Raw genomic sequence first — 72,089 nt, 5'->3', positions numbered from 1 at the left:
TGCAGGCATCACTCCCCTGCCCTCCATCTCTCCCATTGGCTTCCCAACCACTAAGAGCAACGGGGCTGGAGCCTGCAGGCAAGTGCAGGAACAGAGCATCCCTACACTAGCTTTCCTGCAATGACATTTCCCCAGTTGGAGGTGATGGGGGAACAGCAGCAAGCAGAGCCACTTCTTCCCCTGTGCCCGGCCTGAATCCAATAGAAAAAAATGCCTCTAATAAGAATAAGAGAGATAAGCACAGGATGGGACTGCCATGCATAAATGAATGAACTTTGATTTGTGGATTCCAAATTTAGATGTTCCTGCTTTAACAATGCAGTCAGCAATAAATATGTTTTGAGTAAAATATGATTATTTAAGAACTCAGATGTAATTTTGGCCACATGATACCTTTTAGCATGAAATACTAACTTAGATTATGTAGAGGGACTTTTTCTATGGGAGATTAGAAGCACAATGTTGTGTGGGAAGACAAGGCACTCTTTGATACTGGAACCTGACTCCTTATCTAGTTGGAGGCCCCTTTTGTTCATGAGCACCAAGCCTATTGCATTTGTTGTCTCATTAAGATGACAAGGGCTGGCCAAGATAAAGGCAAGGGTATTATCTCTCTACTGTAATATCAGTGTTATGTTTAATATTTAGGGACAGAGGATTAGCTTCCTCTTCCAAAAAGGAATTAATATAATAATGGGCCTAATCTGTGTTTTAATAAGGTTTTTGTTCTTTTGTGTTCACTGTAATGTGGAATTAATTCCAGCCTGGATGCACAAAGGTCCCTGCTGGCTGGTGTCTCAGTAAGGTGAGTATTGGCAGAAATCCAGCAGGCTTCACACAACAGAGTCAGACAGCCTTGGCTGATCATGGCTGGCTAACCAGCTTTTTTTTTTTTAAAGCACTGGGGCTTTTCTTCCCCATATGAGCATGAATGTTTAATATGACTTGTTTTTTTGTTATTTTAATAGCATGATAATCCATGTTCAGTCAAACCCTCTACATCAGGATGCAGAAAAAATCCCAGGGATTTCTGTTCCCTTTATAAATCAGGCAGGTTCCTGGCAAAATGTTTTTAAAATAAGTCTACATTTTAAAATGATAGAAAAAGAGTGAAGTGAGGTGAGAAAGGAAAATAAAAGGGATCTTTGCCTAATTCCTGACACACTTCAGATAAACGAAGATTATGCAGGCAAATGTGAAATGTTAGCAATGAGGAAAGGACATGTATGTATGACAGAGTGTGAGAGTGACAGTGATAGATGGAGAGAAGGAAAAGGATGATATTGTGCAGCACTCGAGTACATCATTCCTTATAAGGCTGTTATTCCACTGAGGGAGTGCAGAAAACTGATGCACAATGACATTTGTGTCTTTGTTCCTGGCTGTGATTACACCACAAAGGTTACCTCCATACTGCATCCCTCTGTCGGCAGAAAGATGCAAATAAAGCACTTCAAAAGTGCTTCATTTGCATACTCACATGCCGACGCTGTGCCGATCACGCGCCATTATGAAAGTGGAAGTGCTGTGTAGCCGCAGTTCTGCCGACAGCGGGGAGCTTTTTTGACAGATCCTGTACTTTTTGAGAACCGGGGTTACATAGCACTTTCACTTTCAAAATGGCAGGTGATCGGCACAGCGCTGGAACATGAGTATGCAAATGAAGCCCGGGATATTTAAATCCCGGGCTCATTTGCACTTTTGAAGTGCTTTATTTGCATCCCTCTGCCGACAGAGAGGTAGACTGGAGGTAGCCAAAGTGTGAAAGGGACTTGATTAACTTGTTTTTCATTGGTGTTCCCCTAATGATCTCAGCAGAGTTTCACTGACATCAAAGTGTAGTACTGCAGTGGAGAATCAGGACTATCTATAACTATGTATTGTTAATAGATTTCGAGGCCGGTAAGGACCGATCATTGTCATCATTTAGTTTGACATCTTGCCAGCGGTGAAAGTAACTTAAAATTTCTTATAGTACTATACTATTGCAACCTAGCTCTTTAAATAGCTCCCGTCTGGCTTTTGCTGCAGCTTAGACAGCTTTTGCCGGAGCTGCGTACCAGGGTGCACCTGCTTACTTTCACTTCTGCATCTTGCATAACACTGGACTTAGAACTTTATCCATTAAATTCTGTTTTAAACTACTAATCGATCACCTCTTTTCCACATGACATTTGACTTCCCCTTTTCAGGTAAGCTCTTCAGCTTGTTTCAATTTTTTCTCCACAAATGTGATATTAAAAGGTAAATGTCAATTGTATGATCCAAAAGGAATAAAACACAGGGGTCAAACCAGCTCAGCTGAAGTAAATGGAAGCCTTTTCATTGATTTCAGGAGGAGCTGGATCTGTCCCATATATGATAGCACAGCGCAGAGATTCTCAAAATTTATTTTTTGAGCTCCCCCCTCGTATGCCATAAAATCTCCATGGCCTACCTGTGCCACAACAACCATTTTTCTGCATATAAAACTCTGGGCCAGCATTAGACAATTTTCTGAGGCCCCATGACACAGGGGACCCTGAGAAAGTAGGAGGTTCAGACCTCAAGTTCAGTCCCTGGTGGTGAGCTTGAAGTTCCGGGCTTCACCTCCAGGCAGTGGGTCTTTGGCTTTTTGTCCTGAGTTCCAGCAAGGCTAAGGCTGGTCTGGGGTGGTAGGCCCCCTGAAACTTGTTTTTGACACCCCCGCCCCGGGACTTTTGAGGACTTCTCAGAAAAAGAGGAAGCCGTATGTGAGTGGTTTGCTTAGAACCTTTAAATGGATGTACATCCACAATAGAAATACATTTTGAGGGGCCTTAATATCTATAATTCATTCCTTAATTAGGGCCTGATTATATTCATTTCCTACAGAGCTGCATTGAGCTTTAATGGCTTTAATGTCCCTGTGTACCAGGGATAGCACAAGGAAGAACTGTGCCTCTGGAAGCACAATTCCTCTAACAACTCCCTGACACATGGTAGAAATGTGAGTATAGTGTAGTGCAGGATTATCCATTTTGTGTGACCAGTGAGCAGAATCAGTGTTGAGAACATCTGTAATATTTGAATATTTTGCTCTGGAATGGAGCAAATGTAGTCTCCCATGACTTGTGAATACCCAGATGCATACAGTGATGCAAAATCACATCACTACATCATGGGAACCCTTAAAGCAGTGGTGGGAAACCTTTTTTGGGTCAGGGTCGTTGACCCGCAGAAAAATCAGTCAGGAGTCACACATTAAAAAGAAGCAAAGTGAGAAGCCAATGACTGAGAAGCAGAAAGACACTCCCCCCGCTGCTCTTGCACACCAAAGCCTACGGGGCCCAGGCTAGTAGACTGTGTGTGCTCCAGCCCTGCCGGTGCATGGCTGGGGGGGCTGGAGTGCCAGCGAGGGCTCCCTAATGCTGAGCCTTAGGGGCTGGATCCAGGCAAGCTGGGGGCCATATCCAACCCCCTGGGCCTGAGGTTCTCCACCCCTGCCTTAAAGTTGACTCTAATATCATGGCTACCTGTGCTGTCTAACATCACTCTCCCACCAACAAACTGAACTCCTGCAGCATTCCATGAAGTTTAGAGAAAGCAAGAGAACAAATGTTGTCCTATTCACCAGGACCTTGAAAATACCTCCTTCTTAAGTTTCACAAACCTTTCTGGGAACATTAATTTAGTTTCAGCAGTTAGACCATGATCAGAATGAGGCCTGGAAAGCAGATTGGGATAAACAAGACTAATCAGCACAAGGTGCTCAATTCCACACAGAAGGTTCCTGGATTTGACCTTTCACAGGGATCTTGGTCAACTCTGAACTGAATTTGAACCAACCGTGGTAGATGCAGATATCTAATGGACAAATGGAAAAATCAAGGAATTCCTGGTGTATGAGTGTGGTTCTTCATGACAGACCATTGAGCATATAATTACCTACTGCCCAATTTATAAATATGAAGGCGGCAGAACTCTAATAAATTCTGCTCCTGATGTAGCCATTTAGCTCAATCAATTTCAGATGAAATTGTTGTTTTTCTACACCAGTCATACAAAAGAAGAAGAAGAAGAAGAAGAAGAAGAAGATTGGGCCAACCTTTTTGGATGAGAATAATTTCCAGAATGAAAATGCCTTCATTCAGTAAACTGTGCCCAGAGATGAGTGAAAACCAGAATAAAAATGCACATTATAATGATCACAGATGTCGTGTGTGTGTGTAATTGTTATTAATTCATGTGTTAGGGTCTTAAAAAGAGGGATATTGCCTCCACCCTAAAAACTTGTAAGTTAAATGTGACATGATACAACAAATGAGGTTTGTGAATAGTCAAAAAATGAGGGAAGGAAAACAAAAGTGATATGAATGGAGGGACAAAGGATCAATAATAAAATCACTTTATTACTCTGTAAAGTATTCTGGAATATTCTGTTAACACAGGATTTACCCTTTTCCTTTCCTCTCTTCCTGTCAGTGAGGGTACATCTACACAGTGGGGCTAGCCCGGAATAGCTACTCCGCGAAGTATCCCGAAATAGCTACTCTGCGTCTTTTGACACCTGTTCTTTTGAGATAGGTCTTGAAATAGTGGAAGTGCTATTTCGGCATCCCCGTAACCCTCGTTCCACAAGGGTTAAGGAATGTGTCCAAATAGTGTGTTATTTTAAAATTTGGCGCTGTGTAGAGACATCAAATTTCAAAGTATGCTATTTCAAAATTCAATTGAAATAAGATACGCAATTTGCGTAGTGCAAATTGTGTATCTTATTTCAACTTTAGGGTGCTATGTAGATGCACCCTGAAATGGCAGGAATGTTTTTTTTTTTTTGGAGGGATTTGAATGAGTCAAGTTTAGTGGTTTGTTAATAAAGGTGGGATACTCAAATGGGGCAGTTTAGAAGAAAACATCATGAGTGAAAGACAGGAACAAAAGACACAAAGTTTTTCACCATTTGTGGAAAACAAATGACAAGGAAACTTGACAGGAGATAAGGTCAGAAACGTAGGCATTATAATAGTTGATTATTTCTATGATTGCCACATTTCTTGGCCCTTGTTCTTTGAGTGTGGTTTGCACATTATCTGTGACGGACTGAAGCTGATGAAATATGCATCTGGATTTCAACCTCACAGAAAAATGAGAGCTTTTGTAAAATTGCTAATGTTGAATTCAGATCTAGGTTCAAATTAGGAATAAGGTCAATATTCTGAAGACCCCCCAAAATAAGTTGTTGGCTACTCTTTTTTGTGGTTGTTTAACTTTCACAGCATAAGTCTTTCCTTTTCCTCACTCAGGATTAAGAGTCAGTTGAGCCAGATCAGCAGCTGGACTAAATTAACTTCTCTCTGTTGAAACAAAGGGGTCTATGCTGATTTACATTAGTTGAGTTTCTGTCCCAGTTAAATGTCCTGTGAACAGGGAACAGAAAAATGGAAGCCTCATACAGAGAGACAGAAAGAAAGCAACAAAATATGTCAAATTACCAGGTTTACTGGAGAAAATAAAAATGAAAGAATAGTGAAATAAATTAGCAGAGAAAATAAGTGAAAGAAAATATGGAACAGAAATGAACAAACAGCCCTGTAAGTCAAAACTGCATGAGATCACCACATAAGTACCATGCCTTGAGTTTCCCACTCACATGGTATTATTTATTAAGAAGGTTTAAAAACAAAGAGCCTCCTGTGGCTCAGAAAGCCCTTCTTGTGTGCCTCTGGGACCCACTGCAGCTACAGTAACTGGTAATTAAAACAACTGATATGATGCACATTGCTGCATTTCTTGCCTCTCCCACACCTGAAGAAGAATTCTGAGTGGCTCATAAGTGTGCCTCTTTCACCAATGGAGGATGGTCCAATTAAAGATATTACCTCATCCACCTTAATTTTCTCTTTTCCCACAAGAGACATTCAGAGCTTGTTTTTTTTTTTTTTACTAGGTTTGGTTTATTTGACTTGACTAAGGAAGAAATTAATTTGTTTCCAGCTTTGCTTTGCAAGCAACTTTCACTCGACCTTCTTTGCCGTAAAGCACAGCTAATGAGTGACACCTGGCTTTTGTCAGTCTTGTCTACCTATATCTGGTGGGGACCCATGGTTTTAACACCTCAATGTTTAGACAAGGCTCTATATTGTCAAGTAAACCTTTTTCCCATACCATACTGTTGGGATGGTGCCAAATTGTTGTGATTATACTGAACAGTATGAATATGACTGCACATGATGTAAACATGACTGAATAACAGAGGACTATGGGAATAGGGCCTCTAAGAGCAGAAGTGACCTAAAATAAATGTGCTGAGTAACAGTGACAAGAATTGTGAACTGGATTGTGTATACAGTCAATTTTGGAATTATTGGTCTGTAAACATGGGACCATGCAGAAGTAAATATTAAATGAGGAAAGTTCCAATGTGGAGCTCACCCTGACTGTTCACCATAACTTAGTGTCAAGCATGGCATGCAAAGGCCAGAATGAATGATTAATGAGTGAATAATAGTGGGGTGATAGGATTTTTGGAAGGTGCTATGAGAAGTGGTTCCAACTAATTAGGTAAAAATTAGTAATAATATGCCCACTGGGCAGGCTTTTAAAGCATGTGAGTTATTTGAGAGAAAAGGTAGAGTAAAAAGAAGAGAATCAAGTGAATTAGCTAGCTTGGTGGTGGGAATTAATTTGAGCACCTAGAGGAGCCAGTGATGCTCTGCTGTGTGGATTATGGGACTGTGAACCAGAGGGCCTTCAAGGCAACCAAAGCCTTGCTTCAGGGGAACATACCAGACCCAGACAAGAGGGAAACAAATGAAGAGAAGAAGCTTCATCTATAGATCAGTAAACACCTTCCCTGTTTTCCAGACAGGTAGTGGCCAGCACAAGAACTGTCCGTGTATGTTTGTGAAAGAGAGGCTCATTTAAGGGAATGTATAGTTTCTCATGTGTTGTTATGTCTAACATAGGCACTATGTGATTGATGTAACCCTTTTACTGCTGGTATTATTACTTCTCAATAAACTTGTCTGCAGGCTTGGGTTAAATTTTCTGATTTGACCTTTTTCATTGACAGCAAATAGTAACCTGCTCCACTGGGAGCCATTAAAAATCCAGAAGGGATGGGGTAGCAACAGGCCTCAAACTCTCAACTGTCCAACACATACTATCATTAATTCTATACATCACTTATGTCACAAAAAATGTTTTACAAATGTTTTAAAAGAGTTTTTAAAAAGCTAATGGAGAGTATTTTTCTAACCCTTTGGTAAAGCATCAGTCTGAGAATGCTGAAACACCTCTAAAGAATGACCTACAATAGTCTTTTTTGCACCTAAACATGTCATGATATGATAAGATAGATGTAAGTCATGAGAATAAGCCACTATTAGAAAGGACTCAAATACTAGGGTAATGAAGGAGTATAAGGTCCTATAGAGAATGGAAAAGAACAGAATCATGACACACCATTCTCTGAACTGGTTTCAACATGATTCCGCAGTTAATACACTGTAAAATGAATACTGAGAGGAGTTTGGTTACCCCTCATCCCATTCAGGAAACAGGGGAAATGGGAGGCAGTTTCCTCAGAGCCTGGTGATTCAAAGGCGCCCGGGGCTCTTGGCTACTGCAGTAGCAGCAGTTTCCCTTCAGTCATCACCAAAGTACTGCCCTACGTGCTCCGGGCAGCATTAAAGGCTGAAGGCTGTCCGGGGGCCAATGTGGTATGCTCAGGGCAGTACTCCAGGGGTGGCTGCCCTGACCCCACCCCTTATGTGAGCAGAAACTGGGCCCCCTCCACATCTTGCCCAGGGACCCATGGAAGCTGTCATCATCCCTGAATACAAGAACTTCCCAGTGCTGTTTATGAATTAAACTGATAATTACACTTGGAGTGGTTGAGGTTATTCCAATAATCAGTAGATTACATTAACTGAGACCAACATCACAAATTCACTCTTTCACACAGAGTTGGTAGAATCCTTTTTGCATTTCTGTTTTGGCTCTTGACTTCTTTGTTGGGTTGCACACTGCGAATGTGTGTGTACTTACATAAGAAATCTTATATGAAATTGCCCTTATGGCACTACAGCAGTTTTTTAATGTCTGTAAAACAAATTCACCAACACAAGCAAAAAAGTAAAGGGGGTGAGGAGAAAAAGGGAACGGTATTAAGCCTGAGAGAGGTTCCTGGCAAAATTATTAACTTTTTTTAATGAACCCTGCAGCTGTGATGTATATGGTAAAACTTGGACTGACTTTTCATATGTACAGTGCACTTAAGTAGTTCAACTGAAAAAAAAAGTGTTACAATAATTGCTCACTTAGCTCATGCCATATCTATCGTTAAAATGTAATGAACACTCATTCGCTGTGAATGCCCACTTGGAGAATAAGTTTACCTAGTAGTATAGTGACAAGATGAATCCTACTATAAAGCCATATAAACTGTCACTACCAATAGCCAAGAGTCAAAAAAAAAAAGGGGTTAACAATTTAGAGGATGTATGGAAAAAGAAATTTGAGAACTATAGATGAGTCTTGTGGGATGTTGGATATTGAGGAAAGATGAATAGAGATGGGAGATATGAACCTAATGATGACTAAAACGAGAGAAATCTGGAAGAGGCAACTCTGGCAAGTCTAAAGGGGACTATTCTATGGGTGTAGTGAGTAGGGAAGTAAAAGAGTCAAGAAAGACTGAGAAAAAAGAGAATATGGGAGAACAAAAGAGAAAAGGAGCTAGAGATTGGGAGATTTATAGAGAGAGGAGCCAGATCCTGTCCCCCAGCACCTCTGTCCTGCTCATTTTATAAAATGGAGAAGACAAAAATAAGATTTAATTCACAAAAGTAAACAAATCCATAGAGCTTTTTTTGTTTTGTTTTTATTTTTGTTTTTTTAAATAATTTTTTAGTCTCCTCCTTGCTAATGGCATCATAACGGACACAAACGTCTGGAAAATTTGTGACGTGAAACCCCAATTTAATTTGTCTGTGGGGCCAGGTAACCAGCTAAACTGGCATTAAAGATAAATCCATCTTGTTTTATTTCTCACTGTAATGTCCAACATATATTACTGTCTTTGTCATAAAGATAAGATTTACTGTGCTATTATTTTCCAGAAAATGCGGTACTAATTGGTCCTTTCAAACATTTGTGCTTAGGCTGTAAACATCATTGGATTTTGATGCTTTAAAGATGTGTGCAATCCTCAGAAGGTGAACAGCTATTTTTAAAAATAATAGTCTGTTCACCTCTGACCAAAGCCAAGAAGATTGATTTGTCATGCTCTTTGTTTTCTCGTTTACTAAAGAGCATTACTTTCAAACACACTTCCATCATTTTTCTACTATCAGGAAACAAATGTTTCTTAAAGCATTTGAGAAAATTAAAAAGCTTTAAGATATTAAAAATACACTGTACGTTTCCTTCCTGCCAGCATATTGGAACTAAATGTCTGAGCAATATACATAGTTTGTTTTCCCCATCACTGGTGTAGAATTTAAACAACAAGGACAAGTGTGAATTTTGTGGTTTGCTTATGAAATACATTGTGCACAGGTGCAAAGTAGTAAATTGGACTCTAGGTATGTGACTTATTAGCTCCAGTCAGCTGTGTCAATACTGTTGACTAGGGTATGTCTCCCCTCTAGTGGCTGCTGAATCCCCTGTGAGTCAGCTGCATGGGATCCAACCAATAGTGAAAAAGTATTTCTAATCCCCAGCATTTTATATAATTTAGTATGTTGAAAGAGGAACTCAAGCCTCTATAAGGAAGATGATTACATTGCATTGTGTTTGGAGAAGCAGGTTGATTATCACTGTCAGCTTTGTATATACCATTTTGATCTTTCACAGTACCCCAATCTTGTAAGAATAATTCACAGCATATTTTCAGTATGGTAAGTTAATAACCATTCTGATTGACAAAAAAATTCAGCATAATCCAAGATATTTCTTACTGCTACATAGAAAAGGAGACGTAATATAAATTAAAGTAGACAAAAGTGGTATGGGGGGGGGGGGGTAAATCTCTAAACTGGGAAACATGCCTACAGGAAAATTGTAGAGAATAATTTAATTTCAGAGGAAGACTCAGAGGCAAGCTTCATATTTCTTTTTCTACTATATAACTAGCTTTACAATACGTCTTTCCCTACCTTGTTCATTCAGTGTCCTTGGAGAGATTTCTGGCTTCGGCACAGCAAGTTCGCTTCCCCTAATTTTTTAGAATGAACACTAACAACATCTTTGGTGGGCAGTGCAATAGAGACATACTGTATCATTCTGCAAAAATAAATTCAATTATTCGATTTTCAATTTTTTGTCTAAATCTCAGCCCTGGCCAATAGCAAAATAAGATTTATTTTATCGCTATTTTTTCTTTCCTGAAATGTGCTGAGCATTTTTGTTTCAGTTTGATAGTCTGCACTGTAGACTGTCATTGTCAAAGGGGCCTTAGAGGAGTCTGTATTTTTCTTTTTAATTAAGACAGGTGACACAGTGGAGCTCATGTGATTAATGCTTGAGGAGAAAGGAGATGCTTTCTTTGTGAGCGTTTGCAGCAAAACTATAGAAAGGTCACTGTGTCATAAAGCAGTTTTTTATGTCTGAACTGACAGGTCTTTCCTTCCTATTTACTTCATGAAAGGATATGAATTTAATATTCTCCATAAAGACTTCCTGGGTTTATTATGTTATGCCTTAAGACATACTTGTCTCTTTTAAAAACCCAGTTGTAATTCTTTTAAGTAGCCTTTACAAATAAAAATGTGGAGGACTCCAAATAATTTCTAGGCAAGGGTTAGAACAGAAGATACTGTAATATGCACTAGCAATTCTTGCTCCAGACTATCCCTATGAGAGCTTTGATTAGCCATACTAAAACTTCGTCTATCCTCCTTTCCAAGGGGGGAAAGAAACATCACTTGCTTTCAGTGGCAGTACCTCAAGGGATAAAAGTTAGACATCATGGTCACTTCTGATCAAGGAACAATGGGGGCACAAGCACCTTTCTTGTCCAAAGGTCTTTTAGTTTTATGATCCATTACTTGGGGGTACATGCATTTTAAGAGCTATATTTGGGAAAGTAGACAAAACATGAAGGTGATATTACAGAACAACCATAAAAGTTCAAGACATGTGTATGTGGGTGTAGCAGAGAGGGTTGAGATGACAGGAATTTAGGCTTATATCATGCAGTGTGCAGGGTGTTGGGCCTCAGTTCATCTAAACATGTGAGCACATGTTTCATTTGAAAGGAGCCTGAGAGGTCAGCATATTGTAGGACTGTACCTATAAAGACAACTATGCCGTCTGCTGCTGCATCATAAAAAAAAAATCTCTGCCTGTATTTTAAGACAAAGCAATCCAATGTATCCTGTCTTATCAGTTTTTGAAGGATGATTTTACTTATAATCTGAGAAAGGAAGCTAAATGGTATAGCAATCACAGGATGTATTTATGTATTTTTGGTGAAATTTTGTATAGGAAGTGCAACCCGGCCTTTTCAAACCAATGGATTGTGCTTGGATGGGTTCATTTTTTCCCCAATGCACAGCTAGGAAGCACTTGCTCCTACTAAGAAATCAGAAATAAGCTTAGAAGTTTGGACTACTTACCTTTTACTGAACCTCTTTTGTCTTCCTCAGATAATTTCTTGGAGGGGGGATTGCACTATATTTTTTTCTTGCTTGATGATTGATTATTTTTTTTTTTGGCCATCTTTAATTTGTAACAACAATATATGCAAAATGCAGTCTAATTAAAAGATCAAGAGAACAAGTTAGGCAATCTCAACTTTTGTTTTGACTTTTTTATTTGCCTAACATGGCTCCCACAAGCAACCCGTAAAAGCTAAAAAAATTAAATATACTCAGTTACAAATTCAGAAAGTGCATGCAGGTACCAGAGTTTGTAATTTATCTTCAGCATATACTCCATGGCTCCTGATTTTCAACCACACGTAATTGTACAGTCTTATTTCAGTCAGGCAAACTCCATAACAACTGCATTACTTAAAAGAACACAAAACAACTATATCACATATACCTGGTAAATGCACCAATATACAAAGGGACTTCAACAGTTCAGCAAAGGTAACTGTGGGTAAAACAAAATATGGGGAACCTCTACAGTTCTGAATAATGCTCATGATTAGCAAAGCTCTCAAGCAGATGCTTAACTTTGGAAATGCTTATTTGAACAGGGATGGACTTAGCTGTGTGCTTTGTTGAACTGTGTTCAAAGTGAGCAATTTGCCATTGACTGTGGATATATTATTATTGTTATTATTTATTATGAACTGTTTGTATTCCAGAAAGCCTAGAAGATGAGGTCACAGACTAGTGCCCCAGTGGGCCAGGTGCTGTAAAAGTAGAACACATTTTATTTTAACAATAGTTTTTTTATAATTTGTAGTAAACCATATATGTCCACATAAAAGGGACTGCATGTATTAAATCATACATATTACAACAGTTGTCAATGCACCTTAGGTTGTAAGATAACCCAAAACTCACTAGAGTTCAAAATAAGTGAAATTTTCATCCTGCTCTCCATGAAGCCCAACCAAATGGACTTTTTGTGGGGTTGTCTGTGAGATTTGGAGAGAGATAGATTTCTTGATGTGTGTGCACGTGCATGCATATATGTATAGATTTAGTCTTCCCAGAAAATTGGCACAGAAATCACACATAGATGTGTGTTTTGTGTATCAATATTTTGGATGAGAATATATGGAATAAAATAACTAAAGTCAAATCTCTTGTTTTATCTTTAAGAGAAATTATATTTAGATATAATATTATAAAAACTAAACAGGATAATAAAATTTGTTCATATGTAGGCAAGATATCTTAATAAGTGCATGGGAATTATTTTTCTGCTGAACTTGGGGACTGTAATAATTGACTAGAGGCAAATGTGCAACCTGCAGAAATATGCAGAAACCAACACATTTCTTTGTGGAAAAAAACTCTGCTTTTAAAATAGTAAACAACCAATCTTGTCAACACTTACTCATATGAATAGTCTGTGTTCACATGATTAGCCCCACATGTAGTGAACTGGAGTAGATAAATTTGCTCAAATGTGCAGAGATCACTCATCTAATTAAAGTTTGATAGGATCAGGACCTAATCTTACCTCCCCAGTAAAATCAGACTGATATTTTCAGATGCCCGAGAGTTGTGGGAAAACAAACTATTAAAATATAGGGAAAAGGCTGGAAGTGTGGAACTGTGCTGTGTGTGATGGCTCACTTAATAAGAGGAATACTGGCATAATATACCATTCAGAACATTGAACCTCTGTTACTAAAATACACTGTGCAATGTAACACTCATTCTGCAGGAATACATACCTAAGAAAAAGCAAAGTGATTCCTCTTTCTTCCACTAGCATGGAGAAAAAAACATGCCTTTTCCACCACATGGAGCATTGGAGAGAGGGAGAGAGCATGTTAGGAAAGAGTGAATGGCAAATGCTCAGCTAATACTGTACCTGAGTCTCAAAGCAGAGACTGAAAATGGTTTGTAGCTCTACTCACATGTGTCTTTCCTGCATCACTTTCCTGCTGTGAATGATGACAGTCTAGACAAGGAGGCCTTCTTTCATTCTAGTGCATTTCTCCTAGCCCCCTAATTTTCCTCTCAGAAAACAAGCTCTGCGTGTGGTACAGGTAAATTTGTCTGGCTATAAAATTAGCCATGAAATGAGAAACAGCTGAGAGGCATAATGCTGAGAGGAACTGATTCCATCTCAGTAGTTTTAATTAAAAAAACCTCAACATGGTGGCTTAGACAAATTGACAGAAGTTACTGCTAACCAGACACAGCAAACACTCATAAGCTGTACCAGGTGATGAGGTGTTTGGAAATGCTAAAAGTTTGTGTGATGCAGTCATTTTATTTGGTAAATAATTTTAGGTCTAGAGTGAATTGTTTTTATATTCTTTTTCCAAAGCTCAGATTGCGGAACATTCTTACAAAATCCCAATTCATTCTCTCAGCTTTTTCATGATGATGGCCCCATTTTAAATGCCTGTTAGCTAATGGATAGCGGAACACCTTTGGAGGTGTTCACATGCTTTTCCCGCGAATTAAGGAAGTAGATATTCAATGGTAGTATTTAGGATGGAAATGTTTTTGTCACTCCCTAGCCAATACAAAATATATCTGAACAGATCAAATGGCATTCTGTAGCATGGCAGGGAAGTAAGCTTTGTCCATTTAGCTATGTAGGATCATTGATGCAGCTGTTTGAATAGGGACTGCTTTCCAAATTATGTGCTAATGAACACATTCTGAGGCAGAAATTTAGAAATTTGATCCAGAGTAAAACTGCCATTTTTGCTCACCTCAAACTTGGCCAGATTTCACAGAATCAAAATAATTTTTGCCCCAAATATTCTTCAGGATGACATTTTCTCTTTTAAAAAAATACTGTTTTACCTCGTGGTGACATTTTTTTCTTATGGTAAGACATACACATGTTCCTTATTCATGTGTAAATGGAGAGGAAATTATTTGTAGATTTCATGGAATTGTAAATGTATTTTTTTGGGTAGTAAGAATTGTTCTCATAGCCTCTGTGAAGACCCAAGTAAGTGGAACAACCGCTGTTATGTGCAAAGCATTCCACAACCCTTTCATCTACAGGGTTATACCATTTGATTATTTTGCAGTGAATTGGTGCACTAGAAGCTTCAGGAAGATCTTCCCCTCACTCTTTGGATGCTGCAAGCATGGACACAAAGAGGTGTCTTTCTAAAGATTTATATGGCTACCAGGTTGGAAATTGCATTACAATCAAAATCTCCCCAGCCATGAGCTGACTGGGAATTTTCTATTGAAGTAATTTTCATTTTCTGCTTAGAAAATTTGAAATGAAATACTTCATTTCAGATTGGTTTGGCCTAAATTAAAATATTACATTTTTTGAATGTTTAATTTTTAATCAGATCAAGAAAACATTAAACTTGTGGTACATAGCCATGCATGAATTGTAATTCTGGACCTCATTCTCTCAGGGTATGTCTACACTACCCCGCTAGTTCGAACTAGCAGGGGTAATGTAGTCATCCGCAGTTGCAAATGAAGCCTGGGATTTGAATTTCCCGGGCTTCATTTGCATGAAGCCGGCCAGTGCCATTTTTAAATGCCAGCTAGTTCGGATTAGGCTTCCTAATCCGAACTAGCTGTACACCTTGTTCCACGAGGCGTACAGCTAGTTTGGATTAGGAGCCTAATCCGAACTAGCTACTCTGTGCCGTGTGTAGCCGCGTGGCACGGGGTTCGAACTAGCCGGCATTAAAAAATGGCGCCGGCCGGCTTCATGCAAATGAAGCCCGGGAAATTCAAATCCCGGGCTTCATTTGCAACTGTGGATGACTACATTACCCCCGCTAGTTCGAACTAGCGGGGTAGTGTAGACATACCCTCATAGGGTTTATCTATACTACAGGATAAGGTCAAATTAAGATACGCAACTTCAGCTATGTTAATTGCATAGCTGAAGTTGAAGTACCTTAATTCGACTTTTGGCACCATTCACACTGCATGAAGTCAAAGGGAGAACACTCTTCCCTCGACTTCCCTTACTCCTTGTGGAAGCAGGACTACGGTATGGACCAGAGTGCCCCTTTCAGTTTGAATTAGCTGTCTTAACTAGACCTGCTAATTCAAACCCTGGAAGGCTCCATAGTGTAGCCTTTCAGATCAGGGTCCCTGCAGGGCTACCTCTGCCCTAAGCCAATTTGCTAAATTCCTTCAGACACTGCTGTGTGGGGGTACACTGAGGAAATAATTTTGAGTGCGTTGTGGGAGATATAGTCTGGCCAGGTAGCCTGTCCCATGGAGAGAATGGGAGCATTAGGATCCAGGACAACAATCCCAAAGGCAGTGCACCATCATGGAAAAATGCAGTTTAATGTTGAAATGATTGGAACTAAGCATTTTGAGTCATTTGCACAAACTGAATATGTCCAAATCTCAATCTGATTCAAATTTTTATTCTGCAGAAAATGTTGAAATTTCAACTTTTCCGATTTAGCTTGAAAATAAATGTCAGAATGTTGGACTTTCCCAGGGATTGATAGTTTTCTCAGCGCTATTCAAAACTATTCTTAATAATTAGATTTCGGTGAAGAGTATGTGCAATCTATATTGACATTTCTCACTACCTAGGTTTTGTGTTGAACTTAATGTCTGGGAGCATCCTAATCCAGTGATTAGCAGTACTCATGTATAATGATGGTTGGTGGGAGGTTGTTCATTTGATAGTTCTCTTTGGGCAATAATAGACAGCAAGAGAACTGTAGATTCTAAAGTGACTCACTCTGCACACCCAGCAAGCACCCTCCCCTCCAGCACCTAGCCTGGGAGCAGCTGGCATGTACTGCAGGCATTAATGAAATAGTGCAAGAATATTTTAGCATAGTCCAGGAATAAAAATCTGGAACTAGGGAACATTCAAAGATGAAGGGTGACCCTTATTAGATTAGATATTTAAATCATTAGATTTATTTTTACTAATCACTTACTTCAAGATGCTTTCATATATGACTTTCTTATGAGAGCAAATCATTCCTCCTATATTTCTTATCAAGGCATTATAGATGTGCAGAAGTGTTCTTGTTTAAGATAGGTAAAGCCATATAGTGGCAAATACTATCCCAGAACATGCAAGCTGTCATAACAAAGAAACTTAATGGATTTCCAATATGTTCCTGGTTAGCAAATCTGGAAAATAGTTTTTCTGTAAAGATGGGGAAAATAAAGGCTAACCAAAAAGATGAAAGCTCATTCAAGTATTAAGAAGTTTTTATAGCATTCTGTAGTTCTGTTTTTCCCCTTGCCATTCTATTTTTTTCATCAAGACAGCTAGAGTTTGTCTAGATAACTACTGCATTATATGAAAAATGTTAATTTTAACATATGTGAAGAATTGGAATATAGACAGAAGGGAAAATATATTTAAAATGAAGCATGCCCTTTTCTAAGGGTCTGATTATGCCACCTTTATTCATATAGATAATCACTTAATGTCCACAATAGTGCTAGTAGTTTCAGTGTGCTGCTCCTAGATTTGAGACCAGTATGGCATTCAGTTGACAACAGGTTGAACTGCTCTTGTCTGGCACTCTCCATTCAGACAACGTCTGTGGTCCGACATGGTTTTAGTTAGCCAGATATCTGCTTGTTATGGCTGTGGCAAAGTTTCCTGCAGTCCATAATGTTTGTTTACAGCCACCAGTCCTGACTGTTCTGTGCTATTATTTAGCTCTAATTTGTCCCTAAATGTCTTCTAAGAGCCCAGTAAGCAGTGGAAGTTTTGGTGGTAACTCTAGACAATATTGACCTCCCATGGTTTGGCAAATTCTCTGATTCAATCAGGTCCTGAGGGTGCCAGACTAGAGAGGTTCAACCCACACATTTGAAATCAATAGGATTACTACAGGCATTAAATACAGCTCTGGGGTGACAGAATCAGGTCCTAATGTTATAAAAAATGTGTATTTATCATCGAGAACTGATACGGGCCAGACTCACTGTCTTGCTGTGCCTGCTTTGTGCCACTCTGAGAAGTTGCCACTGCAGAAGTCATGGAGGTTACAGGAAATCATAGAATCCTTGATATCTGTGAGCTCCATGACAAATATGGAGCCCTAATTTGTTGGGAAGACTTTGGCCTAGAGGAGACTCATAAGACTGATGGATGACCTCTGGTAAGCTTTTAGCATGCATTTAAAAACCTCTATTGTTTTTCATGTTTTCTCTGAAATGCTTTTGCCTTAAGAAATATGATCTTGCTCAGAAAGAGCTGAATGGTAATTTGTAATTACTGCCAGTATACTATTCGTAGCGCTTGGAGAGAAAGCAAAATACAGACACTGACTATGACTTGTTGGGGATATTACAATGTAAGGCAGGAACTTGTGTCACCTTAAAACTTAGGCCAGGAGGGAGAAAGACGCAGGTTTCCACCCAATACAGGTGATGGCCAATAGCTGGAAATCTTAAGTGTGTGCATCTGAAGGACCCTGAAGGGGGAATAGCATACAGTAACCCTTAGATCGTGAGAGTTGAAGCATAGAAATCCCTGATATTAAGGGAGACATAATCCCACTGAGGAGCCCATAGAGAAGACTACAGACATAAAAATGCCAAACTGCAGCACCCATTTGACAAAATGGCAGCATATCTGGATCAAGATATTGTGGCTGACAGATGTTTGTTTGTTTTTAATGAAGAATTGAAATATTCCATGTAATGCAGACATTACTCATGCAAACCTTTGTTTGTTCAAAAACCCAATTTTTCTGTCAAAACAGTTTTGACATAAAACTTTTGGCTAGCCTCGTTAACATGTGCAAGTTAAAGATAAAATTCTAAAAGCTTTTCTTCATTGACTTCTAAAGTAAACTGTCCAGGTGCAGAATTCGGACTCAGTCTGTCCTGCTTTTTGCCTCATTTGGTAGGAAAGCTATCTATTTGATTAATTCATGGTTTTAATAGAATATCATACATCTGCTCATCTGTTTGAGGTTACTAACTCTTTTAAAGAACTGAACTATAAATAAAATATTATAATCAGTCAGTTTTAAAGACAGCTGCCTCCAGCACATCTGCTTAGCTGATGGTCCTCTGAAATGACTTCAGATAATTGTTCCAGCACCAATCAGATGAGCCTCGTTCAGTGGCTGAAATACTGCACAATAGGGGACTTACAGGACTTTGAAAAAAATCAGAAGAGACAAATATGATTTTCAGCACAAGTCAAAAAGTAAACATGAGTGGGATGGGGTTGTTTTCTAGTACTAATTTACAACTGAGCCCTGTTAGCCAAAGTGAGAGAATATATACACTTAAAATACTAATGAATTCAAAAAAGTCTCAAAACCTGATTTTTATTGTCAGATTAACAGACATATTTTTAAATGTTATAACTTTTTCTGTTTGTGGGAAACTGATTGCAAAAATACATGGAAATGGCGAAGGAGGTAAGAGCTTTGGCTCTGAATTAAACCTTGAACCTACTGTAGAAAACTGCCTTTATCTTGTTCCATCTGTATGAGAACAGTGGCTATCTCCTGCTGCTACCAAAGAAAAATCTGGTGTACACTAGAGAATCCCCTGCAAACATAAAGTAAAACAATTGTGTTCCACCTGGGCAGCCATCTATATTTGCCACTGCTAATCATTTTCTAGGGACACAAGGCAAACTTATTTAGGCCCTTTCAACACTTGCCAGTCCTGAAGAAGACATCTAACCTTAATAATCCCAGGGCATGGTCTTTATACAATATGAAATTTACCCTGACCCTAGGATTTAAGTGGCTTTTTCTAGTCTATCTGCCAAGAGACAAATTTCATCCAGAATGTGTGTAATTTTTTTACCATTAAAAAAGGGTTTTCATTTTATTTGCTGCTATGGAAGCATATTGTGACATGGTTAGAGATGGAATCCTGCTCTGTTAGCCTTACCCACATGTACTGCATTATGTAAGACAATACAGTATATAAAGAGCATATGTTAATATAGATGAATGTAACAAAATAAGGTAGAATCATCTGGTCCAATGAAAGCTGCCCTATCTGTACCAGACAGAAAAGTTTCAGCACTTTTTATATACTTCTGTCTGCCTCAAAAAGGGTCAGAGGGGAGCTTCAAGCCTCTTCTAAAGAGAGTGGACTTAAAAAGGGGGTGAGGATGCCTTTCTTGAAATCAGAGAAAGGTAGCAGCTGGAAAAAAGAAAAAGTTGGCAACACACACAGCTTTTTGGATGTTATTCATATGTTGTGCCTCCCTCATAGCAGCTGTCTCAGGAATGTGAACAAAAGGAAAAATATGGAGTTTCTTCCCTGAAAACATGTGCCCATTGACAATGATGATGTGAAGCAAGGAAAAAAACAACAACAAAGAAAACAGTTGTGAACAACTTGCAATTATAATATAATACTAAACCTAAATAGGCATAGCTTCAGATCTCTTGGAAATCTACTTCATTGTATTCAAGAAGCTGACTCTTATCTTTAAAAACTTTTTTCAATCCTGATACTTTTAGTCTCTGATAAAAAGTGGCCTTCTTTGTAGACAAAATATATGGTGTTCTTCTCATTAATTTAAGTCACTTAGTAGCTCACAGGGTAGTGATCTTTTTATAAATATTTCCAAAAGTTTGTTTGTTTGTCCCAAAAGATCTCTGAAACGGTAGGAGCTAGAAACACCAAATTTTGCCCAGATACTACTGATTTCCTAACTTAAATAACTGGATTGGTTATATCTTGAAATCGGTTCCCCCAGAGTCCCAACTAGGCCCACTGATAATTAGCTTTTAGTAGCACCTGATCATAGAAACACAAAATTTTGCATGGATACTACTGATTTCCTAACTTAAATGACTGGATTGGTTTTATCCCAAAAACAGTTCTCCCTAATTGGGCCCCCACAGCCCTAGTTGGGCCATTAATTGGCTTTTAGTAGTGCTTGATCATAGGCATTTGCTGAATTCTTCTCTTAAGAATGTAACATAAACTGCAACTATGAGATCCTTTCCCTATGATAACAGAAAAAGTACTAGCTATGTTAATTTCTTGAAGTAATATATAAGAGAAAAGTATTCCAATAAAATATGCTATGTTAATATCATTGACGTAATTCATTCATCACACCTTTTACTATATTTTCCCTGGGCAACGCCGGGTATTTCTGATAGTACATAATATATAGAATATTCTCAAATGTTCAGTTGAGTTAAACCTATATGTTTGCTAAAATGATGTTTGAATTGCGTGTAATCACTTTTCTATTTTTGCTTGAAGGAATGTTCTTTAAAACAGAAGCTGTCACAAATATTCATGTATGCATTAACAGATGTTCATGGCAAAAAGTGCCCTGCTTTTGTAGATGTTGTGTAGATGTAGTCATGTGACTGTATGATCCACAATCACGTTAGTTCTGTTTATAAAGCTTTCAGTGATTCGACTACACTTACACTAGGAGATTAGGTTCAAATTAAGCTATGCAACTCCAGCTACATTTAATTGCATACCTGGAGTCGGAGTATATTAACTCAAATTTTGGCACTGTACACACAGCAGGGGGTCGATGGGAGTACACTCTCCCTTTGACTTTCCTTACTCCTCATAGGAGCAGAACTACCAGCTCTCAGTTAGAATTAACAAGTCTTCATTAGACTCGCTAATTCGAACCCTGGAAGATCGACTGCGGCAGTTTCGAACTTCTCTGTAGTGTAGACATGACCTTAGGGAACAAACACAATCTTATGTGACTTAAGTGATCAGTCACATAGTGATATTTTAGCTTCTGAATACCAAGTAACCAAAGAAATAGATTGAATAGTACTTTAATGATAGTATCTGAGTCTCGCCCTTGTTCTGACTTTTAAAAAGCCATAATATAATTTTGAATAATTAACACATTCATAAAAAGGTAAGCCTGTTTGTAGAATAAATTGTTGATTGCAAAGAACTTGCCCTTCTTTTGCACACCAAGAATCCTCAATAATCCATTCAGTTTCATTTAGGTGCAATTTGATTCTTAAACTAAAATATAGTGCATGTCTACAACACTAAAAAATTCAGCTTTGTGCTAAAGAAAACTATCTCTGTATTTGCCTTAATTTCAAAGAGAAGTGGATGAAGAAACAGAATGTGATTTTGTGTGTGTGTGTGTGTGTGTGTGTGTTCTTTTGTTACCTTGCTGTATGTGAAAGTTTTATAGACAAAGGGTTCAGAATGCTGGGCTCAAACATAGAAGGCTACTCATTGATGAGCTTTGCTAATGCCCATCTCCTCTGCAGTAAAGTAGCTGCAAACATGACTCTCAGTAGCTAGTCTGTGTGATCCTAAAGGTATCAACATAAGTAGGCATTGCACTGTCCAGCGTCTATAAATTAAAATTAGAGCTGGTCAAAAATGGTTTGTGTCGGTTTGTAGGAAATTTTAATTTTTGAGCACAAACTCAAATACCAAAAATTTCTGGCCAAAAAATAAATGGAAAAATTCCTGATTTGAAAAAGTAGCTAAAGTAAGTCATAAAAGTATTTCAGATTTCTCAAGGTTCCATGTGGTGATTTTGGAAATCAGTCTACTTACAATTCATGCATTTTATTTAAGATTATGAACTTACTGTGTTAAAAAAATTGCCTACACAATATTTTTGCCCTACACATGTTGTACTGAGGAGATGGGACTGTGCTGGCATGTCTGCCTAGGAACAGGTCAGTCCTTAAAGACTATTGGTAACTGAATAGATCTTTCTGGGCAGACCAAAGTAATAGCTGCATCCTAGATTAAATCAGTTTCTCCAACTTCTGTGAAGAAAGTAACGGTTTGGACCAATGCAATTTCACCAGAAAGTGAAACAAAGAAATTGTTTAAAAACTCAGAAATGAAGGGAACATTGGGGCAGGAGAAAGGACCAAAGAGCAATGCTTTTGTAGCAAAATATACTTTTTTGACTGTTAAACAAGCCAAGGCTGAAGGAAGTTGGCTGCTGAAGCAATAGGAGCCATGTGCTTGAGGGGGGCATGCTGGATACACGAGAAGCTACTTTTTCAAATTCTAAAGACTGCTCAACAGTGGCGAGGGAAGAGTCTTTGATTCAACTCTTATGTGTTCCTGAGGAGGTGAACTGGAAATCAGAGGTGCCCAAAATTGGAAAGGGCATATTAAGTTACTGGGGAGCTAGCATTAATTAGCCTGAGGGCCTGGAAAGTTGGACTCTGGGACCTCAACTCTTATAAAGGGGGAAGGAGGTTTGAGAGAAAAAAATCTATGTCCAAAAAGAGTGCCCAAAGACCCAGAGGTAGCATGCAAGGCTCAACAACAGCATCGTTGTATCCAGCAGGAGGAGCTAGACAAGGGCTGTGACTACCAAGCTCTTCTACAGAAGACACCATTCACAAAATAAATGTTTAGTTGAAAACCCAGCATCTAGCTGGAAAACCGTGTGCAGTCATAATTAAAATAAATTAATGGCAGGAGCATAATAGGGCAAAGAGGGAGATTTTTACCTCATTCAGCCTCATGACACATGACCAGTCCATCTGTAGATATTTAAAACAAGTAGGAATACGTCATATTATTTTACTATATAAGCACTTCAGTTTGTTTACAAATTAGAGAGGTCTCCAGTTTGCAAACTGCAAAGGGAAATCTGATAGTCCTTTTAAGTGTGATTCAATAAATCCGGAAAGTGTTCCCACTCAAGGCATCCACATGCTCAGATTAATTAAAAATCTCTTTCGAAAGCAGGAAGGCACTACTGACAGCTCCTACCAGGTTTGGGAAGTGCTTGGTAATTACTGGTGCATAATGTTGGCTAATTTCACTATCGGCTGTCAGGCAACACTAGTAGGAAGATTCATGGGAGAAGAGGAGGTAACAACATAGCACAGAAAATCTTCCTAAAACATAAAAAAAAAAGACTATAAAAGGAATTGGAAAAAAAATACTGCACTGCATTGTTTATAACTAATGCTCACGGATTGTGCTGGCTTGAAAGCACTGTGCTGTGCTTATCAGCTATGGAATATCCCCCTCCAAAAGGAATACTGAAACTAAAAGTTAGCTAATGAATATGTTCTTCTTTTGATGCTTTATGAGTCATGACTGCTACTGACTGTAGCCTTCTTTTGCTACTTCTGGCTGCTCTCACAGGGACATATGGACACTAGGAAATTATTTCAAAATAACTTGTTTCGAAATAATAACTCCCCAAATAACTATTTCAAAATAGCATGTCCACACTACAGGGAAGCCTGGAAATTAGTCCAAGGCAGGATCCCTTAATATGGAAGCACTACCTCTACTTAGAGCCCCAGGAAGCACTGGGGAGTAATTACTTTGATTGACTCTGGGGAGTAGTTATTTTGAAATAGCAACAGTGAAGCATCCACACTACTGCTATTTTGAAATAACTATTTGAAAATAATCATTATTTCTCATGGAAAGGAGAAGTTATTATTCATAATAACCAGCCCCTTATTGTGAAATAACGGGCTTGGTAGTGTGGATGCACCACTTATTATTTCGAAATAAGGGGAGTTATTTTGAAATAACTCCCTAGTTTAAAGACCAGGGCATAGTTAGTATTCAATGGGTTATTTTCATGGCAGGCAATGCAGAAAGTAGTATTATTGTAAAAAGGATTTCTGTGGCATTTCTTTTTTTAGTTTTGTGAGTTATTTGGGTTGGGTTAATTCAAATTCTGAGCATATGTTCTTCCTTGGCTTAACTAAAACCTGAAGAGGAAGGAGCAGGGAATTTTCCCTCTAGCTCCAGCCTTGTAGCTATTTTTTCTGTTAGTTGGAATGCGTTATCTCACCAATAAGTCAGAAAAGAAAGGATAATCTAAAGTCAGTGAGAAAATACAAAATATGCTTGTGGTTTGATGATAAGCACTGAGGCTTCAGGACAGTTAATTGTAATACAGCAACCTCTCAACTCAATATGGAACCTAGGAAAGAATCCACTCATCTTAATTGGTGGGGTGGTTCCTCCAGCTACACTTTGGTGTTCTTTGCAAATATTTCTTCCAAGTTGCAAAAAGAGAAAAAGATTAGAGACAGTCCAATTGATGTTTGGAATAAGATGATGGAGTAGATGACCATGCCCTCCATTTACTCATTTGTTTTTCTTAATAACCAGCTCTATTTAATTAAAATACCTTATAATTGTTTACCCTCAGATTATATCCCTTGCATCAGTTAAGCAGAACCCAATGAAACAAAAATTCATCTTAAGGGTGTTTATTGCCATGCCTTACACAAAAGCAAAAAACTCAATACAGAAGAAAGAGAAAGGCTTATATGTATATTCCTCCTTCTATACATTCAAGTCCTAAATACCATATAATCAAGGAGTTCTGTGTCTTTTATCATATTGCCTATTTGATAAGCAATATTTTCAATTCAGGTGGTTCTGCTTCTTTCTCAATGGTATTCTTCCAAGACAGGGACATAACAAGTAATTTATAATTTCTGTGGCCTTGTAAGATATCTTTGACATGACAGATCGTGGTTGGTCAGAACAACTGCAGGTGCATGAAAATGAGAAGCAAACTAGCTTAGATAAACAAAAACAAACTGAACACGTCTCCTTCTCTCTGCACCCCTATACACATACACTTAATTTTCCATAAGGTCTACATCACTTGGCTAATTGTAGGGTAGATTTTATTACCAAAGTAGAGTTTGTGTCAAGTAAGAAATGGTGTGATTTGCAGATCTCATCTCTATGCCTCACAGCACACTACAAATTGAAGCCCATTAGCCGCACGAGTACACTTATCTCTCTTGCAGCTTTCCTTGAAAAATCGCTCTTCCTATTAACTGCTACAGAGGGGCTGCAGGCCTCATGTCAGGCGATGATTTATGAACTGCTGGAGGTGCTGCAGGGATTATAGTACTGTTTCGGCCAAAGGCCGGTGGTTTCTCCCTGGTCAAAGGAAGAGCTCTGTGAACCTTCATCTTTAATATAGAACAGAGAAATTATTCTCCAGATATTTTGCATATTAGAACATATTGATATGTAACATTTGCATACTTAACAAGGATTCATTTAAAGGAGTTACCACTGGAATGCCTATACATTCTTTCAGGTAAAATTCACTTTTTTACTATACATTGATATTTTTATGTATGCTACAAATGTGCAAAGTGTACTCTGAAAACACTGTTCCCTTCATTCAATAAGACTGTTATTTGTATTGGACTCCAATTGTAGACCATCCCCCCAGTGGGGTAGGTGCTGTTCAAACATATGATGATACCCTGTCTCAAGGAGTTTATAGTCTTAGGGTCTCTATACTTAGCACTGAGGGTGTGACTTCCAGTTTGAGGAGATGTCATTGAGCTAGCTTGCTAAAAACAGAAGGCAACTATTTCAATATGAGTGCCCAGATTGCATATGTAGGCTTTCTGTTGGGCTAATTCACAGGATGGCTAATCCCTCTTGTCACTTGCACTGCTGCAGTTACATTCTGTTCCTAGCATGCTATCTCAATGACAGTCCATGCAAATATGTCTTCTCGAGCTAGGAACCATATGCCCCGCATATAGTGCATACCTATCTAAAGTAGTATATCTCATAAAGGGCCAGATTGTACCTGGCCCTAGCATGGATGCACAAGGACCAGGCACAATACCTGTTTCTGTACTATTTGTCTTTAGGGCCTTACATGTGATGAAGGAAGGATTGGCCCATGGAGCTGGCCAGCTACAAAGGGAGGATGACGCATACGCATTGCCTTTTTCAAGTGCAAATTGCTTCATAAGATGTACCTGAAACAAAAGGCTTAGCACTACCTCTGTCCATCTGGCATAGTACGGTCCAAGAATATAAAGAGCTGACTGTGAACTGTAAACTCTATGGCTATGTCTAGACTGGCATATTTTCCGCAAATGCTTTTAGTGGAAAAGTTTTTCGGTTAAAAGCATTTGCGGAAAAGAGCGTCTAGATTGGCATGGACGCTTTTCCGCAAAAACACTTTTTGCGGAAAAGCGTCCGTAATAATTTAGACGCGGTTTTGTGCAAGAAATCCCCGATCGCCATTTTCGCACTCGGGGCTTTTTTGCACAAAACAATACCACGTTGTCTACACTGGCGCTCTTGCGCAAAAGCATTTGCACAAGAGGGCTTTTGCCCGAATGGGAGCAGCATAGTATTTCCGCAAGAACACAGACAATCTTACATGAGATTGTCAGTGTTCTTGCAGAAATTCAAGCGGCCAGTGTAGACAGCTGGCAAGTTTTTCCACAAAAGCAGCTGCTTTTGTGGAATAACTTGCCAGTCTAGACGCAGCCTATTAGTTTTATTTAGAGGAATGCTTTTAATATTATGTGGCCTGACTGTCCAGAATAGGACATGCATTTTAAAATCACATGCAAATGTTATCTTTAATATAGTGACAGCATTGGAAGGCAGTTATGAACGTTCTGGAGAGCTTCTAAAATATGTCTAAGTGTAAATGTAGGCCATATTTATAGGATGTGTGTCTCTATCCTGAGAAATGGAGTCTGAAAAAGATTAGGAGGTTGTAGTAGAATATCAGCTGAATATGAACTCCCAGTTCAATGTGGTGGACAAATTAATAAGATCCTTACATGCATATAGGGGTACTATTTTAGCTCTGTGTTTGGCACTGGTGTGACTGCTGCTGGAATATTGTGTCCAGTTCTGGGGTTCACAGTTCAGGAAAGATGTTGATAAATTGGAGAACGTTCAAAGCAGAACCAAGAGGATGATGAAAGGAATAGAAAAAACATGTTTTAAAGTGATAGATTTAAGGGACTCAATCTATTTAACTTAATTGAGTTTCTAAGATTCATAGAATCATAGAATCATAGAATAATAGGACTGGAAGGGACCTCGAGAGGTCATCGAGTCCAGCCCCCCGCTCTCAAGGCAGGACCAAGCTCCGTCTACACCATCCCTGACAGATGTCTATCTAACCTGTTCTTAAATATCTCCAGAGATTCTTGCATGTGAAATAAATATTTAACAATGAACTCTTCAGTCTAGAAGAGAAAGGTATATTATAGTCCAATGGATGGAAGTTGAAGTTAGACAAATTCAGACTGGAAATATGGTATAATAAGGCAATGGAACAATTGACCATGGGTCATGGTGGATTCTCCCTCTCTGACAATTTTAAAATTCAAATTAGATGTTTTTCTTAAAGGTCTGCTCTAGGAACTCTCATATAACATAGGCACTTCTATAGCCTATGTTATGTGAGAGGTCAGAGTATATGACCACAGTGATTATTTTTGGCCTTGCACTCTGTGAATGCAAGGTTAGTTTACTGAGTTTGACATATTGGGGATCTAAGCACTGGTAGACATAGCTTTCCTTTATAAGCAAGCACTCTATAAACAATACCTTTGTAAAGAGAGTGCACTGTGTATCTTGGTTAATTTTCTAAAATGAGTATGTGTAAAAGGTTTTGTGGAGCGAAGCTTGCACCTCTGAGGCATATTCTGTGCAATGTAGGCTTTTATACCACACTCATCACTATACTGTCAAAACACCTTTCAGTAGTGCGCTAACCAATACCTTTACACATCTGACATGTGTTATTGTCTCAACCTCTCCCCAGAGAAAGAAAGATGCAGTAGACTGTCTTCTTTGGTAAGATTTTGTATATGGTTTTGTTACAGTTGTTAGAGAAGGCAAGGTCAAAGTGGAAAGTGGTCAGGATTGTGATTGTTGTTAGTTCCTGGAGAAGTTATTTTCATGGTTTCTGGCCAATCCAAAGAAAGTTTCATCTCCTGCGCAGCTGAGTTTTATTCTTATTATTGAGGACTCCATTGTTCCAGAGGAGCAGAGCAGTTGTAAATGGTCTTCATTCCCAGAGCTTTAGACAGTCTGGTAAATATCCTGTGCATGGGGCATGGAGTGCTTTGAAGGTAGTGACTGAGAGCTTGATTTAATAGTTTATGGGGTGCCAGTATAGAGAGTGGAAGACAGTTTTCATGTACTGATAGCAGACTAACTCCTAAGGAGAAATGCTGCAGCATTCAGTATTAGCTGTTGTTTCTTAAATAGTGAAGGTTTCTTGCCCAGGTATAACTCATTGCTGTAGTTCAGCCATGAGGTAATGAAGGCATGAATACTCGTGGCTAGGATATTCTTTCTCCAGGATAAGATGGCATCTGTTAGCCAGCTGGAGATGGTAGAATGCATTACTCATGGATGCTGCTATGCAAGACCCCAGCCCATGTTCTATAGTACCTGTTTTTTGGATAAACAGAGGAGTTCAGGATTCAGGGCTATTAAACCAACAACTTTCCTATGCACATATAGGCAACATAAAAGAGATAGTGGAAGAAGGGTATTCTGTGATTCTGAACACTGATGCAGCCGTTATACTGTAATTTACTAAGATTTATGTTTACTTGGGATGAAGATATACTGTTGTGTTATTAAACAAATGTATTTACCAATCAGACTTTACCAATCTGTCTGAAAAGAAAGAGATTTCTTTGGTAAATAGGTTTTTAATACATTAGAGAAACAATCTGAGTTCATGCCAATCCAGAAGTGTCTTTCACTGCAGCAAAGCTCTTTAAAAGGCTATGACCTTCTTGGGGTTTATTTTTTTTAAGGACAGAAAATACTTTGAGCTTTTCTACATGTAATTCCATTAGAAAAAATGTTTTAGGAGAGAGCAATGTACTAAAAGCAAGGTTTACTGGTACTTACCATCATTAAAGGCAAAGTCAGTAAAGGGGCACTTCAGCCATTTCCTTTGAACTAGGCTTCCACCACCACTATCCCAGCTACTTTTCTAGTTCAATCTAGAGTGGCTTGGAGTCTCTGTGCTGACTAAACTAATAACCTCCATAAAAAACTACAGGCAGGACAAGGACATTTGCATCCCCTGGAGAACAGAGAAATCCCAAGGACTGTTGCATTCTGCTGCAATTGCTCTCTGTTGTACTTTGCAGCAGCCTGGATTATCTTGAGTATTCTCTAGCCATGACTCCTCCCTCTCCAAGCTATGCCTTGGCAGAGCTCTACTCCAGGGTCTGCAAGGATTGCACGTGCCCTGTTCCACCAATGTAATGTTCCTGCACACAGGAAGAAGTGGTCTGGATGAGTCACAGCAGAGCCCTACCAGAGGCCAAGAAACTGCTTGAATTTCATTTCAGAAGCCCCAGTCTTTGGTGGGAGTTAAAAATGCCAGACTTTCCCCCATTCCCTTTCCTCTCCCATCAACCCTTGTATTGGTGATGAGATTCTGTTCTCAGTTCCACCACCTTGAATCTGGTGGTTGTGATGAGAAATGCCAGGATGGCAGCCATCAGCCGATTTAAGTTGGTGCAGCAAAGAAAACAATCTCTTATTCCCTTTGACCAATAAAAATTGATGCAAATGGCTATGACGTAGGCCCTTTCTAGTGACTTTTGACTATGACCTTTCATATTTTGAACTGTTTTAAATGAAGCTCTTAGCAATAATCTGTAGGACTCTGTAAAAGCCAATGATTTTCTTTCATGAATACAAATAAACAGGCTATGTCTACACTGCCATGATTTTCCGAAAATGCTTTTAATGGAAAACTTTTCCATTAAAACCATTTTCGGAAAAGCGCGTCTAGATTGGCAGGATGCTTTTCCGCAAAAGCACTTATTGCGGAAAAGCGTCCGTGGCCAATCTAGACGCGGTTTTCCGCAAAAAAGCCCCGATCGCCATTTTCACGATCGGGGCTTTTTTGCGGAAAACACTACTGTGCTGTCTACACTGGCCCTTTTGTGCACTAGTCTTTTGGAAAAAGACTTTTGCCCGAACGGGAGCAGCATAGTATTTCTGGAAAAGCACTGACAATCTTACATGAGATCGTCAGTGCTTTTCCGGAAATTCAAGCGGCCAGTGTAGACAGCTGGCAAGTTTTTCCAGAAAAGCTGCTAATTTTCCAGAAAAACTGGCCAGTCTAGACACAGCCATAGGGTGTGTCTACACTGGGCCACTTATTCCGGAGAATCAGCCGCTTTTCCGGAATAAGCCGCGAGCTGTCTACACTGGCCCTTGAATTTCCGGAAAAGCAACGATGCTGTACTGTACAAAATCAGCCGCTATTCCGGAAACCGTACGATGCTCCCGCTCGGGCATAAGTCCTTTTTCCAGAAAAGCTTTTCCGGAAAAGGGCCAGTGTAGACAGCTTTTCCGGAAAAGCAGAAGAAACGTAAAAAAGCGGTTTGGACGGCGGGAGACCCCGTAGAAGCCACGGACTTCCGCATTACCCGAGGGCTTAAAGAGCCAGCACGCTACTGGCCGCACGTGGCAGGAGGCCCTCAGAGACCTCCCTTCCCAGCTCTGCGACGTGGCAAGTGTGCTGCCCAGCCACCTCAGCGGAGGCATGGCAGCTCGAGGTGGTCAGCCACCGTCACCCGGGGCAGAGGAGGAAGCCCCCAGGGGCCGGAAGCGCAGGGCCCCATCCTGGACCCCCAGGGAGCTGGAGGCCCTCCTGGACCTGTGGGAGGAGGAGGAGGGTCTCCATGACCTCCAGTCCCGCCGCCGGAATGCTGAGCTGTACACCCGGATGGCCCGGAACCTCGCCCAGCAAGGGCACCCCAGCCGCAACTGCGAGCAGGTCCGCTCGAAGGTTAAGGAGTTGCGGCTGGGGTACGTGCGGGCCACGGAGGGGAGGGGAGCAGGGCCTGATGCCTGCCCCTATTTTGAGCGGCTGAACTCATTTTTGGGCGAGCCAGCCCCGCAAGGCCCAGCTGTCCCCGTTGACACCTGCCAGCACCCCCCGATCATTCGTCCCACCGAACCGGAGGAGGAAGACGACAGCGGCGGCGCTTCGGGAGAGGAGGCCAGCGTTGCCACCCAGCAGGCCCCCTCCAGCAGCTCCTCTGTGGCCGGGGAGGAACCCACTGGTGAGTCTTTGAAGGTTACACTCCCAAAGGGCGGGGGGCAGAGGGCGGGGGGGAGCGAGACCCAAGTGTCCGGAGGGGGGAAGGGGAGAGCATGTCACTCAGGCCACGAGAGCTGCACGCTGCATAGCATGCGGCAGTTAGCAGCACGTGCAACCACGTGCAGCCTGGTGACTGAGCGGCAGGTGGCCGTGGCAGGCAGCTGCGGGCACGGCTGGGACCGTGCTTCTCACACACATTTCAGCGGGATCAGGGGGAAGGGTGGATGCCGGCTGGAACCGGCCAGGGCCCGAGGGACTCAGCCCAGAGCCTGCTGCTCCACCAAGGGGTGCAGCACAGGGAATGGCACACTGTCCCAGGCCTGGCTGTGAGGCACAGCCAGCTGCTCCTGGGATAAGTGCAGCGTCACAGTCCTGTGACCGTGGACCGCCACCGAGCCGCTCACCTGCTCCCAGTGCCTTGGCAGGTTCCCCGAGGGAAGTCCCCACTGCGGCCACACCTGTCCCTGGGCTACCAGGCTTGCGGGAGGGATAGTGGGAGGGAGATGGGCCCCTGAGTTTTGCTGCAAGGATGGGACATCCCCCCACCCAGTCACCCTTTCTGGTTCTGACCAGGAGATATCGCACGCAATGGGATCTGAGAGCCCAGACCGCCACTGACAGGTGTGCTCCCAGGCACTGCGTGGGGATGCATCTCGCTCCCTGTCAAACACCAGTGATTAGCCCTAAGCTTTTCACAGTGTCCACCGGCAGGGAGTTCCACAGGTGAACGCAGCACAAGCACCCTCCTGCCCTGCACGGAGCCAGGATACAGACCGGTGCTTACAATACTGCAAGGAGGACCCTACTCCCAGGGGTGGTCCTTCTTGCCAACATACAACACCCCCCGGGAGCAGGAGGGGAACTGAGTGGGCCCAAGCCACAACTGTGCGGTCACCTGGGGCTCTGGGGTGGAGGGCATGGAAGTGTGGGGACAGTGGATGGCCTGCCTGACTGACCCGTCCTTTCTTCTCTTCCCTGCAGCGGGACCCAGCACCAGACCAGCGACTCCAGCAGCAGCGGCACCCCCAGCTGCCCAAGCCCGGAGGACCAGGCTCCGACACCGGGACCAGCTGCTTCGGCGTCATGTCACCGCGGTGGAGGGGATCCAGACCTCCATTGCGGAGCGTGTGCAGGGGGACCAGGAGTGGCGGCAGGAGGGATGGGCTGCGTTCCTGGAGGAATGCCGCGAGATGCGTGCCACAATGGGCACCCTGACGGCACATTTAATACATGCCATCCACTATGGCATGGCCGGACCGCATGCCCCCGCCATCCCTCCGGGAGCACAGCCCATGCCCCCTCCTATCCCTGCTCCTCTCCCAGCTCCTGCTCCTCTCCCTGCTCCTGCTCCTGCTCATGCTCCTGACCCTGACCCTGCTCATGCTCCTGACCCTGACCCTGCTCATGCTCCTGACCCTGACCCTGACCCTGCTCATGCTCCTGACCCTGACCCTGCTCATGCTCCTGACCCTGACCCTGCTCATGGTCCTGCTCCTGACCCTGAAGACCGTGCTCCTACTCGTGCTTCTACTCGTGCTCCTACTCGTGCTCCTACTCGTGCTCCTACTCGTGGGCACCTCAGCGTGCAGGCTGCCCCAACGCGGTCTGCCCAGCGTGGGCAGGTCCGCCCCCAGAGGGGCGCTCGCAGGGGCCACCCGTCCCAGTAACTGCCCCCCCCTCCTTCTCGCAGTTAAAGCTCCCCCCCCTCCTTCTCGCAGTTAAAGGTCCCCCCCTCCTTCTCGCAGTTAAAGCTCCCCCCCCTCCTTCTCGCAGTTAAAGGTCCCCCCCTCCTTCTCACAGTTAAAGCTCCCCCCCCCTCCTTCTCGCAGTTAAAGGTCCCCCCCTCCTTCTCGCAGTTAAAGCTCCCCCCCCCTCCTTTGTAAATAAAAAGTTCTGTTTTCATTTCAATCTTGTGTGGTTATTGTGTTCCTCTAGTAACTGTACAGAAATTATGTGAGATGCCAATTAGCCACTTCAATTTAAAGAGGGTTACAACTGTGGACAACAAATTCATGACTCTATCACCGGGGGGGGGGGCTTTTTCAGTGGTCATTGGTTCGCGGCGCATAAAGAAATACTTGAGACTTTTCAGTAAAGATGTAAACCAGAAACTATATTTACATAGCAACAAACAAGCAGAAAAAAATGGTTACAATATGCAGTACAGTACACATTCAAAAACATAAGTTAGGCGCAGGGAGGACGATTGTGGTGTTGCTGGCCACCTCGATCCTTTGGTCCTTCCGGGCCTCAGGAGAGGAACAGCCAGGAGATCCCTCGACGGATGACTGTGGTGTTCCTGGCCATGTCAGTCCTTTGGGCCTTCCGGGCCTCAGGAGAGGAACAGCCAGGAGATCCATTGAAGATGGCACTGATGTAAGCCTTCGACACAAGTCCCAAATCCTGTTGGCTGTTCCTCAGGACGGCGATGGTGGCCTAAACCCTAGCCTAACTTAAAAGAAAAACCCTAACTACACCCGACGCACCCGACGAACAGACTCGATGACGGCCGCGATGTGCTGTGACCCGACGCTTTACTATACTATGGGGAGGGGGGAGGTAAGGGGAGGAGGTGGGGAAGGGTAGGAGCTGGGACGGAGTACTCTGGGGTGACCCAAGCGACCCTGCTACGGGGCTTGGGCAAACATGTCCACCAGGGCCTCTCTAATGCGCACCGCCTCCTGGCGCGCCTGGCGGATGGCAGCTGTGTCGGGCTGGTCCAAGGTCTGTGCCTCAGCTGCTACCCATGCAGGGAGGAAGGCCTCCCCACTGCGCTCCACAATATTGTGGAGCACGCAGCACGCGGCCAGCACTTCTGTTGCATTCTGCTCACCCATGTCGAGACGGGTGAGCAAACAACGGAAGCGGGCTTTTAACCGTCCAAACGCCAGCTCCACTGGGTTTCGGGCCCGGTTGAGGCGGTCGTTGAACCGGGCCCGGTTCTGGTCCGGCTGCCCCGTGTAGGGCCGCATGAGCCAGGGCATCAGGGGGTAGGCCGCATCCCCGACGATGCAGATGGGCATCGGCACATTCCCGACAGTCAAGTCCCGCCGGGGGAAGTAGGTGCCCGCCTCCAACCTCTGAAACAGTCCTGAGTTCCGGAGGATGCGGGCGTCGTGTGCCCGGCCGGACCAGCCGCCGTAGATGTCCAGGAAGCGACCCCGGTGATCTACGAGGGCTTGCAGGACGATGGAGCAGTACCCCTTGCGGTTCATGAAATGGCCCGCTCGATGCTCCGGGGCCCGGATGGCGATGTGGGTGGCGTCCAGGGCTCCCCCGCAGTTGGGGAACCCGAGGGCAGCGAAGCCGGCCATGGTCTCATCGACATCGCGCAGGCAGATGATTCTTGGCAGTAGGACGTCGTTGATGGCGTGGACGACCTGCAGAAGGGTGCAGAGAAACACAAGGGAACACATTACATACAGCCAGGGGTGAGTGTGCGCTCCCTTGGGTCCCCCCCTTGATTCCCTCTGTACACACACACACACACACACACACACACACAGGGCCCCCCTCGCCCCACGCCCCCCCCCACCAGTGGGCCGGTGCAAGGGAGGGACGGTCGAAACCCCTGAGCGACCCAGCCTGGAGTCTTGGGTGTCCCTGGGCCTGGAGTGGAGCACCCTCCCCTATCTCACTCCCCCTGGGACTTACCTGGATGACGATAACACCAACGGTGGATCTTCCCACCCCGAACTGGTGTGCCACCGAGCGGTAGCTGTCCGGTGTGGCCAGCTTCCACAGCGCGATGGCAACCCTCTTGTTGACGGGGATGGGTGCCCGCAGCCGGGTGGCGGTTCTCTGCAGCGCGGGGGTCAGCCAGGTGCACAGCATCAAAAAGGTCCGCTTTCTCATTCGGAAATTCCGGACCCACTGGTAGTCGTCCCATCGTCCGAGGACCACACGGTCCCACCAGTCGGTGCTCGTTTCCAAAGTCCAAATGGGCCGGTCTATCGTTGGGTGCTGATGCCACGCGGTTGCCAGGACCTCCCTGGTGAGGGAGTCCAAGGCAATCTCTGCCTCCTGGTATGTGTACAGCAGGGCACCAGCCTGCAGCACGAGCTCCAGGCACCTGTACAGGTCTAACAGGGGCCCGAGCAGGTACATGGCCATCCACGGCTCCATAGCAGACAGTGCAGAGCAGAAAAAATAAAATGCCAGGAAAAGCTGGTGGGGGGGCCAAAGGGTGGTGTCCCCAAAACTCACAGGGCAGCCACCGACCCTGTGAAGGGTGCCAGTCTCTGGCAGAGGTCCCAAGGCACGGGAGCACGAGACAAACGGCTGCCCGGCGAGACCCCTTTAACCACGCGTCTGGACGGAGCTCCGGCCCCGCCCCCGGAAAGGTCTGGTGGCCTTTGCCCTTTTCAAAATGGTTCCGGGCTTTTTGCTTTTCCGGAAAAGCGCGCCGCCAATGTAGACGCGCTTTTCCGGAAAAGCGCATCGTTATCGCGGAAACTCCGTGGCCAATGTAGACGCTCCTTTTCCGGAAAAGCTGAAAACGGAATGTATTCCGTTTTAAGCATTTCCGGAAATTCATGCCAGTGTAGACGTAGCCATAGTGTTTAAGGGAAAAATCTTTGAACTAAACATACTGGGCTTCCTTCACCAGCCCTGGCCTATGTATTTGGGTTGGCAGTCAGTTCACCCCAAAGAAAGAAAGTGGTGCTTCCATCTGTCCTCCTCCGAGTACATTTTGCTGTAGGTTGTGTACTTGGCACTCCTCAGAAGCTCTGCTAGTGAAGCTTGCTCAATAATCTGCTTTGCTTTGTCAACACTACTGCCCCGCTGCCCTGGTGATGCCTCTTTCTTACTCTTGCTTTGCAGGATGCAACTCCAATTACAGGCAAAATTGTGGCCATTTTCCTCTTCTACATTATCTCCACCCTCAGGAATTTTCCATTCATATGGGATGTCAAGAGGGTCTCTCCTACTAGAATACAGTGTAGACCTGGGAGTTGACCTATCCACATCTGAACTTTATAAAACACTGCAGTTACTCCCAGTGGAATTTTTACATGTTTGTGAAAGAAGAACCAGTTTTAAATTATGCAATTTGGACCTTATAATCTTTGAAAAATAGTCCTCAAAATGTATCTGCAGCGTAACTGTATTGCAGTGTTGAGTACTGTAAAAGTACCTGTAAAGAAGTAAATATTTACAAAAGAATAATTAAAACTAACGTTCACTAAAGTGGATATACTATTGTGATTTGTGAGATGTAGTCTGGAAATTAGACCATTTGTCGAACAATAAAGAAACATTTTAGATTGATTAGTGTCTGTGTGGAGGACACAGGGATGAAGTGGGCAGAAGGTGCCAATTTATAACTGTCAAGCTGAGGGAACAGAGTGCCAGTTAAGAAGTAATACGACTTTGGTAGCATAACATTTTTAATGCACTATGAAAGGACCTCAGAAATTCCCTAGACAGAAAATCATTCATAATTCAATGTTCTCTAGTTCCATGAAACTTAGGCATTTCTCCCTTCTCATTTAGTTTCAAAAACTAACTGTAGCATTAATTTTTTTCCCTTCAGCTTTTCTAGTTATAGTTCACAACAACAGGGACTTAAACCAGAAGTCAGTTTTGGTATGCATTGATCAGCAGTGAACTGGAATATTGGCCAACACTTTCTGAGGGTCTAACATTTGTTATCTGAGGGATTATAATATCTCTCTTTATTAGTACACACATAGATTTCAAATGCCTGAACTTGTACTAAACTAATCAAACATCCAAGGAAGTTTATTGCCTCCACTCATGGCATGTTGAACAGCTGAAGTATAGATCATTTATATAGAAGAATAAAGCCTTTTTAGAACTTCCTAATAGCATAGATGTAGAGAAAAAACTTTTCAAATTACTCTTTTTGTTTGCTAATAGTGCTTTTAGGAATACCTTGGAAGCAAAGTTTCCCACCTACTGCAAGTTTTTCTGGCATTAAGTTTTGTGTTTCTTACATGCCATTGCACTGAATGTCCTCTTGGTTTATTTTCTAATATCTACCTTGACTTTTCCCAGGTGTCACTTTGGATTGTCTCCTCTGTTTGGTACATTGTAAAACCTCCCCCTAACAGTCTTGTGAAAGAGTACATGAGTCCTGTCTCAAACAGCGATTCATATATCAAAGTGCTACACTAGTCAGATTTTCAAAGGAAATACTCTGTCACTCAGATGCCTATAACAATAGGCAACAGAGTGAGAATTCAGCAGATGTGCCTTGCCTAGCCATTGGTGCAGCTATGCTGTTGTAAGATGTGTAGTGTAGATGTAGCCTCATGATAGCAAAAAGAAAAAAAAAAGATCAAATGGGTACTGGGATTTCTGAGATCCTTTTACCATATATGGAAGAACAGCTTGAATTGCATTTTTTTATTTGTTTGTTTTTCAGTGGACAATGAAACACTTGAAAATACTCAGGTTCCCTATAACTCAATAATAGATCTTCAATTCTCTATCTCTGTGTTTAGGGTTTCTTTAAAATAATATCTACGGGTATGTCTATATTGCATTCCTCTTCTGAGAGAGGAATGCAGTGTAGACATACCCTAACTTACTCCACAAATATTGGCTTAAATTAATTCTCCTTTAATGTGATTTAAAAAAATCTTTTAAATAATTTAAAGTAGGAATTAAAAGCCTAAACTGTGGCTTCCCCATTTAATCAAAACAGTTAATCAGAAATGTGCTATGAAAAAAACACTTTTAATTTGAAGGTAATTTATTTTGACTAATTAAATAAGCAGTAATAGCGTGTATTTGTCTTTTTGCCACGGCCAGCAAAAATGTCTGCTCAGAGCTCAACAAATGAAGCACCTCATAATGTTTAGAAGAGAGCTGCAATTCAACAACAGAACTGTGATTATATATCGAGCATAGAGTACAAAACTATAGCAGAATTCTGGGCCGTAGAAGGAAGATACTTTTTTATATTCATGCCCCAAAGAAAAGAATGTGGTTATCCACAATAAATGTGTTGTGTGCTCAGATGCAAATGAGTGGGAAATGGATAAGATCATCCTCCAGAAAAAGTCTCTATCAGATGAACTAAAAGCATGCTTGGCAATTGCCAAATACCCAGCTAAACGTTCTTCTCTAAGGAAACATTAACTCTGTCCTTCAGAAATGCACACAACTGCAGCTAGATGAAGAAGACTGATATATGTCCTGATTTGATGGGAGTTGTCTTGCCATATTTGCCATACTTCGTATGTTAATTTGAAATTTGGCAACAAACTCAATTTAAAAAAAAAATTTATTCTCTCCCACGTTGGGATGTGCTATTTAAATCCGCAATTAGACTCAATTTTGCTTCACATCTACATATATTTTGGATATGGCCAAATATTATGTTAAGAGAGCTAATTCTGTAATTTGATTAAGCGAGATGGCAAGCACATTTCCCACATACTGCAAATTGGGGATCATCATGGGAGATTGTTAAGGGGATCATTATCACTAAAACCATCTGGATAATGTTTGGCAGTAGTAAAAATGATTAACAATATCTTGGGATGTGTGCAGAGGAGACTGGCACACTTGCTTACTATCTATGCTTACTATCTATTTTTATGTATGCTTTATCTATCTATCATCTATCTATCTATCTATCTATCTATAAAAATTTTTGGTACAATAGTAAGCAATTTTGTGACTGAATTTGGACTTTGGATTCAAATGTATGCTCATGCATACAACAAGACTTAAGCATTGAGTGAGAAATGCTACAGAGATATACTTCCTCAAGAGGAGCTCAAGGAGGGATCATGCCCCAAGTGGCACAGTGAAGCAGGTTTACTATCTCCATAGGCTATTCGTTCTGCTGCTGAGACAGAGAACTTCTCTTTTCCCTGTGCTTTTAGGAGTACCTTGCAGTTTGGAAGGAGCAGTTGCTGTGCTTGGCTCCATGGTAAAAAATATGTATAAAGCAATAAAATGAAAGAAGGAAGAGAGAGGGTAACTGAAACTGTGGGTGCACAGAGTTCAGCTCAGAAAATGGGTCCAAAATGGCATACAGTGTATTTAAGGCAATATTTTGGAGTTACCACAAGCTTTAAGTAAAGGGCACAGTAGGAACCATAGAGAGAGAGAGACATAATTCAGGCTCTAGTTCTCCTTTGTTCTGTAGTTAAAGTCAGCTGCTATCAGTCTATTAGGCTATGTCTAGATTGCAGGCTTCTTTCGGAAGATATCTTCCAGAAAAACTTCTTCCAAAAGAGAGTGTCCACAGTGCCAAAGTGCATCGAAAAAGCAATCTGCTTTTTTGAAAGATAGTGTCCACACTGAATGGATGCTATCTCACATTTAAGCTGTGATTACTATGGATGGAGTGGCCATCAGAGCACCTGTGCTTTTTCCTCTTTCCTGTGCGGTGATCACAATTCAGGTAGTGCAATGGTGTAATGAAACACTTTACACTCCCCTATTGCACTGTGTGGGTGTCATGTTTTAGCCCACATTAAGGTAACACATGGTCCTGTTTCAGCCTTTTCCAGCTAGCCAGTGGGTCAGAACTATTTTAGGTCACATGTTTCTGTCTTGTTCATTGTAGCAAACCCAAAAGTTTATAAAGGCAATTTTGTAAAAAAAAATCTCTTCATTTCAGTTGCTCAGAATTTTTGGAACACATAGATTCATACACACCCTTTCTAAAATGGCGTACAGGAGACATGAAGGAAATGTATACACAAAATTAAATATAGGCATCTGTGTTGCTTTTATGCCAGTGACAGCTTTAACAAGTGTGTAATGATGGTGAAAATAGGAGGGCAACCCAAAAATATCATTTAAGAACAGACTTTCAGTAAAAGAGCTCTCAGAAAAACATTCACAGTGGGCAATTCTTGAAAAATATTTGAGAACTGATGAGTACACAGAATAAGGTCCCAAGATGATGCCTTAGTGGTTTAAAGGCTGTGCATCAGTAACTAACATTTCATCAGTATGACTTCAATGGTTAGTGTCACAAATCAGTAGGAACTGAATTGCTGTGATGGGTTTCCAGACACTTGGCCATTGGCAAAGGCTTTTGTTTCTACTAAAGAGAGGCAGTTTTCATGAGGATGCATTTAAAATAGCATTAAATGGCATTGAGCCCAGTCTAGCTCAAAATCAACGTTTCAACAATGTGACAAAAGGCTTACATTAGCAAACAGCTTGCAATGGATCGCATAGTGTGCAACTTTCTTATTGCAGGACACATAACAATATTTTCATTCTGCCAAACCCAAAGAGTTCTTTTAGAGTTCAACACACATCTACTTGTGAAATAGGATTCAGTGATTATAATGAATAAACTAGGGGTGGTATATCCTTTGTACAGACACTTTTTAAAATTAGGAGGTGACTATCAGTTGGCATTTACCTGATAAAGGAACCAATAAAAACTGAATAAAGACTCAGAAGTTGACCATCATTTTTATCAGAACTCCTTGATTCTGCAAAACTGGTATGGAAATCTCATGTGTTTTTAAGTACTTTGTGCTTCTGGTCTGGTTGGAAATATGTTACTAATTACTTTTGGAATCTTGGTACCAGAACCAATAAGTTGATAAGCAAGTAGAAGAATCCCCCCCCAAAATTATTCTAAACCTTGAGGCTGTGTTGGGCATGAGTTCTGGTCAGTGAAAAGGGTTTTTTTTATTTAATCTACTCAGGTTCACCCATTTCTAATTTTCACTTCAAAGGTTTATTGGGGCTTAAGCACAATGGTAATGTGAAAATAATACAGCATGAAAAGGACAAATACAACATTTTGATCATTGCTCTTCATTTTTTTAGAAAAGGAAGATTCTGTAGACTCTCTGACAAAGTGTGATGACATTACTTGGCCCCATGTGAACAAGGGGTTGAGTTCAACTTATCTTCTCCTTCCTCTTCTCCAGAGAAAGATCAATAAGTAGGCACCAACTCCATGAGTGCGCAAAAAAAAAAAAAAAATGGTAGGTGCTAAGCACTCATTGGCTGTACCTCCTTCCCCCCAGTGCTTTTCGCCAGCTGGTGATCCTGCTGATCCATGCCTCCTCTTCCCTCACAAAGCATTCTGCCCACTGTGGAACAGCTGTTCTGTGGAGAGCAGGGGGAAGAAGTGAGGATGGGAAGTGCTCAGGGGAGAGGGTGGAGAGAGGCAAGAAGAAGTGGGGCAGGGTGCGGTGGGGGAAAGGAGACGCAGGGCTTTGGGGAAAGGGGATGTAGTGGGGGCAAGGCCTGAGGTGGAGCCAGTGGAGCATTCCCCAGGACTTTAGAAAGTCATCACACATGGGTCATTATTCAACTTGCAGAATGTCAGCCATGTTTTATTATTAGTATGGATCATGTCTGTTCCTTTTGATCAGTTCTTTCCTTCTCTGTTGCCCTTCTTCTTGAAGCTTGTTATTGGTCAAGATTTCCATGTCATTTTGTTCTGAAATAGATGTTGTGCAGACAAGGAGCACCAGTTTCAGAAACAAAGGACTACAATATTTCTTATGCTGCCTTTTGATAAGTAATCTCATCCCAGGAACCCAAGGCCTATTGTTATTAGACCCTCTGTGTGTCTCCTGGAGGCAGAGCATGTGCCATTTGTAGTTTGGGCAAATGCTGGCAAGGGTATCCTGTCTGCAAACGCCGAAGGACTCACAGGATTTAAAGACAACTATCAGAGCCAGCCTTGAAAAGAGGTTGTGACATCATTTCCAAATTAATATTTAATTATATTAGTTTGAAATGGTTAGGAACAAGGCGTGCAACAGAATTTGCAGATTTATAAGACTCTGACATGAACATGAATGCGACATGAATGCTTCTTCTATGGCCCTGTAATAGTCTGTCATAACAATACAGTCTGATTATACAATCAGTTCCTACCTCTCAACATATCAGCCAATTTCTTCTATAACTGAAATACATGTGTAACACTTAATATGTCAAGGGAATTATATCCAAGCTTCATATACAGGAATATGTGGACTTTATTAAGATAGTTTGAGGATAGCTCACATGAAAAATAGGAATTAAGTATTTATTAGAGATCTACTCAAACAAGAAATCCTAAAAATATACATTAATACAACTCTGTAAGAAACATAACAAATTAGTGTCCAGATGTACATTTGTCTCCAAAGAACACAAACATTATTGAAGATATTGTATAGATATTTGATGGTGACAAAATATTAAAATACATAATTCATAGAGTAGATTCTTTATTGACATCAACTTGTATAAATAATATATACTGGATCAGTAAGGCAATTAAATTAGTGTTAGTATTCAAGAGTAAATTAAGTGCAAGACTTGACCTATGTTTGTAGTATTATATGAAAAATAGTATATAATCAATATTGGATTGCATTGTATTGCATACTTACAAGGAACAACATTAAGATTGCCCTTTTAACCTTAAATTTTCATATTTCCTATTGTCAAGTGTTTAAATGTGCATCCGTAATGCTGCATGAATTTAAATTTTCATTTAATAGTATGTATTGGTAAGGAGGTACAGGGGAATGCTGTCTGATGCTGAGACTGGAGGGCATCCAGATGGCAAACTGCTGTGCATTCCTATCAGACTGATTTAGAAATGTAACTTCAATTTAATTATATCTGTAGATGTGATTTAACTTTTATTTGGAGTGTCACTTTATGGCCTTCTAAGCAGCTCAACAAAAAATGGATCCACACTGCTGTACTGGTCTCAGACATAAAACAAAACCATTCCTTTTCTCCACAGGTGGCTTTTTTCCATTTTCTCCTGCTATTTAAGTTTCCAGCCATTTGGTTTTGAAGCAGAAGCAAAGATTGTCATCACCACAGAGCATAAAAGTTGCCAGTTCTGAAAAAAGAGACCTATAGCATTGGCAATTGCCCAGGGAAACATGTGTTTATCACAGATAAGTATTTCCTTTTAATATTGCCCAATGCTGCTGTTAATAACATCTGCTCTGTAGAGTTCTCAACTGTGAATTTAACAGCAGTGCTGGGACAGTTTGGGAAAGTTGGCTTCTGGGAAGTTCTTTTGTTTTTGTTCTGAAAAAAAATCAACATGAAAGGAGATTAGATGGTGCTGTGATTAGTGAATTTGCTCTTCTGCCACTTAAGAAAAGAACGCTAGGATAACCTGATGCATATAAAGTAATATTCTTATTTAAACTAAGTTAATATTGATTAGTGTCACTGATATACCTAATTGTGGAAGCCTGTTCCTTAAGTTCATAGAGGAAGTGAAGGGAGCAAATCAAATTCAATGTATATTCTGCTACAAAACAAAACAAATCAAATATACTTATGAGATGAATGGAAATTCCAAATCTCTAAAGTACTCTGGTGATGTGGGAAGGATCTCAGATCATAATGTGTTGCTTCATCGCCCCTGAATTTCTACTATGAGTCTTGTTTTATCTTTCAGTATTCAGTCTGTTGATGGCCCCTGCATAAGGAAACTGACTATGTTTCTAAAGCAGCCATGGCTTTAAAAAAATTGTTTTAATTTGTCTCTGGTCGAAGGCTGCCATGGTGCAGAGCTTTAATTCACAGTTAGCTTTCTTTGTCATAGGAAGCCTCCAACAGTCACCTTATTGGAATGCATATGGGAAGCTCTTGGCCTGTGAGGCATATAGCTCCTAGGCCTGAGCATAAGAACTGGATTATCTGATCCACCAAGTTCACTTTGTGCTGCTTATGCTTATGTCAGCTCCTTCCCTCATCACACCAGTGAATGGGGAGAAAATAGGGTGTATTAACAGGGGGGGATACAGTGTGGTAGAAGAGGGGAAGAGTGGGTGAATGCCCAATCTTCCATTACTGTGGGATCCCTGGATGATTTTTCTTTAGTGACATAAGTGGAAGCAGTTTTGCTGCAACTTCAGTTACATATGATGGCCAAGCAGCTAAGGATTTGGGTGTTGAAGCCTATTTCCTGGAAGCCCCATTGTGCCCAGGTCAAACTCTTGGGCAGTAGGATTTTAGAAGAAGCACTTGAATCAAATTTCACACATGGACAATTTCATTTTTGTTTTTTTATTCAAATGTTACTCACCATAGGTGAATATTAGCCTGTCTGCATAGCCTGAGACACTAGTTGTGCAACCTTTGTCCATATGTTAAACTTTACAATCCATTTATGTCCTGTCCAATGGAAGTAAAATGGGACAACTCATATATGTGAGTGTTCGTAGGATTTGATCCTTGATGCTCTTGTTCTGGCTTTTCCGTTATTTAAACTAAGCTGTCTTTAAAAATCTGACCTTTGGTATGAAAAGTTAATTCACACTAAGTAAGTTTACAAAATAGAAAACAAGTTAAATGAATGCAGTCCCTTCAAATATGAAACCCTTAATTTAAACAAAACATAGAACTACCAAATTCACAGCATTGGATTGGGACCATATTGAAATTAAAATAATGAAATAAGGGGGGAAAAGACGATTCTTGGGAAAACTGATGAAGACTGATCATTCTACTCATTATAGTCACTGTACTTATATCCTGTCAGTGGCTTGGAAATAATGTCCAGCTGCAACACTGTGATAAATTCTCGTTTAATTGAAATGAGTAGATAAGCTGTTGAAAACGGCTCCCAAATCAGTAGTGAAAGGGTTAATACACCTACACAATAGAATTTAAATCCAGTAGTGTCGCACATGTATGTATCTGTGTAGGATATTTTGTTGTTCTGGTTTTACCAGTTACATTCCTGTTTTCTTAAGTCTTGCATTGGAGGAGCCCAGCTAAGATCCCATCTGGCTCAGCAGTTCAAGAATTTTGTTCTTGCTTTCAGTGTTGACGTCAATTCTGTTTAGTGTAAAAACAAATCTAACTTGGCTAGGAGGCAGGTGCTACTAATGTCAAATGAATCTTAACTTAAATGTGGATCTGTTTTGCCTAAACTTCCTTTAATTTCATTTAGGGCATTACCATTAACTCTGTCCTCTAATTAAACATCATGATGCCACAGAGACCACATGCTACTCATATATCTACTATATATTTGAGAGAGTTTGTGTGCCTGTGTGTTTGTTCAAGAACTCCTCTTAAACAAAAAGAGTTAGCTTCCTCTAATCGTAACTTAAAACAAGGACAGGGTTTGGTTGTGCCAGGAAAATGGAATGTGTCTGGAATGGGATTGCTTCTCATAAAACCATACAAAAAAGAGACAGAATCACTATGCAGGTGAAAGGGTCTGGCTGGGAGCACCCCCTCCTTGGGTTTACCTCAGCCCCTAGTCTCTCACCTCACAGGTGCCCTTTAAGGAAGGTGGAGGGGGGCCTGAAGTTCCCCACCCAACATTCGTAAAGGAACATTTCTAGCTGTTCCCCTTTGTCAGGGAGTGAGAGGAAGTGCACAGTTTGCTGCATTCCTCACTCTGGCCTGGGAGTGACAGGAGCAGATGACCTGGGCCTTCCATAGCCAGGTAACATGCACCCCTCCCATGGCTGTGCCCGCTTGAGCTGCAGCGGCCATGGAGAGGCACTTGTCACTTAGCCCGAAGATGCTGCTGTGAGAGAGGGCTGGGATGGTCATCTCTCCATGGGAAGCATCCATATTGAAACCCTTATCCCTAGCCTCCCCCCACAGCAATGATTTAAATGAAGAAAAACAAAAATGAATGAAGGACCTGAGCAATGACAGGTAAATCGTGTGTGTGTGTGTGTGTGTGTGTGTGTGTGTGTGTGTGTGTGTGTGTAGGCAGGCACCTTTTCAGTTTCTGTGTTCTCTCTTTGTCTTTCTTCTTCTTTTTCTCTTTCACAATCCTAAATTGTCCATTCTTTGTCATGCTCACTTAGAAGGAAAGATGAATAACTTACATTCTCATTCTATTCCTTCCTGTTGAGTTAATTTATCTTACACCAAAATTCCATCAAAACTGTGTAATGACAAAACTCTCATCTCTACTGTTGCAAAATTACTTAAAATAATTGCTAATAGAGGATCAATGTAAATAATGTGTCCTGTTATTCTCACAAACCATGAAGAATGATGCCAATGACTTCTCTTGCATAGTGATAGTTCAGAGTTTCAGCTAAAATATTTAGCATAGTTTATTTTATTACTACATTCGTACTAATGAACAGTGAACGTCAAAAAGTTAGGAGGTCTGGTTCAGCTAAGCCTCCAGATTTTGAATGCTTATCCGAACTTTTTGGATCTAAATACATTTTGGGGTCCAAAATTGTAATGAAAGTATTCAACAGGAAATAGAAAATGTACATAATTGGGTAACTGCATTTAGGCAATGTAAAGAAGTAGCCTGACTTTCAGAAATGCTCCCCATCCTCAAGGGAACATTGATGTAAAGAAGAGGTCCAGGCAATAGGGACTTAGGTGACTTGATATAAGAATTTTGGTTCAAAATGCTGGCCTGCCGAGGCATCAGAATTACTTCCATAATACATTATCATCTGTCTTTTCCCTCTTGTCCTTCCGTCCTTCCTTCCTTCCTTCCTTCCTTCCTTCCTTCCTTCCTTCCTTCCTTCCTTCCTTCCTGTCTGTTGATTTCATGATATTTTGGTCATAATTACTTTTTGCTAGTGAACATTCCAAAGTGGGGCAGCCAGAATCTCAAATCTGGATCCCATTGCTTGGGGCTGAGAGGTCAGCCAGGGCCCTGACCCTGGACACCTCCATGGTAGGCAGGGTGGCAGGCAGCTAGGACCCCAAACCTCATTGCTCAGACCCTGCTGGGATCTCAAATTACACAGCTGAGGTGGAGCTGGGACTCCAGGGCTTACTGTGTGTGGCTGAGCAAGAGAGGGATTTTGATTCAATGGTGAAATTCTTGAGGTTTTGTGCCAAGCAGCTATTCACCTCACTCTATTAAAGGAGATTTAAACCCTTTCCCCCAATCCATTGTGCAGTGGGTTAACTGTGATTAGTCAGAACTTCATGGACTTGGCACAGGTGTAGAAGAAAGCTTATAAAATCCTTGCTTCATTATCATAGAGGCAGTAAAATACATATATACTCCTTGCTGCATCAAGCCTACAACAAGTAAGATCATGAAGGAAATAACTAGAACTGCTCCTGGGGCAATATTTAAGAACTGATCATTGTACTGTGTTATAGCCACAGTTAATTATATAAAAACTTTAGGGAAGAGGAATAATATGATACCGTAATAGTAGTGGAAGGTGGTCTTATTTGTCATATTTTTCAGAATGAATAAGGGTATGTCTACACCACAAAGTTAATTCGAACTAACAGACGTTAGTTCGAATTAACTTTGATAGGCGCTACACTAGAGCTCCGCTAGTTCGAACTTAATTCGAACTAGCGGAGCGCTTAATTCGAACTAGGTAAACCTCATTCTGCGAGGACTAACGCCTAGTTCGAATTAACTAGTTCGAATTAAGGGCTGTGTAGCCACTTAATTCGAACTAGTGGGAGGCTAGCCCTTCCCAGCTTGCCCTGGTGGCCACTCTGGCCAACACCAGGGAAACTTGTCTGCCCCCCTCCCGGCCCCGGAGCCCTTAAGGGCCACGGGCTGGCTACACAGTTTGTGCCAGTTGTAAGCCTCCCAGCACCCAGCCAGCAGACCCTGCACCTGGCACGGCATGAGCCAGCCACCCGATGCCACCCAGCCCTCCCCCTCTTCCCGGGACCAGCCTGGTGGCTCCCAGGAGCCTGCCCGGTGCCACAAGAGGCGGGCACCCGCTTGGTCAGGTGCGGAGATCGTGGACCTCTTCAAGGTTTGGGGGAAAGCCTCCAACGTCCACGATCTCCGCACTAGCCACAGGAATGCGGCTGTGTACAGCCGCATGGCTGCCAGCCTGGCCGCCAGAGGCCACCAGCGGACCCAGGAGCAGGTCTGCTGTAAAATAAAGGACCTGCGGCAGTCCTACTCCCGGGCCTGCCTGCCAGGGGCCGACCCGGAGGCCTGCCCCCACTTTCAGGCCCTGGACCACATCCTGGGGGCTCACGCCGTCCATGCCCCCCGAGTGGTCATCCACCCCAGGGCAGAGGGACTCTTCCCGGACACCGAGGAGGAGAAGCCGGAGGACGCCAAGAGCCAGGAGCCTGCCAGGAGCCTGCCCAGGACCCAGGACCCCCGAGGAACCCCACAGACCACATCTCCTGTGTTGTCCGAGGCCGGGGAGGCCTCCACGTGTGAGTACCATCATGCTCCCCTTATGTGTACGGGGTGTGTGGGGGGGAGAGGGAGCCCAGGGACTGTGTGCCTGGGCCTTGCCCACCATGGAGCAGCAGCTGGGTGTCATGCAGGGGCCTTGGCCTGGCAGAGGGGGGCTGGGTTTCACCCACCTTGTCCCCAGAGAGAACTGACCGCTGCTCTTGTTTCACCACTGCCGCAGCACCTGGGACTACAGGGCACACCACCCCGCCTGCAACAGCCACCCACGCCCGGGCCAGCAGGCGTGCCAGGAACCAGGAGGACTACCAGCGGCGGCACCTCCGGTTCATGGAGCAGCTGCTCCGCAACCAGGAGCACTGGGTCCGGGAGGACCTTTGGCTGCGCCAGCGGAGTGTGGAGGCACTGTAGGAGCAGGGCTGTGCCCTCAGAGGCCACCTCCAGATCCTGGTGGACCGGTTCCTGCCTTCTCCTGCTTCAGCTCCTGTGGCTGCCCCAGCTCTCGCTCCTCCTCCCACCCCTGCTGCCCCTGCTCCCCCTGCTCCCTCTCCTGCTTCCTCTGCACCCCCCGTCCCTCCTGCCCCACCCTCCACACTCAGGGTACGTCTAAACTACATGCCTCCGTCGACGGAGGCATGTAGATTTGTGTATTCGAAAAAGGGAAATTAAACCACGATTTAAATAATCGCGTCTTCATTTAAATTTACATGGCTGCCGCGCTGAGCCGACAAACAGCTGATCAGCTGTTTGTCGGCTCCGGGTGCTAGTCTGGATGCTCCCCTGTTGACATGAAAGCCTTTTACCGACATCCCCTGTAAACCTCATCCTATGAGGCATAAGGGGGGTGTCGATAAAAGGCTTTCAGGTCGGCGTGGTGCGTCCAGACTAGCACGCGGAGCCAACAAACAGCTGATCAGCTGTTTGTCGGCTCAGCACGGCAGCCATGTAAATTTAAATGAAGCCGCGATTATTTAAATCGCGGCTTCATTTCCCTTTGCCTATCTGTCTAATCTACATGCCTCCATCGACGGCATCCCAGATGGCGGCGGTGCGGGGCTAAGCGTAGTGGCCAGCCATGCGGTCAGCCTCAGCCATCCAAGCTGGCAGGAAAGCCTCCCCCTTTCGCTCGCACAAATTGTGCAGCACACAACATGCTGCCACCATGGGAGGGATGTTGTGCTCTGCGAGGTTGAGGTGGATGAGGAGGCATCTAAATCGGGCTTTCAGTCACCCGAAGGCCCCCTCAATGATGATGCGGGCCCTGGTCAGCCTCGCATTGAAGGCCTGGCGGGAGGGGTTGAGGTGCCCCGTGTAGGGCTTCATGAGCCAGGGCTGTAAGGGGTAGGCTTTATCCCCCACCAGGCACACGGGCATGTCTACATCCCCGACCCTGATGTGGTGGTCAGGGAAGAAGGTCCCGGCCTGCAGCCTCTGTCACACGGAGGAGTTCCGGTACACCCATGCGTCGTGTGCTTTGCCAGACCAGCCCACATTAATGTCCATGAACTGTCCCTGGTGGTCACACACGGCCTGCAGGAGGATGGAGAAGTACCCCTTTCAGTTCATGTACTGGGAGGTCTGGTGTTCCGGGGCACGGATGGGGATGTGCGTCCCGTCGATGGCCCCCCCCACAGTTGGGGAAGCTGAGGGCCTTGAACCCCCGGATGACGGTGTCCAGGTCAGTGAGGCGGACCACCCTGAGGAGCAGCACCCGGTTGATGGCCTTGACCACCTGCGGAGAGACACAGCAAAGCGCGAATCAGTGGGGCGCCCAGGTGGCTGGGAGTGTTCGTGCCCTGGCAGTGCCCTGCACCCCACTCCCGGAAGCAACCCCCCCGGGCGGCATGTAGTACGCCAGGAGAGACCGGCCCCTCCGGTGCGGGGCACTTTTGCCTCCTCCTCCCCATCCCCCCGTTTTCCCTGGGGCGGCCCATCCCCTCCTTGCAGCCCCCCTCACCCCCGGACCAGTGGCCGGCGAGTGCCATACCTGAATGAGCACTGCTCCGACGGTGGATCTCCCCATGCCAAACTGGTTCCCGATGGATCGGTAGCTGTCCGGCGTGGAGAGCTTCCAGAGGGCGATGGCCACACACTTCTGGAGGGGGATGGCGGGCCTCATGCAAGTGTCCCTTCTGCGCAGAGCAGGGGCGAGCCACTCGCAGAGCTCCAGGAAGGTGTCCCTCTTCATTCTGAAGTTCTGGGTCCACTGTTTGTCTCCCCAGCGCTCCAGGACGATGCGATCCCACCAGTCGCTGCTGGTGTCCAGATGCCAGATGCGGCGGGGCACGCCGGCGCCCGGGCACTGCCGCAGCTGCTCCATGGCCCCCAGGGTGGCCAGGTGGAGAGGCAGGGGGCTGACGTGCACCAGGTGGTGCCAGGTAGCCTCCAGCCGTTGCTGGCAGGCTTGCAGCAGCAAGTCCAGAAACTGCACCAGAAGGTGCAGGGTGAGCTCTGGCTCCATGTTGCCACCTGCGGCGGCGTCCCCGAAGGGAAGCACTGACACAGACGGGCGCAGACAAAAACGCTTTGCTGTCCTTCGGCGAGGTAGGCAAGCAAGCAGGGAAAGCTGAGAACCAGCTGTCCAGGGGGTTCCCTTTAAGCACGAGCCTCAGATAGCCTCAGACAGCAGCCATAGAAAGCAACTACTAACCTGATGCCCTGCCAGAACCGGTTTCAGCCGCCCTTAAGTGCTCCCCAGCGTCCAATCAGTGTGGACGTGGTAGTTCGAATTAGCAAAAAGCTAATTCGAACTAGTTTTTAAGTCGAGATGCGCTAATTCGAATTAGCTTAGTTTGAATTAACTAATTCGAACTAAGTTAGTTCGAATTAGTGCTGTAGTGTAGACACACCCTAAGATATACAATTTAATTGCCTCTTCACCCCTACAATATACTACTGACATATAAAATGCAGACTTTCCTTCTTCCGAGCACATTCTCTCAAAGCTACCTCAGATCTACTAGATTTGTAAAAATTTTCTTTCTGAAAGGATTTTTTTCCCCTCCCCACATCCTTTCTGGTGACTTGCCCTTTGAATTTGGCAGAGAGAAACTGCTGAAACTCTATAAGTAGCCATTTTATAAAAGGTATGTATCTTCCCAGCAAGATGGTAAGTTTTTTATTTCATTGTTTTCTTTAACCAATGGAGAAATAGGTAGCACATTCTCAAAATTCCTTTTCATAAGCAATATTGTTAAATTCCCTTTTACAAGTAGATAAATGGAATGACAAAAGTTAGGTGTCTTACCCACAGTCACAGAAGAAATCTGTTGCTTCCTGATTTCCAGACAAAGGCCTGAACCAAAATACTTGTCTTCTGGTATAATGAACCCACTCCCCACCATTTTTGGAAAATCAAGTTGAGTGTAGAATTATCATTCTTATTATAGGTCAAGAAGTAATGATAGAACCCATTTGCAAGATTCAGTGACATTTCTTCTAATTTTTACAAGAGATGGGAGTACTTGTAATTACACGTGTCAATGACTGTTTCTTTGTGAGACAAATGCTCTCTCGTGCATTGCAATAAATTCTATTTGCAGTCACAGAATTTATGAAAATAAAATCAGCAGAGGCTACAGAAGCAACAATTATGTGCTAGGAGAAAAAAGCAATGGGAAAGTGGATGATGGCTTTGCAGTGGAAGTATGAGGAAGAAACTCCTGTAATTTAAATTCTTTTGGCAAAAACATGTTGAAGTAGAGCTGCTCTCATCTGGTAAATTGAGCACCTGTTCGTATATGTCATTTTAGTGTACTACTTGGTGAGAACAATAGGAATAAGGGAAACAGCACTTTGTTATAGCCTTGACACATCCCTTTTGAGATGGAAAGATCCAGAAGACCTGCATAGTCACCTAGCAACCAGAAGATATCTTCCTGTACAGCTTCGCCCTGTTGTTACCACACTGAAACAAGCACAGTAGAATGAACAAGGCTGTTCCGTTCTGGAAAGAGCTGGCTGAAAAAAACATTTTCTTCTGTGGAAGAAAATATTAATGAAAAGGATTTCTGATAATGGTTTAACAAAAACTTTTCAGACTTAAAAATAAACAACCCACTCTGCTGAAAGAACCCACACGTCAACATCTCTGCCTCCAAACCAAAAATTGGTAGTTTTAGCAAATATTCAGTTTTCTATCAAAAACCAGACATTTTTATGGAAAAGTGTACATTTTACTGACAAACTAAATGCTGTTAAAGTAAGTTTTGCTGAAAAGTTTTTGAAGAACTCCAATTCCAATGAAAGTGTTAGTGAAAGAGCAGTTTGGGTTAACTAAGGATTAGATTATGTGGTGTCCTCCACCACATTGATTAGAAGTAAGTCTCATATTATTTGCATGTTCTCCTCCTTACTTTATCACAGGCATATATGAATACGCAGGTTGGAGCATGAGTAGAGATTGAGTCTATGGCGGACAAATGGCTGTAAGTGAAGCCCTTAACTTAGTAAAAAAGGCACTTAGCTACTTTTCTACTTAGACTTTACTCATGTTATTTGTTAGGAGTAACTTGGTGACCATACTACAAAGTTTTCATTAAACCTGCACAAAGTTCCTTTTGGTTCCTGTCCTGCTCATTGCTTTTAAAATTGTGCCTATATTTGTGCAACCTCTACATCTATGATGGTAGAGTTAAACCCTTGAGAAATGACATAGCAGAATTCTGAGTGTGATTTGTACAGTCCTTAAGACACAAAAATGATCCAAAGCAGCACAGATGGATGTGTATGATTATGAAAAACAAACACAAAAGACTTCAAAGTTTGTAGAGTGTGGGTTTATTTTTTAAAAATTGTATTTAAAGATCATACTGTATCCAAGTATGTTACAAAAAGCAATAAAAAAGAGAAATACTGTAGACAAAAATCCTACCTGTAATTTTTTATACTTGAGATTGGCAGAGTATCATGGTATTTCCCTGCATTTAACCCCACTCATTGTGCTCCTGCATGATTTAATATGGAGGTTTTGTCAGGAAGCTGTTTGTCAGACACCCTATTAGGAGATATTGTTAGAGCAATCAAAGCCATTAGAGTTAAAATTATTCCCACTCAGTGACATGACATTTTGCCTATTTTAAAAAGCTGCCAGGCTCCTTGGCTTTTAGGGTGTGAATATCTTTTTTCTTTTTTAGGTTCATATTTAAAGACCAAAGTATTAGCAGAACTTCTTTATTTCCTACATACATTAAAAATCCTTCTTAAGAGGATTGTGTTTTAAAACTTTATATAGAACTAAAGTTCCTTGCAAATATATGCTTTATTTTAACATACATGTTTAATATAATAAAAACAGCTTTTTTGGAATTTAATCAAAAATATTCTGCAAGCTTCATTATATGATCATATTTCTGTGACTTTGTATGGGCGAAAGGAAGGGAGAACGTTGTTTGTGTGACATTTATGTGCAACCTGAAAGATCTGTTGTCTGTTACAGGGGGTTGAGTGTTCTCTTTCAGTTTTCATCAAACTTAATCCGTCCAAAATTCCATCTAGTGGTGGTATTGGAGACTGGATTTCTGAGATATTTAAGGATGTTCTGGGGCAAAGGGAAGGTTTTATGTATCCCTTCCATAGTGGCAAAGGGTAAATGATATCCTGTGGGAAGAGCCTGTAGGAGAAGAAAGAGCAAGAGATGAAGAGTGGAAATCTACGTACAGGGTCTGATTTTTTTAAAGCACAGTCTGATAGGCCTGCGTGGATATGTCTACAATGCAGTTAAAAACCCATAACTGGTCTGTGCCAGATGACTTGGTCTCACTGGGCTTGAGCTAAGGGGCTGATTAATTGCAGTGTCGAGGTTCAGGATTGGGCTGGAGGGCATGCTGTAGAACCCTGAGGCTATGTCTATGCTGTGGCACTATTTCGGGATACCGGAGTTTTCCCTAAATAGCTACCCCTTGTCTTAAGAGCAAGCCTATTATTTCAAAATATAACAGGCTTGCTATTCTGATGTCCCTGTAAACCTCATTGCACAAAGAGTAAAGGACATTTTATAATAGCGGATTATTTCGAAATTTGGCACTGTGTAGATAGTGCCAAATTACTAAATAAGCTGTTTTGAAATAAGATCAAAATAAAATACACAATTTGATTAGCTCAAATTGCATATCTTATTACAACCTGTGGTGCAGTGTAGACGCACTCTGAGAATGTCCCATTTCTCTGCAATTAAACAGATCTTTAGCACAAGCCCCCGTCCCTGAATCAATTGGCATGGGCCAGCCACAGGTATCTAACCGAAATGTAGATATACCCTATGTGAACTCTGTTGGGAACCATTTCTTGGCAGATGTATTATTTTTTAATCATAGTTTTTCACAAAAAATGTTTGTCATACATTGAATTCCTTTTTTCAGCAACTGTGAGACCGTGCTCCCAGATGTTATTATTTCCTTTGTCTTTCCTCCTTCTTCTAAGAACCTGGTCACTGTGATCTTCTGTGTGTTGAGATGAACTGGATTAGCTACATGTATTCGCTACAGGTGGTCTCTATGGAGTGCCGCAAAACTATCCCTCTTCTCTAGACTCGTGAGTTAAATGTGAGTTGTATCCCATAATTACCTGAACAGAAAGGAACTAAGAGCAGAATCAGAACTCATAACCCCCAGGTAATGAGCATGCCACTCAATCTCTCTGTCAGACACATATATTGTTAGAAATACATGTCTAACGATTTGGCTCTTCATAACACCAGGTAAGTGAATAACTGCACCTAAGGCAGCCAGAAGTTCTTGAAGGACAAATTGAACCAAAACTTGAAGCGATGCAACATGAATTTTGACAGCTAGGAGGCATCAGCAAGAGAAAAATCACACTAACAAGTAGTAGTCAATGGGGTTACTCAGTGTAAGAAGAATCACCATATGCATCTTGAAGTACAGAGAATGAGTCATAAACAATGGCATAGCTATACACACACTTTCAAAACAGAAAGGACCGCCACTTGCACAAGTGGGCTGTGTCTACATTGGCGCCCCTTTCCGGAAAAGGGATGCTAATGAGACCAGTCGGAATTGCAAATGCTACAGGGGATTTAAATATCCCCCGCGGCATTTGCATGAACATGGCTGCCGCTTTTTTCCGGCTCGGGGTTTTGCCGGAGAAAAGCGCCAGTCTAGACAGGATCTTGCGGAAAATAAGCCCTTTTCCGCAAGATCCCTTATTCCTACTTTCAAGTGGGAATAAGGGATCTTCCGGAAAAGGGCTTATTTTCTGCAAGATCCCGTCTAGACTGGCGCTTTTCTCTGGCAAAACCCCGAGCCGGAAAAAAGCGGCAGCCATGTTCATGCATATGCCGCAGGGGATATTTAAATCCCCCGCGGCATTTGCAATTCCGAAGTGTCTCATTAGCATCCCTTTTCCAGAAAGGGGTGCCAGTGTAGACACAGCCCTAAAGTGTAATACAAATGTTAGTGTCTTCTTCTGCTGCAAAGGTGACAACAACAGCAGCTCTTGATGACAGTTATCATAAGTATAATTTTTCTCTTACTTACAGTGACCTAAATTACAAGAAGTTCCATTACAGTGAATGAAGCCATGTTGCTATAAATCCAGTGTAAATGAGATTGGAATTGTTTTTTATGAACCAGATTTTGATCCTATATTCTGCTCTGGCAGCATATAGAGGTCATAAGGAATGGCAATAAGTCAGAAGCAGCATAGGACTGATGTAAGTATATGGTATATAGCCAGGTTTAGGAATGGATGTGCTTGTACTGTTTAGCATTGCAAAGATTCACTGCTGCTAGAAAAAGTCGAATAGAGTCTGGATTTACGGCTGCTTAAATTAGGCCACTTTCAACGCCCCTAATGATGAAAAAGGTGGGTGCCCTCCCTCAGCTGTATCTACTGTGCAGAGCCACCCAAGAAATACAACACAGGATTTAGCCTAACACATTTTCTTCCTAAACAAATATAGTGGATTTGAGACAGGCAAAACTGATCCAGCATTTACGGTACTTGTTATTTAATGAGGTCAGCTTCCTTGTGAGCTTAGCTGAAGGCAGTATAGCAGCAGCTGCTAGAGCTGCTTTAGTGAAGGATCTATTAGAGGTTTCAAAATCTTGTTTTTCTGCTAATAGCTTAGCAGAGTACAGTTTAGTCTGGAACTTGGCAAAATAAAGCACATAAAATATTAAATGAATCAGTGAGTCATCACTCCCTTGCACCCATTTTAGGAAACAAAACTCATTTCGTTTTAGTGGTATTGAGGAGTAGCAAATTTGGCCCATTTACCGATTCCTCAAAAGATGTCCTTCAATCACATAAATAATGCAGTTTGGAAAATCATCTAAATATGTTTTAGGAAGCTACCTGTTAAGATATCATTAGTCACATGCTTTGGGGATTTTTATCGGGTCTCTTTAAAGGCTTTTTTAGTCTGTTTATATTTAGTTTTAAATATAGCCTAACTGAATTTAAATTACAAAAACAGCATTTAAATGCGGGTAAGAGTCTGAAAACCCCAGAAAAGCTTGAAAATGACAGTAAGGTAGATATTATAAACTTTCATGTGACCTCAGGTAGTGCACAGATCTCAGAAAAAGCTGGAGTATTATTAATATTGTTATGAGTAATTGTTGCTTGTTTCCCCAGTGTGCGAGGTACCATCCACATAATTCATGAATACAAAATAAATAAAATAAAGATAGAAAAAGGCTAGTGCTAAGAAAAGACTTAGTGTTTGTTCATGGAAATAAAGAAAAAGTATCAGGGTGCTTTTTAATACAGAATTTTAAAAAATTGACTATAAAGAAGTGTCTCAGAGGGGTAACTATGTAAGGGTACGTCTACACTAGCTCATTAGTTCGAGCTAGGTAGGGTAATGAGGGCAAGCGGAGTTGCAAAGGAAGCCTGCTATTTAAATATCCCGGGCTTCATTTGCATGTTCCCGGGCGCCGCCATTTTTAAATCCCTCTTAGTCCGAACTCTGTGCCCGCGGCTACACGCGGCATGGAGTAGGTAGTTCAAATTAAAGATCCTAATTCGAACTACCATTACTCCTCGTGGAATGAGGAGTAGCCGCGGGCACGGAGTTTGGACTAAGGGGATTTAAAAATGGCGGCGCCCGGGAACATGCAAACGAAGCCCGGGATATTTAAATTCCAGGCTTAAATTGCAATTCCACTTGCCCTCATTACCCTACCTAGCTCGAACTAACGAGCTAGTGTAGAAGTACCCTTAGTCTGTAACTTTAAACACAAGTAGTCCTATGGCACCTTAGAGACTAACAAAAGTATATAATAGCATGAGCTTTTGTGGACAAAGCCCGCGCCATCAGCTGATGGTGCTGGCCATGCTTCCTGATGATTTTGTCCCCAATCCTGCATCCATTTACATGTGTGAATAACCCCATTGAAGTCATGACACTGCTGGAAACTTTCCATTAAATTTGGAGCTTTTGGGTACAACCAGAATATTAATAGGCAAATGCAATTCATGGCTCTTGTTTGGCAATCTGTTTTGTTCAAAGCTGAGCAATATTCATGTCAGTAGGACCCCATGCTGGTGTAAAAACCCACCAGTGTGGATCAGATTATTGGAGTGGGGCATAGGGACCATGCAACTGGGACCTAGGTGGTCAGTTAAGGGTAGAGTGTTCATTTAAGTTACATTTTTGCTGTTGTTGTTTAGTGATTTTTCCCTGCATAGGCTCTAAATCTATATATTTATGTTATTTAAATATTACAATAAGGTTGGATACTGTGTATGTGCTTTACAAGGCCTTGTCATTTAAGAGGCTGACTGTCAATCACCGCTTAAGTGACAAGGCCTTGTAAAGCATATATATTTACTAATGCTGACTTCCCACCACTACACCCACATTTTCATACTTTGATTTAGATTGTGCACCATTTTGAAGTCAAGTTGGCATAAAACTGGTATAAAAGGGGGAGAACCAGGCCTCACATTTAGAACATTTATCCTTCAGAGTACCATCAAAACAATACATTGGTGCATTTGAGCATTACATTGGAATGACATTTTTTCTCAGAATACTATCTCTTTAACAATAGGAAAGAAGCATGAGGATTATTCTGCACACATGGCATACATATATCATGGATAATATGCATTACTCATGTCAAAGTGCACTCCATACATACATTCTTCTGCAGTTACTCTCAGTTGGATGGAAGTACCAGTCCTCGCTGGTAGTTGTTCATGGTACTACTGTGTAATCCCAAGTCATTACTGTGCAGAGTTCTCAATGCAATTAATTGTCTATGTAGAATATCTCTTCAGGACAGCAGAACCATTTAGCTTGATTTGTTTTATGCACTCAACCACACTAATATACCCAACCTCAATGGGGTTCAAGGTTAAGCTTTTCAGGATTTCTCTGGGAAAGTATTTTGGGGGGGTCAGATGACTGCTGGAAATTAATATCTCACACTTTTTCATTTCTTGCTTCCACAAGTGAGTAATTTACTAATGTATTTGTTAAGGGAAACCTCTTTCTATTCCCCTGGCTACAGAGGATAATGTTTAAATGTTGTGCTCTGAAATGCTGACCTTTTATTTTCAGTTTGCTTCTGTTAATGCATGATTATTTGATATATTAGGGAAAGAGAACTCTCCCTTTTGTTGTGAAATGGAATTCAGTGTGTCAAATCTGGATAACTGTGCTCTTTATAATAATGAAATCCCTTATCCCACTAACACTTTGGAAATTTGAAGCCAATGGAACTACTCATGTAAAGTTACTGATGTGCATAAGTGTTTGCATAGTGGGGCTTGAGTGCTAATAAAGAAATAATGAGGACTGAGGAAACTCTGATCAGCAAATATCTGAGTTATGGCCTTGTGAAGGAAACTACTGATTATATTATTCTCCTATTATCTACAAATTTGTTGAGTGTTTTAAGTAATTTTCATCATGGCAAATTTGGCTTCAGGTTTGTCCATTCCTATTTGTTCATGCTAGTGGCTCCTCATATATCCTTTTATACATACATACATTTTTCTAGGCCTTACTCCTGCAATGATAATATCTGAATCGAAGAGCATGAGTAAGTGTATCTGAAGCATGAAATGGAAAAGTGAAGCCTCCTCGATTAAACCCATTGCTACTACAAGCAAAATCTAAAGTATTTCCAAAAGTCCAAGGTTAATATTTCCATTTTCTAATGATGGATTCCTTTGCACATCAGTTTCTTTTTGTTAACAAGAACATGGTCTGTAGACCTTTATATGGAAGGGCCTGAAGTTTTTATCCCAGAAATGTCAGTACTAAGTTTCCATCTATAAGGATGCCAGGCAGCGTGGTACCACTTGTTCTCTTTCCTCACCCTAGGTTGATAAAGTCTTTCATAAGTCATGGAAGTCATCAGAGAATACATAAAACATACTTTCATTTTTTTAATAAAAAAAGTTAGATATCAATTCCCTTGCTAAGATTAATTCCCCTGGCAGCTGTTACTCAAATGATATATCACTACAATACGATATCACTGAGCTTGAGATTTTATTATTGAACATAACCAGAGCCAGGTCACCAAAACAATGTGTTAGAGGGATGATTGGAGAAAAGTGAACCTTGAAAAGTCATGGAGTAAGAGAGGAAAAGAAAGACATTATGTTTCATTATGAAATGGCTTTACACATGCTGACGTTTAAATTTTCTGATTGGCTGGCTTTTACATCATATCCATAATGCCTCTATACCAATGGCTTTCATTGTTGTTTTCTTCATTTTTATATAAATTCCATCTCATAAAAGCAATATATAATAAGACACTCCTAGCAATGCATTTCAAGAAGATTATTGCATTCCTTGAGTGGCTAAATCCCTCAACTTTCTGCTTCATGTCTTCTAACACTATTCAAACTGTGTTATAATTACCCAGTAATGTCCCACCTGCCATGTTTTATAGCTTAATTGAAATACACACATATTGGAGAACTCTAATTGCACACAGATTTCTAATCCCAGTTTACAATACAACATACTAGATCTTCCCTCCAGAACCCTTTTATCTGAGCCATTACTCTGATCTGTTGTTTTCTAATGCTCCATTTTCCTCACATCAATGAAGTTAGGAGATCTAGCGAACCCTGATACTTGAAAGGCTTTTAAAAAAAACATTAAAACCCAGAATTCCTTTCTCATTTGAACCACTGATGTATTCCTCACCTGTGTAAATGAGCAGGGAATCATAACCCTATTTTTCATTTATAAGTTTGACAGCTTGAACCAAGGTCAGAACAAAGACCTTACTTGGATGAGCCACTACATTCAACACTCTAATGATACTACAAGCTAAGTAACGAGCATTTATAGACCACTCTATGAGCCTCATTTAGCATGGAAATTCTAATTGACACTCTAATTGACAAGTTTTTTTCACCCTCTCTTTCCCCCATCCCTTCTTTTTCTGATATTTATTTGCAACTCGACCCTTTGCTCCATTCACCTAAAGAAGTGGACTGTGTCAACAAAAGCTCATGATACCATCTACATTTTTTGTTAGTTTTAAAAGTGCAGCAGGACTACCTGCTGTTATTTATTTATTTTTCAGTTATAGACTAACATGGCTATCCCTCTGAAATGATCTGTTTCAGGTATTTCTAAGAACTGGAGATAAAATATTTCCAAATTTTTGATCCATTTGTAATAAATATCCCTGGTAATAAAGATTATTTCTTTGTTAGCAGCAAGACAACTCATGACAGGCCTTGTGACATAGACACACTATATACTAATTCCTTGTGCTCCAGAGAAAAATCTTCATTATCAGTTACACATCATGCTTTGCTGCTTCAGTGCAAAAAAACTTACACTTTTAGTTAATTTAATTACTTAGTCTAGCTCTTACATTGACAAACCACTATTAGCTGCCTTAATAAAGAAAAATGTGACAGGAATCAATATAAATTAGATACATGTTATTTCCACATGGTGATAAGAAACCATCAGTGGCAGAGTCAGAAAAGGATTCACATCTGAACCTGTTTTATAACACATTAGAGCTTGGTAGATGAAAGAATAGTCACAGTTGTCCAAGTACAATGGAAGCAATGAATATGATCACATAGTTGAGAGAATTAAAGTTGGATTTGGATTTTCTCCTAAAGCAAAGATTCAGCTTCTCTACTTTATATGAAGAATACATGTTTTACACAAATGCAGTGAATAATCTTTGTAAATCCATTTTCTGAGGATTTTCAAGTAAATCTTTTCCTTAATTTAAGTTAAAACTAATTAAAATGGGACTTTTAAAAGAAATATTTCCCTAGTATCTCCTTTTGATAACAGATGGATACTTCATTATCATTTACATTTATCACTTCAGAGAGCTGGTTGGTAAGGCCCCATGAGAAGCAAGACTAAAAGGAAAAACAACTGAAGAGAGTTGGCAGTTTTTCAAAGGGACATTATCAAGAGTCCAAAAACAAACTATACCACTGTGTAGGAAAGATAGAAAGTATGGTAAGAGACCACCTTGACTTAACCAGGAACTCTTACATGATCTAAAAATAAAAAAGAGACATAAAAAGTGGAAACTAGGTCAAATTACAGAGGATGAATATAAGCAAACAACACAAGTATGCAGGGCAAAGATTAGAAAGGTGAAGGCACAAAACAAGCTCAATCTAGCTAGAGACATAAAGGGTAACAAGAAGACATTCTAAAAATATATTAGAAGCAAGAGGAAGGCCATGGACAGGGCCTATTGCTCAGTGAAGAGGGAGAAACAATAACAGGAAACTTGGAAATGGTAGAGGCTTCTTTGTTTTGTTTTTTGTCAAGAAGATTGATGGTGATGGGATGCCTTACATGGTGAATGTTAGTGAAAATTGGGTAGGTATAGAAGTTAAAATGAAAAAAAATGTTTAAAAATACTTAGAAAAGTTGGAGGTCTGCAAGTCACCAGGGCCTGATGAAATGCATCCTAGAATACTCAAAAAGCTGATAGAGGCGGTACCTGAGCCTTTAGCAATCATCTTTGAAAAATCATGGAAGTTGGGATAGATTCCAGAAGACTGGAACAGGGTAAATATAGTGACCATCTATAAAAAGGGAAATAAGAACAACTCAGGAAACTACCGACCAGTCAGTTTAACTTCTGTGCCAGGAAAGATAATGGAGCAAGTAATTAAGGAATCCATTTCCAAACATCTGGAAGATAATAAGGTAATAGGTAACAGCCAGCATGGATTTGTAAAGAACAAATCATGTCAAACCAATCTGGAAACTTTCTTTGATAGGCTATCATGTCTTGTAGATAAGGGAGGAGCGGTGGCCATGGTATACCTAGACTTTTGTAAGGCGTTGGATATAGTCTTGCTGACCTTCTTATTAAGAAACTAAGGAAATACAATTTAGATGAGTCTATGTAAGGGGTACATAACTGGCTGTTCTCAGAAAGTAGTTATTAACAGTTCACAATTATATTGGAAGGGCATAACAAGTGGGGTTCTGCAGGGGTCTGTTTTGTGACCAGTTCTGTTCAATATCTTCATCAATGATTTAGATGATGGCACAGAGAGTATGATTATTAAGTTTGCAGATGATACCAAGCTGGGAGGGGTTGCAAGTGCTTTGGAGGATAGGGTCATAATTCAAAATGATCTGGACAAACGAGAGAAATGGTATGAGGTAAACAGGATGAAGTTTAATAAGGATAAATGAAAGTACTCCACTTAGGAAGGAACATTCAGTTTCACACATACAGAATGGGAAGTGATTGTCTAGGAGGGAATATTGCAGGAAGGGATCTAGGGGTCATAGTAGGCCACGAGCTAAATATGAGTCAACAGCATGACACTGTTGGAAAAAAAAAAAAAAGCAAACATGATTCTGGGTTTGCATTAACAGGAGTGTTGTGAGCAGGACAAGAGAAGTCATTCTTCCACTCTACTCTGCCCTCATTAGGCCTCACTTGTGTATTGTGTCCAGTTCTGGGCATCACATTGCAAGAAAGATGTGGAAAAATTGGAGAAGATCCAGAGAAGAGTAACAAAAATGATTAAAGGCCTAGAAAACATGAGTTATGAGGGAAGACTGAAAGAATTGGGCTTGTTTAGTTTAGGAAAGAGAAGACTAAGAGGAGATATTATTGCAGTTTTCAAGTATTGAAAAGGTTGTTGCAAGTAGGAGGGAAGAAAGTTGTTCTCCTTGGCCTCTGAGGACAAGAAGCAATGGGCTTAAATTGCAGCAAGGGAGGTTTAGGTTGGCCACTAGGAAAAGCTTTCTAACCATCAGGGTGGTTAAACACTGGAATAAATTGCCTAGGGAAGTTTTGAAATCTCCATCTCTGGAGATATTTAAGAGCAGGTTAGACAGACATCAGGAATGATCTAGATGGTGCTTGGTCCTGTGATGAGGGCAGGGGACTAGACCTGATGACCTTCCAGTTTTAGTATTCTATTCTATGTTTTCTATTATACAAGATCATTGTAATGTTTCAAGAAAATTATTCTGGTATACCTAAGAATGACATGGAGTGAGATAGTTAATGCATGGTGTGTTAATAACCTAATTATTTGCCGTCATTTACAAAAATTAGGAAATATAAAAATTAAAGTTGTAAATCATTGGCATGAGGTCTCCAACATTCTGCACCTTCGCGATTAACAAGTATGGTGTGTGTAAATATATGTATGAATATTAGCATAGGGAGTATTACTGGTACTTGAATTAATTTGGATTTGTGAACTCGAGGTTTACTTATTGGTGGGTCTATTCAGATTTCAAGCAATGAAACAGCTAAGTTCATGTCATAGGTTTATCTTCAAACCACATCTGCTGTATGAACAGATTAGGGATGCCTAGAAGTTAAGAATTCCATTTCGTAAAAATTTTTGAAGTGTCAGAATTTGTTTTAATTCTCTCTTAGGGTACGTCTACACTACAACGTTAATTCGAACTAACTTAGTTCGAATTAGTTAATTCGAACTAAGCTAATTTGAACTAACGGATATAGACTAAAAAACTAGTTCGAATTAACGTTTTGCTAATTCGAACTAGCATGTCCACATTAAGTGGACCCTGAACCAGGCTTAAGGATGGCCGGAAGCAGTGCCGGCAGGGCATCAGAGGAGGACTCAGAGCGTGGAGATGCTGTCTCAGGCTAGCCGAGGGCTGTGCTTAAAGGGTCCCGACCCCCACCCCGGACAGACAGTTCCCAGGGGTGCCCCGCTTGCAAAGCAGTCCTGGCTTGGATTGCCCGGAGTACCCACACTGGGCACATCACAGCACTCAGCCATCAGACCGGCTGCACTTGCCACAGGCTGCCATCTGGGGAGAGGAGGCAATCGGGGGGCTGCAGGCGAGGTTCCACCCCAAAAGCCCGCAGTTGCCAGCCCAGTCCTCCCCATCGGGGGCGCGTACCCCATTCTTCCCTCACCTCCTTCCACTTACCCTTCCCTAGCCCCTTTTCTTGATGTACAAAATAAAGGACAATTGTGTTAAAAAATGGAATCTGTGTTTATTGAACAAAACTGGGGGAGACTGGGAAAAGGAGGTGGGAGAGGGGAAGAGAGAGGCTGGGAGAGGGGAGGGCAACTACAATGATGAGGGGTTGGGAACAGGTCCCATATGAAGAGAGGCTAAAGAGACTGGGACTTTTCAGCTTAGAAAAGAGGAGACGGAGGGGGGACAGAATAGAGGTCTCTAAAAGCATGAGTGGGGTGGAGAGAGTGCATACAGAAAAGTTCTTCATTAGTTCCCATAAAGAAGGACTAGAGGACACCAAAGGAAAGGAATGGGTAACAGGCTTCAAACTAGTAACAGAAAGTTGTTCTTCACAAAGCACAGAGTCAACCTGTGGAACTCCTTGCTGCAGGAGGCTGTGAAGGCTAGAACTAGAACAGAGTTTAAAGGGAAGTGAGATCAAGTCATGGTGGTTGGGTCCATGGAGTGGTATTAGCCAGGGGGTAGGAGTGGTGTCCCTGCCCAAGGTTTGTGGAAGGCTGGAGAGGGATGGCACGAGACAAATGGCTTGGTCACTGTCTTCGGTCCATCCCCTCCAGGGTACCTAGGGTTGGCCGCTGTCGGCAGACAGTCTACTGGCCTAGATGGTCTGACCCAGGACGGCCATTGTAAGCTCAGGGCTCAGGGTCGGGGGTCTCAGTGGACCACCTTGATTTTCATGCACTCCTGCTCCTGGGTGGCCAGGCTGGCAGCTCTCCTGCCCTAGACGGCCACTTTCCTGTGCCTAGTGCGGAGATCGTGGACGAGGTCCACGATGTCCGCACTAGCCCAGGTGGGTGCCCGCCTCTTGCGGTCCCGGGCAAGCTCCCGGGAGCCGCCAGCCTGGTCCCGGGAAGAGGGGGAGGGCTGGGGGGCATCGGGTAGCTGGCTCGAGCCATGCAAGGTGCAGGGTCTGCTAGCTGGGTGCTGGCAGGCTTGCACCTGGCACGGGCATCGTAGCCAGCCCGTGCCCCTTTAAGTGGTCCGGGGCCGGGAGGGGGGCAGACAAGTTTCCCTGGTGTTGGCCAGAGTGGCCACCAGGGAAACCTGGGGAGGGCAAGCCTCCCACTAGTTCGAATTAAGGGGCTACACAGCCCTTAATTCCAACTAGTAAGTTCAAAATAGGCTTAATCCTTGTGGAATGAGGATTACCTAGTTCGAACTAAGCACTCCGTTAGTTGGAATTAAATTCGAACTAACAGAGCGCTAGTGTAGCGCCTATGAAAGTTAGTTCGAATTAACGTCCTTTAGTTCGAACTAACTTTGTAGTGTAGACATACCCTTAGAATAAAACTGAAACTTAAAAAAATTGTGTGAAAAGAGAGAGCTCCACTCCAGAATTGCTAAAATCCAAGGATAAGATTTAGAATGTGGGAGACCAATGTTCATGTGCTTGTTCTGACTTATTTGGAGCAAGGACTTGAATGTGAATCTCCTACATCCAGATGAAAGCCCTGGTTGCAGAACTTCCGGGGGGTTGCTTTCTCTGGTTTGAATCAGAAATCCCATCCTGAATGTGAAAAACCTTCTCATCCTTGTCTGTGACTGCTGCCCAAAGTTTCAGGTTCGATAACATTTTCTAATGAAAAACATTGCTATGAAATATTCTAGACCAGATCTAAAATCAGTGCATTTTGGCATGTTTGGCAATCACTGCTCCAGGAGACGGCGGTACAAGGAACAAGTAAGGGCCATTCAGGCCATCATGGAGGTATACTCTCAAAGTTTTGTGTGAAAGCTTCTCTTTCTCCTGCCTGCACTTTAGCCAGTACCATAAGGGCACTGTGAAGGGGTATGCCCCCTCCCTGTCCTGGGGCCCCTTTCTCTTAGTCCTTGTCCCGGACCTTCCAACCGCGTTCTCACTGTTAGTGTGGCCATGAACGCTTCCTCTTTCCACGTTCCCCCACTCAGGAGCTGAGGGGGTCCTGGGCCCGCCCTCTCTCCAGGCCCCAACCCAGGGCCCTAAGGTGGGGGTGCTCCTTCAGGACGCCACCCACCTGGCTGATGGGGCTAACCGCCTAAACTCGTCAGCCCGCAAGCGGTTGTCTGTTCACCCGCCCTGAGTCACTTCCTCACATCTGAGCATCTTGGCTTCCCCTTCAGACTTCCACTCCGTCCCCCGTGGCCTCAGTGGTCCCCCTCCCTTGACCACTGCCTTCCCTTCTTATGACCGTCGCTCCCCCTCCAGCACCTGCATCGGCGCCCCTTGACCGGATCCCTGCCCCGCCCCCCAATATCCTCACCCGATCCGCCTCTCCTTGCTCCTGCGCCAGCGATGCAGCGCCCGAGGCGCATGCGCAGCCTGAGCACGGGCTGCTGCTAGCTGGATCTGCTCTGGCTGCCGGCTTTTCTCGCACTGCGGCCAGGGGAAGGAGCGACCCCGTCACAGGCACATTTACACAACAGGGCAAACGTCAAATTAAGATATGCAACTTTAGCTATATCAATTATGTACCTGTAGTCGAAATAGCTTAATTTGACTTTTGATGCTGTCTACACAGTAGGAAGTCAAAGGAAGAAAACTCTTCCTTCGACTTCCCTTACTCCTCATAAAATGAGTGTTACAGGAGTCGGAGTAAGAAGTCCTCCATCTTGACATTATTTTGAAATAATGGCTTGCTGTGTAGACACGTTCCTTGTTGTTTGGAAATAATGTCAGTTATTCTGAAATAACACTGCTGTGTAGACATAGCCTGAGTTTCTCTGCTGCATGAGTGCCAGCACAACCCAGCTTTTTGTTGCTGCTGCTGTTGTACAAAGGAAATTAAGAGGGGTGAAGGAATGCAGCTGCCTCCTTTGAAAAAGCCTTGTAACTACTGAATGTTGTATTAATATTTACAAAAGCTTGTGACCATGAAGTAGAAGTACATATGTTTGAGAAGCAGGAACATCATTATATTTTGGTTACCCATAACTTGTCACAGTACACTAATATTGAAGATTCTAGTTTAATTCACAGTGACAGTGATACATTTTTCTTCCAGGCAAAGTTTATATATCCTATAGGTGATGACAGGCAGGAATTTTAATGGTGCTTCTCTTGCACCACGGACACTGCACTTCTATCACCACATACGTAATTGATGAGAGTGGTGCTTATTGGGTGACAGCACTCAGCTAAGTGTAAACATGACAATGTTTGTGCAAATCATATAAATTAATCAGTAATGGTCACTAGCTAAATGAATGTGACATCTCTTTGCATGAAAACAACCTGTTGAGGGTAGGGAGGCTATATGGGCAAACAGTTAAAGGGAAATTAAAGCTGCTGTCAATGTATTATTCAAGTATATTATTCAAGACAGAAAAATATTGTGTAAGTGGATTTGATGTGGTTTGGTGTTGGATCTCTGTGCATATATGTCCAGTGTTAATGGTGCAGTTCAACTCAACAATTCTATCAAGCTAGCAAATCCCATGTGACATAATTGATTTTGTTAGTTATCAATCTGTCAGGCTTAATGATACAGAGTCAAATAGAATGGTCAAATGTCTAGTACCAAGTATTTTTCAGGTAATGGGAGAACGCAGCACTGTACTGTTTCACAAAAAAATGCATCCAGTTTTGCTAGTGCTATTTCAACATTGATGATCTTTCTGTTCATGATGATATTTTCATTTTTAGAAAATGTTCCACATTTACCTTTAATGGGTAGAAAATGGAGCTATTTGAAAATGTCAAGTTTTAATGAAATTTTGCATCGCGATTCCTAATTTCGTTACCAAAATGAATGAACATTATCATGAAAATGCTGTTACATTCATTTTTTCTAATGATCACAGACTTCCACTGCAGTATTTGTGCTTTACAGTTTACTATTAATGTTTTCAGTATATATAACTTTTGACCATATTCTGCCTCCAACTGTATGTGTTTCATTACAGCTTGAAGTTTACTTGTGCACTGCTCCAGAGCAAGAAAATGAATATCTTTGGGCCAGAATCTTCCCCTTGATTTTGTGATTGATAGGGAACAAAAGCACATGAAACCCAGCCAGAGGTCTGAAAAGGGGGAGCATGTTCCCTGCAACATGATCCCACTCTTGGTAGTTAGATGCAGATTGAGGAGCGGGAAATGATGGAGCTGGTAACTGGGTTCTCCGCAGGGTAGACTTTCTTGCTGACTTCAGATATCCAAGCAAATATTTGATTTGTGTGATGATGCTTCTGTGTAGCCATTGAGACATGCAACCAGTTGTAAAATGGCTCCTTGAGACGTTATCCTGCTAGGAAGATGGAGAGCCAGTAGGGGCACAAGGCCTTTAGATTTTCAGAGCTTCACCAGTTTTGAAGGGTTATACTGCCTGCCTACATATTTCATGAGGGAATGACTCAGTTTCTCCTCAGTTCCATGTAAACAGTAAGACTTAGTAGTAAAGTCCTTCACCAGGAAGACTAGAGCTCCAAAATAACAGAAGAAATTAACAACATTTAGTGAGAGGAGTAATGTGTGGGCTAGCGGAGCTATAAATGTGTTATCGTAGTAAAACAAATAATAATTATAATTGATAATGAAGAATTTGCATCAGGAATTAAGTGAACTATTGTGTTTTTCTCTGCCTTGACAATAGGAAGTATGCTTCAGTAAGGAGCACATGCCTGAGAATTGACTCTAAAAAGCAGACAAGGCAGTGGGGCCAAATTTATCATGAAAATGACCAGGCACAGCTCAATGGAATTGAGCCTAGCCTGGTCCAGATGGCAAGAATCCATGATCTTGAAAGAATAAGGAGAAATAATGGGGAAAAAAGCTTTAGCTGACATTTTAAAAGCCTTACTCAGTTTGAGACTGATTCATGAGAAATGGAAAGCAGACAACATCCCTCTGATATTTAAAAAAGTCAATAGACAAACCAGAAAAATATAAAACAGTCATTTAAATTTTACTTGGGAGAAAATGCTTGGAAACTACCTTAGAAGTTATTGAATGCCTAGAAAACTTCAATTTGGTTAAGGGTAGTCAGCATGGACTCAGGCAGGGAACTAATGCTTAATTTACATTCCACAGGTCTTTGAAGATAATTCAGTTCTGCAATGGCAAAATAGATAAGGAAAATTTAGTATGTCATACATACAAATTTTTCAAAAACCGCTTGACAAAGCTACATAGCAGCTTGATGGTTTAAGCTAAAGTAAGAGACATGGAATAGGAGATATATGTTGTGACTAAGTCAGATCCTGAAGCCATTGAAGTCAAAATTCACACAGCCTTCACTGGGGCAAGGTTGAAGTCCACAATGGACAGAAAGCAAAAATTTATCCCTTTTACCTTTAAAAGTTTTCAAGAGGGGTTCTAGCAGTAGCCCCAAACTTATGTTGCCAGGTGTCCAGTTTTTGACTGAAATGCCTAGTCAAAAAGGGCCTCTGGCAACTCCAGTCAGTACCGGAGATTGGGCTGCTGGGTCAGTGGCAAGGTCGGGCTAAGGTGGACTCTCTGTGGCTCCTAGAAGCAGTGACATGGCTGCTTCCTAGGTGCAGGGCTGGCCATACAGGCTATGTATGCTGCCCTTGTCCTAAGAGCTGGCTCATCAGTTCCCATTGAGTGAGAACCATGGCCAATGTGAGCTGTGATGGTGGCACTTGCAAGCATAGGCAGCATGTAGAGCCCTTTGGCTCCTCAGCCTAGGAGTTAGAGGAACATGTTGCTGCTTTCAGGAGCCTGTCACAACCAGGGTATGGAGGGAGTCTGCTGTAGCTCCCAAAGCTGCCTCCCCAAGAGGCCCTACTGTGTCCTATGTCCAAAACATCACCAGCAGACCTCAGAAGTTTTCAACCCAAATGCTGGACATTTTGCAGGATTGTATACTCCCTTCACAGTTTGGTCAAAGGGGCTCAACATTTTGCAAGATCAGCTGATCTTATTAGTTTTTGCGTGATAATTGATTAAAGCTGGTGAGAAACACCAGGCCAGATCATTTTTGATCCCAGCCTAGAAGCTTACTTTCAAAACCAGAGGACACTCATTTGGATCTAGCTCCTTAATCATCAAACTGTCCTTCCTTACTACACTGTGAGAAGTACTTAGGTTTTAATGGCCAGAACAGCCAAGTGGTTATCTCCAAACTAACAAGTACAACAACAATGAGATGGCTTTTATGGATAATTAATTTTACTTTAGCTGTCAAGCCACATCAGGGACTCTGCAACTGACACCTCAGTTTGTTACGGATCACAGGGTCATAACAAGGCCATTCATTTTCATTGAATGGGATGAGCAACATCCCATATCTTTATAAAAGCAGTGTACTCTGCCATTACATTATCCAGCACACAAGATGGATGTGAAAAAAGAATGGTCAGGAACATTCAAGTGAGTGGTATGGGAACAGGCCTAAATATAAGTCAGATATTGCCTTTCCAGCTCCAACATCAGGAGGAAGCTTTTTCTCCTTTCCTCCAGATCTTTATATTATGCTATAACCCTTCCTTCCCCTCAACGGGTCTGAAATACTTTCTGCAAGGAGCTTAGAACGTGCTTGCCTGTTTTCATCCTCCAGAACTGAGGGCAAATCCTGTGCCTGTGAAAATTGCTGCCAGTACTGTAATATATTCAAGAGTGCAAAACCTCCACTTGTGCATTTTGCCAGTTGTGCCACCAAATGCATTAGAACGATTTACACCAGTGGAAGATCTTTCCCCAAGAGATCTGCCAGCTTCTTGCAGTCTGAAGGTGGGTTTCTGCTGTGGATTACAGGGATTTTGACTGGAGCAGTGTGGGACTGTCACCTGGCTACACATACAAAAGATAAATACAGTAAACTTCCAATAATCCGGCACCTTTAGGACCCAGGGGGTGCCGGATTATCAGATATGCCGGATTATTAGAAGGGGGGGGGGCTATGAAGGGTCTGGGGTGAGGTGGGGGGGTGCCACCCCAGACCCCTCATAGCCCCCCCTTCCGATAGTCCGGCTCTGCCTCAGGCGTCCCCGATTCAGCCGCTGCTGGTCAGTTTCAGCAGCGGCTGAATCGGGGATGCCTGGGGCAGAGCAGCTGCGGTGCTGCCGGGTTGGTCCCGCAGCGCCGAGGGGCAGCACTACGTGACCAACCCGGCAGTACCCCAGCTGCTATTGGGGATGCCTGGGACAGAGCAGCTGGGGTGCTGCAGGGTTGGTCCAGCAGCGCCGAGGGGCGGGCGCTATGGGACCAACCCTGCAGCACCCCAGCTGCTCTGACCCAGGCGTCCCCGATTCAGC

General features: G+C 42.3%; 1 protein-coding gene across 1 annotated transcript; it reads left to right on the top strand.

Moving 5' to 3' along the window:
* Positions 1-30,448: 30,448 nt before the first annotated feature.
* Positions 30,449-33,142, top strand: LOC142830642 (uncharacterized). The gene is made up of 2 exons (XM_089779310.1): positions 30,449-31,375; positions 32,395-33,142. The coding sequence occupies exons 1-2, from the start codon at positions 30,853-30,855 to the stop codon at positions 33,078-33,080; spliced, it is 1,209 nt and encodes a 402-aa protein (XP_089635436.1). The 5' UTR covers positions 30,449-30,852; the 3' UTR covers positions 33,081-33,142.
* Positions 33,143-72,089: the final 38,947 nt, after the last annotated feature.

This window comes from Pelodiscus sinensis, chromosome 6 (assembly GCF_052426305.1).
Source record: "Pelodiscus sinensis isolate ZL-2025 chromosome 6, ASM5242630v1, whole genome shotgun sequence".
NCBI lineage: Eukaryota > Metazoa > Chordata > Testudines > Trionychidae > Pelodiscus > Pelodiscus sinensis.
Note: the sequence above shows the minus strand (reverse complement) of the source record. Positions and strands in the feature narration are given on the sequence as shown.

Bases quoted from the DNA above. Each gene is read 5' to 3' on its own strand.
- LOC142830642 (XM_089779310.1), top strand. From the start codon at position 30,853: ATGGCAGCTCGAGGTGGTCAGCCACCGTCACCCGGGGCAGAGGAGGAA. The intron at 31,376-32,394 runs GTGAGTCTTTGA...TCTTCCCTGCAG, and splicing joins GGCCGGGGAGGAACCCACTG to CGGGACCCAGCACCAGACCA.